This window comes from Poecilia mexicana, unplaced genomic scaffold, assembly GCF_051168715.1.
Source record: "Poecilia mexicana isolate PSO_F unplaced genomic scaffold, ASM5116871v1 scaffold_17, whole genome shotgun sequence".
NCBI lineage: Eukaryota > Metazoa > Chordata > Actinopteri > Cyprinodontiformes > Poeciliidae > Poecilia > Poecilia mexicana.
In genome coordinates this window covers 921,974-991,468 of record NW_028263386.1, presented here as the reverse complement: position 1 = coordinate 991,468, position 69,495 = coordinate 921,974, and the positions used below count along the sequence as shown (strand labels likewise).

General features: G+C 46.1%; 5 protein-coding genes across 10 annotated transcripts in view; 3 read left to right on the top strand and 2 right to left on the bottom strand.

Moving 5' to 3' along the window:
- Positions 1–10,737: 10,737 nt before the first annotated feature.
- On the bottom strand, positions 10,738–15,779 carry LOC106921417 (E3 ubiquitin-protein ligase TRIM68-like). The gene is made up of 3 exons (XM_014993123.2): positions 15,701–15,779; positions 14,092–14,173; positions 10,738–13,124 (listed from the first exon to the last, which is right to left on the bottom strand). Exons 2-3 carry the CDS (start codon positions 14,129–14,131, stop codon positions 11,848–11,850), a joined length of 1,317 nt encoding a protein of 438 aa, XP_014848609.2. The 5' UTR covers positions 14,132–14,173; positions 15,701–15,779; the 3' UTR covers positions 10,738–11,847.
- Positions 13,112–29,366, top strand: nmnat2 (nicotinamide nucleotide adenylyltransferase 2). Of its 3 annotated transcripts, none has more exons than XM_088014901.1 (14): positions 13,112–14,005; positions 14,107–14,181; positions 15,771–15,834; positions 18,167–18,299; positions 20,764–20,852; positions 22,411–22,478; positions 22,584–22,662; positions 24,355–24,481; positions 25,047–25,127; positions 25,487–25,531; positions 25,698–25,774; positions 26,334–26,435; positions 26,643–26,710; positions 27,120–29,366. In XM_088014901.1, the coding sequence occupies exons 4-14, from the start codon at positions 18,215–18,217 to the stop codon at positions 27,220–27,222; spliced, it is 924 nt and encodes a 307-aa protein (XP_087871027.1). In that variant the 5' UTR covers positions 13,112–14,005; positions 14,107–14,181; positions 15,771–15,834; positions 18,167–18,214; the 3' UTR covers positions 27,223–29,366. The 3 variants fall into 3 exon arrangements, with proteins under 3 accessions (XP_087871027.1, XP_087871026.1, XP_087871025.1); XM_088014900.1 differs by having other exon boundaries at positions 15,771–15,911; XM_088014899.1 differs by lacking the exon at positions 15,771–15,834.
- Positions 29,367–29,752: 386 nt separating this feature from the next.
- On the bottom strand, positions 29,753–44,086 carry lamc2 (laminin, gamma 2). Of its 2 annotated transcripts, none has more exons than XM_014993125.2 (21): positions 43,880–44,086; positions 39,879–40,100; positions 39,693–39,810; positions 39,029–39,150; positions 38,824–38,955; positions 38,560–38,749; positions 38,136–38,248; positions 37,316–37,702; positions 36,987–37,220; positions 36,775–36,911; positions 36,041–36,191; positions 35,422–35,627; positions 35,198–35,277; positions 34,978–35,115; positions 34,410–34,554; positions 34,148–34,297; positions 33,924–34,035; positions 33,104–33,300; positions 31,779–31,937; positions 31,589–31,688; positions 29,753–30,855 (listed from the first exon to the last, which is right to left on the bottom strand). In XM_014993125.2, exons 1-21 carry the CDS (start codon positions 43,953–43,955, stop codon positions 30,602–30,604), a joined length of 3,423 nt encoding a protein of 1,140 aa, XP_014848611.2. In that variant the 5' UTR covers positions 43,956–44,086; the 3' UTR covers positions 29,753–30,601. The 2 variants fall into 2 exon arrangements, with proteins under 2 accessions (XP_014848611.2, XP_014848612.2); XM_014993126.2 differs by having other exon boundaries at positions 39,879–40,055; positions 43,880–44,085.
- A 7,837-nt stretch (positions 44,087–51,923) lies between these two features.
- Positions 51,924–66,131, top strand: dhx9 (DEAH (Asp-Glu-Ala-His) box helicase 9). Of its 3 annotated transcripts, XM_088014892.1 has the most exons (29): positions 51,924–52,049; positions 52,904–53,055; positions 53,136–53,276; positions 55,563–55,677; positions 55,761–55,894; positions 55,968–56,116; positions 57,698–57,782; positions 57,906–57,952; positions 58,030–58,166; positions 58,240–58,329; positions 58,912–59,066; positions 59,142–59,219; positions 59,296–59,487; positions 59,574–59,715; positions 60,579–60,661; positions 60,732–60,888; positions 61,774–61,871; positions 61,936–62,149; positions 62,223–62,317; positions 62,394–62,467; positions 62,556–62,708; positions 62,784–62,944; positions 63,206–63,317; positions 63,389–63,550; positions 63,925–64,052; positions 64,128–64,357; positions 64,430–64,545; positions 65,041–65,241; positions 65,454–66,131. In XM_088014892.1, the coding sequence occupies exons 2-29, from the start codon at positions 52,945–52,947 to the stop codon at positions 65,752–65,754; spliced, it is 3,861 nt and encodes a 1,286-aa protein (XP_087871018.1). In that variant the 5' UTR covers positions 51,924–52,049; positions 52,904–52,944; the 3' UTR covers positions 65,755–66,131. The 3 variants fall into 3 exon arrangements, with proteins under 3 accessions (XP_087871018.1, XP_087871019.1, XP_087871020.1); XM_088014893.1 differs by lacking the exon at positions 57,698–57,782 and having other exon boundaries at positions 58,905–59,066; XM_088014894.1 differs by lacking the exons at positions 51,924–52,049; positions 52,904–53,055; positions 53,136–53,276; positions 55,563–55,677; positions 55,761–55,894 and having other exon boundaries at positions 55,978–56,116; positions 58,905–59,066.
- A 1,983-nt stretch (positions 66,132–68,114) lies between these two features.
- The window catches only part of lamc1 (laminin, gamma 1), a 50,208-nt gene continuing 48,827 nt past the window's right edge, over positions 68,115–69,495 (top strand). The window contains exon 1 of the mRNA XM_088014891.1: positions 68,115–68,998. Within this exon, the coding sequence (XP_087871017.1) occupies positions 68,578–68,998 (421 nt within the window). The 5' untranslated portion in view covers positions 68,115–68,577. The remainder of the gene's footprint in view (positions 68,999–69,495) is intronic.

Here is a 69,495-nt window from a genome sequence, read left to right as displayed (position 1 = left end):
AAAATAAAAAATAAAACAGTAGAAGCATAAGAATGTGTACATGTTCAAACAATTCAAAATGCTGATATTCCAGGTTCAGAATTAGACATTTATGATCTACAGTCAATCAATAAAATAAATATAAAAGCAAAAAATGCTTCCAACTAATATCACACTGTATCTCTACCCATTACTGCATGTTCATAACCTTAACCAAAGCTGAGCTCACACCGTACCTCTAAGACTAACTAGTAGAGCTCTCCACATCTAAAAATGAGGACAAGGAAAATGTTCTCAGTGAACACAACTGACCTCCCTTTGTTGGTAGAAATTATTATTCAGTAGGCAATATAGAGTGGCTTACAAAACAAATCAAAGATGAAAGAAATGACAGAATTACCTGTGAAAAAAGATTCCATGAAACTCAACATCAAAATCCATCCATCCATCCATTTTCTTCTGCTTATCCGGGATCGGGTCACGGGGGCAGCAGCTTCAGAAGGGAGGCCCAGACTTCCCTCTCCCCAGCCACTTATTCCAGCTCCTCCGGGGGAACCCCAAGGCTTTCCCAGGCCAGCCGAGAGACATAGTCCCTCCAGCGTGTTCTGGGTCTTCCCCAGGGCCTCCTCCTGGTGGGACATGAACACCTCACCAGGGAGGCATTCAGGAGGCAGACCAGACCAGATGCCCAAGCCTCAAGCTCACGTCTGGAGCTCCTTCACATCAGTGCTCCCGACGTGGAGGAGCAGCGGCTCTACTCTGAGTCCCTCCCGCGACCGAGCTTCTCTCTCTAAGGGAGAGCCCAGCCACCCTGCGGAGGAAACCCATTTCAGCCACTTATATCCATGACCTCGTTCTTTCTGCCGTGACCCAAAGCTCATGACCATAGATGAGGGTGGGAACGTAGATCGACCGGTAAATCGAGAGCTTTGCTTTTCTTATCTCAGCTCTCCCTTCACCATGACGGACCAGTACAGCGCCCGCTTCACTGGAGATGCTGCGCCAATCCGCCTGTCGATCTCCCGCTAACTTCTTCCCTCATTCGTGAACAAGATCCTGAGATACTTAAACTCTTCCACTTGGGGAAAACTCTGGCCGAATCTCATCCGCCCCCGGGGCCCTGCCACTAAGGAGTTTTTTGACCACCTCGGCAACCTCGTCCCCAGAGATTTGAGAGCCCACCCCAGAGTCCCCAGGCTCAGCTTCCTCAGTGGAAGACATGTTGGTGGGATTGAGGAGGTCTTCATAGTATTCTGTCCACCGGCCCACAACGTCCCGAGTTGAGGTCAGCAGCACCACCATCCCCACTCTAAACAGTGTTGGTGCTGCACCTCTTCTCCCTCCTGAGACGCTGGATGGTGGACCAGAATTGCCTCGAAGCCGTACGGAAGTCTTTCTCCATGGCCTCTCCAAACTCCTCCCACTCCCGAATTTTTGCCTCAGCAACCACCTGAGCCACATGCTGCTTCGCCTGCCGGTACCTATCAGCTGCTTCTGGAGTCCCAAAGGCCACAAAGGCCAATAAGACTCCTTCTTCAGCCTGACAGCATCCCTCACCGAAGATGTCCACCAATGAGTTCGAGGGTTGCCGCCACGACAGGCACCGACAACCTTGCGGCCGCAGCTCCGATAAGCTGCCTCGGCAATGGAGGCACTGTCAAGTTCTTTTCTGAACTGTTCAACTTCCCCACTTGAAAAGGGATGGATGACCCTATGCAGACTCTTAATGACAGGGATTTTACTCGAAGGACCAAACAGTTTTTCTTGCTTTTACTTCCATTTATTTCAGTGTATGGACATGTTCACCGTTGATCCAGAGGATGCAGGTAAAAACCTTTAAACAAACCCAAAAAATAATAATTATTAATCTGTATAAATTAATTTCACTTAGTTGCAAATTTTATAAATAATATCAAGCAACCCATCACAAATTAAACATACAAAATAATCAAATTTAAATACACAAGTAACTAAACTTATGTTAACTTTAAACTTAACTTTAAAGTGCATTTCAAGTTAATATTTACATTTCATACACATACATTTCTTAGCATACAAACATCTGATTCTCAACATTAATAATAAATATTTATCATACATTTAGCTTTAAATTATTCTTTGAAGTTGATGGTAAATTAATTAACAATTGAACTTGTTACCCAAGTCCATTTCATCAATGCAATAATCAATTCAATCATAAAAGTCCATCAGTCAATGAACGGCAAGCGTCGCCGCTGCAACCCACCACCTCAGTTCAGCTGTCACTAATGATCCGATCGGCCAAACTGGATTGTAGACAACTTTGCGGTCCGATCTCATAACAACACAGTTTATGTCTTACCGGCTGCCTCTCTGCTCATCTAAAAGATCATCCAGTTGTACACAGGTTGACTAGGATCTGTGATCCAAAAAGTCCCAAACTCCTGTCCTCTTTGTTTGGCGGCTTTAACTTCCGTCTTCTCTCTCTCTTTTTTTTTCCCTTGTCCGTCCCTGTTTTAGGTCCGTGTGGGAACGCACGACTTTTTTTTTTCTTCTTTCTGATTTGACTTCACACCTCCCACTCGATCTTTCCATTAATCAATGGGAAGATCGCAGCCCATTGTCATCTTGGTACATCTGGAGTTTTTTATTCTTTGGTTTGACTTTCCATTTGTTCCTCTACAGGTATTAAGACAATGAGCCTCCTTACATCCCTGTGAAGAATGGTGGTCTTGATTTTGTCTTTCTTTGGTGGATGAGTTGGTCTTTGCTTGACATGTCTTGTTATAGGGGTGCAATAACTTGGGACAACCTGGACATTTACGTCCCTCACAACACCCTTCTTGTCAGGACTTGCACTGACAACTTTGCCCAGCATAAACTGCCCTCTAAGTGCATTTTGGTCACACAACCAGACGATGTCCCCAACAGCCACATTTCTCTGAGAAGTGTGCCACTTGCTCCTCACAAAAAGGTTAGGACCAGCCAGTTGCCTCCAACTTTTCCAGAACTTGGTGACCTCATTTTGCATAGCTCCAAGTCGTTTGAATGAATAGCTGGAAAAATCAAACATTCTCACATCACCACTCTGAGATGCTCGTCCAAGCAAAAGACTGTTAGGTGTTATGTACTGAATACAACCCTCTCGACTTTGTATTCTCGCATCAATTGGGCGCTCATTTGCAAGATTGGCAGCGTTGTACAGAATTGTATGAAATTCACTGAAAGTCAGTGCAAATTCTTGACCAAGACTCTGGAAAGCTTTTTTCACAATGCCAACAGCAGCTTCAGCAGCTCCATTTCTGTGAGGTGAGTCTGCGGGAAGGATTTTCCACACCCGTTCAGTCCCATTCTTTGCTGCTGCTTCTTCCAAATCTGATCTGTTTTGGGTGCTCAGGTATCTGTACAGTTCATCCAAAACTGGTTTGGCTCCAACAAAATTGGTCCCTGCATCAGATCAGATCTTTTGTGGGTGACCTCTGATCGCAGTAAATCTCTGATAAGCCATCAGAAAACTTTCGGTGGAAAGCGAGTTTGCTAATTCAGTGTGAATAGCTCTGCTGGCCATACAACAAAAGACGACTCCCCAGACCTTAATCGTCACCCTTTTTTTGACGTCATCTCTGACATGATAAGGCCCGAAGAGATCGACTGACGTGAATTTAAAAGGAGGAGCAGGCTCAGCTCTCTCAGGTGGCAAATCACCCATCACCTGCTGACACCTCAGAGCTCGAGCTTTCCTGCAGATAACACAGCTGTTAACAACCTTTTGAGCTATCCTTCTTCCTTTTACAACCCAGGCTTTTTTTCTCATTCTCTGTAGGGTTCCAGAGATTCCATCATGTGCAGCATTGTGAGATTCTCGGCCCAACAATGTTGATACCCAGGCATCGTGGGGTATGATGGGAACTGCAACTTTATCTTCTCTGAAGATCTGTACTCTGCCACCACAGACTAATAATCCGGACTCCTTGTCTTGATAAACCACCAATCTATCTGTGGTCGTGTTGGGAAAGTTGGTACCCATCTGGGCAGTAAGGAAGATGTCCTTGAGAACATCTTCTCTTTCTCTTACAGAGATTACTCCTGTTGAGCAGACTGCCTCCCACTTTGGCTTACTTGCAGCTTGATTTTTTCTGATGAATTTTTTTGCCGCTCTCCAAACCCAGGCAATTGTCTTGACCAGTCGTTTTAAACTGCTAAAGTGGTTAACATCTACAAGGTTTTGTATGGGTATTGATGGTCGCTGCTTCTTTGCCAGGACCTCCATCTGATCTTGAGGCAGCTCTTGTTTGAGCTCTGACTCCTTTATCCCGGCCCTTGTTGTTACAGCAATGAATGCCTTCTTTTGCAACTTGGTGATGCTTTCTTTTGCATTAATGACAAGTTGTTTGGATGATTTAGTTGGCCACTTTTCAACTGGAAATTTTAGAAATGCTGGGCCTTGTTGCCACTTAGAGTCAAGATCAAGATCCTGAGGGCTGGCTCCTTGGGTAATGATGTCGGCAATGTTTTGATCCCCAGGAATCCACCACCAATCGTGGATTCTTGTGTTGCTCTGAATCTCTCCAATTCTATTTGCAAAGAATGTTTGAAACCCATAGCTCTCTCTTTGAATTGCTCCAAGAACTGTTTGACTATCAATGAGATGATACCATCTCTCAATTTTGATTTGGCTGTGCATCTCAAAGTACTTCTTTACTCGTGATGCGAACACTGCTCCACATATTTCTGCTTTAACAGCCTCACCTTTTTGACCCAATGGAGTTAGCTTAGCCTTGGATTCCACTGGCCTGATGATTGGGTCTTGAACTGATCCCCACCTTAAGTACAATATTGCTCCATAAGCATTCTCACTTCCATCTGAAAATGTAATTGCTAAACAGTCACTGCTGTTCTGAAAAGGGGTTAATGCTCTGTCAAAATGGATCTTACTAAGCTGGGTGTACTCTTCAAAAAGCTTTATTGCCTCTTCTCTAAGATCTTTTGAGAGTGCTAAATCCCAGGTGTCTTTTACTTGGTTACTCACATTCTTTGCTTCTTGGAAAGCTTTCCGCACCAGGATTGCACCTTTCTGTTTTGCAGGAGTTACCAAGCCAACTGGATCATACAGACCAGACACCTGACTGAGGAGCTCTCGCCTTGTCAAAGGGTTTGGTGTTTGACTTCTAATTTGGTCCAACTGGAGGTTTTGCCCAAGTCGCATCTTTTTTTTTCTTTTTGAAAAATTTATACTGACCATGACATGGAGTTTATCCTCCTCCACGATATACCCCAGACCGAGTGCTTTATTGTCCTCATCCCGCATTTGGTTTGGTAGAACCATGATCTTTGGTTTCACTTCATCCTGCTTGTTGCAATCCTTCCTCCCACTTTGCCCAGAAAACACCCAAGGTTTGAGTTTGAAACCTCCAGCTTTGAGAATGTTTTTCACATTTTCTGTGATTTCCTTTAACCTGTCTGGGTCATTGTGGGACGTCAGGATGTCGTCAACATAACTGTTATTCAAAAGGACTTGCCTCTCCTCTTCAAGATGAATAAATGAGGGTAAACTTGCAGTTTCCCGCATTGCCAGCTGTGCAATGCATCCTGCTGGTTTGTCTCCGATGTTCACTCTTGTAATTGCATAATCTCCAACTTTTTCATCCTCAGAATCACGCCAAATAAATCTGTGCAGGTGAACTTCTCTTTCCTCCAGCCAAACAGAGTTGTACATTTTCTTTATATCTCCTAACGCAGCATAAGCTCCCTCTCGGAACTTTAATAGGACTGCACGGATCTGGTTCAGGACATCTGGGCCTTTCATCAGTAGGTCATTCATACTTATCCCCTTAAATTTTTGACTGCTATTCCACACAAGTCTGACAGGAGTTGTCACCGAGTGTGGATTTGGAGCAATTAAGTGGCTTACATACCACACTGGGCCGTTCCATTTGTCAATTTCTGCCTCAGATAATTTGATTGCAGCTCCACGTTGAAGCATGTCATGCACCTGTTCAGTGTAAGCAGCTTTCCAGGCAGGTTCTTTAGCCAGCTGCTTTTCTGTCCTAAAAAATGTGGCTTCAACTGCATTTCTGTTGTCTGGTAGAGATGCTGGATCTTCTAACCATGGGTACCTTGCATGCCAGTGAGGTTCGTCTGTGTGGCTGTCTCCTTCATTGTAGGTGAGGCCTTCCTTCACTACTTCAAGCTCCCTTTCTTCAGCAAGCGTCATTTCCTTTCCTCCTGGCTGACAGTTTCCACAATGGCAACCTCCACATTTAGGTTCACAAGCTGTGTCAATACTGTCCCATCTCCACCACTCCAAGAAATTTCGGCTTGTAGTTGCAGTCTTTGATGACTTGAGTTGGATGGAGACCAGGTGATTTAATGATGGATCTTGTGGGATTTCATGAATGAATTCCTCATATTTCACAGCAGCTGCCCTCATTGACCTTGCAAAATGGGTTTTGGTTGTATGAGCTGTCATAATAAGTTCCTCAAACAGTTCTGGATTAGTTCCTCCGACCACTTTTCCTAAGGGGTCATCCCACAGTACAAGGTCCCCACGACTCTAATTCTTTGTGGTGTCAACTGACCTTCCCTGTGGCTAATGAGTAAGCTTATTTCTCTTGGTCTTACAAGTTCATCCAGTGGTACGTCTGAAAAAAATCTCTGTAGCTGTTTTGCTTTAACATGCTTATGAATGTCTGCAATGCTGTCAAGTCCATAACAAACAAGCTGATAAGGTTTAAAGGTGCCTCTAGGGGTTTTCACATGAATCTTCAGGAGGTAACGTTTCGTCTCCACACAAGCTTTCATCCCTCCAACTCCATGGACGATGAGTGTTATGTCCTCACTTCTGAGGTTTAATTTATTTGCAGCCTTGTGTGTTATGTAATTTGTATCTGACGCCAAATCAATTAATGTGCTGATCTTTTGTCCAGCATTTGCAGTTACTTCAAGAGGCATCATTAACACTGGCAGTTCCTGCACTTTACTATCCATCAGGGAATTTGACTGATTCTGGGTTGCATTAAAGACTCTAGACGCAGTATTTGAAAATACATCTCTACAATGTTTGGCCAACTCGGGTGGCAATTTCTTAAGAAATTCTTCTTGATTTTCTGTGTACTTTCTGCTACTTATGTCTTCTTCTGAACTGCTTCTCTGCTTTGGCTTCACAGGCACGGAACATGGTCCACTCAGAATAAATGTTCCCCACTTTCCCCAGAACATGTTTAAAGTTCTGCCAGAGATGGGAGTTAAAGCTCTGTCGATCCCCTGTCGATCATCGAACTGCAGCCTAAGGTGTCCTGGTACCAAGTGCACATATGGACACCCTTATGCCTGAACATGGTGTTTGTGATGGACAATCCGTGACAAACACAGAAGTCCAACAACAAAACACCACTCGAGTTCAGATCGGGGGGCCGTTCCTCCCAACCACACCTCTCCAGGTGTCACTGTCATTGCCCATGTGAGTGTTGAAGTCTCCCAGCAGAACAAGGGAGTCACTCTCCAGTACAGGAGGGTCACTCTCCAGTACCCTCTCTAAGGACTCCAAGAAAGGGGTAATCTGAACTGTCGTTCAGCCCATAAGCACAAACAGTCAGAACCCGTCCCCCCCTCCCCCGTACAGGCGTTGGGGTAAACCCCAACGTACAGGTGCCGAGATGGGGGGGCCTGCCCGGAGCCTCTCGCTGTGCGCAACTCCAGAGTAGAAGTATGTCTGGCCCCTCTCAAGGAGACTGGTTCCAGAACCAGAGCCATCCGTTGAGGCGAGACCGACTATTTCTAGCCGGAACCTCTCGGCCTCACACACTAGCTCCGGCTCCTTTGGATCAATTTTTTGGACGAGTTGTACTGCAATGTTAATTTCCCCCTGGGGATTCATAAAGTACATGCATTCATTCATTTATTCATTGGATAAACAGTTGTCCTCTAACAGTAAGTTGTTTCTTTGTGTGTACATGAAGGAGACTGGCAGTGCTAAGACCTTTCTCCTAGCTCTGACTCATTGTTGACAGGGAATGGTGCATTTCTGTACATGTCATTAGTTGCACTGGGAGGATGTGGAGGAGCTTAATGTTTTCACAGATTATCTGTCTCAACCATATTGTGGAAACTTGGTAATTTTAACAAATATGTAATTTTTTTTTAAGTTACTTACTGCAACTTTAACAGCAAAAACATAAGAATTGTCATCATTAGTACAACTTGACTCAAATGTACAGGTTTCCTAAGCTATTGACCCCAAACTACTCACAAAGATCAATTATCTGAAATGCAATAAAACTGTGTGTTGCGTAGGCGGAAGATTGCAAGTCAATAAAGCAAACTCCTGGCTGGCTCGCCAGTAAGTATAACCCTTTGTGAATTGAGTAGTCCAGGATACCAACTGAATGCATAAGAATTGGCCTGATTTGTTAGAACAAGACATCAGAGTCTACACTATTACGGTAATTTCTCCTTTAGATTATTCTTTGTGCTAAATATATATCAGTTAAGGCAATGGTTTTGGCTGTGTGGCCCCGGCACTCCTTCAGCTGCAGAGTTCAATGTTCATCTCAATCTTGGCTCAGATCTGTCTGCAGGATCCAACCAAAGGTTTCTCTTTTGAATTTGCCTTTTTTAATTGGTTTTCCACCCTATGGACCTGTTTGCATTGGCTGGCACTTTTGCCCTGCTTGTTTTATTGGCTGTCTGCTTAGGTAGATGATCTCAGATCCACCTTTGCCTTAGAGATATTGTTCTGTTCTTGTTCCAGGGCTACTCAAAGGTCACCCTCCAAATTAGCTGGCACACTTTCCTTCTTTCTTCTATCTGCTTTCTGAACAACACACTTCACTTTCTTTGGTTCCTCTTTTGTGTTGGTCTGTGCATCTCATACTCCACTCAGTTCCATTTGCTTTCCTTTCAGTTCCATTTTGCCCTTCTATCTGTCTTCAACACAACATAGTGATCTTTGATTGCAGTTACACATTTTACATAATTTCAAATTCATTGTTAAACTTACATCCACAACCTCCTTAGCTACTCTGATTCAGCATTAAAACATTATTAATATAATTATTTTGCATTGTATCTTATTCAATTGCTCAAAGTGTTTAGACTTTTTTAATTCATGCATGGGAATAAGGAATAGTCTCAATTCTAAATTTTCAGGCTGGAAACTTACTTCCTCATTTCTCAGGAATCCTGCTATTCCTGTTTCATGGCTTGGCAACTCTCTCCCTGCCTGACTAATTTCTTATGATTAAATGCAAAAAAAAAAGAACTGAAGCAAAACTTGCACAGAATTGGCAACTAGCATCCCTGGATTGGCAAACCACTGAACTGTCAACTTCCTCTGCTCTCCATTAGCACAGATAGGCTTACATAAACATTGGATAGTCTATCTTTAACCTTGGCTAGGCTAACAACTGGCCTGCCTTGGATGCCAGGTGTAAATCTTTCATTTTTCTTTGAATGAATTTTTCCAGGAAAGATGGGTGGCATACTATTGGGCAAATTTCCAAAAGGCAATTCCACTTATTCTACCAAAGGTAATGTTAATAATACATAAAATTATATAAAAAAAATATTAGCTATTTTTTAAGTAGACATGATGAAAATTTTTGTCAACTTTTATTTATTTTTGTTGTTTTCTGTGTGTTAATTTAGGTTTCTTTGTTCTGTTGAGTCTCCATGTTGTCCTGTCTACCCCTTGATTGGTTACACCTGTTCCTTGTTTCCCCTGGTTCTCTCCCTGTGTATTTAAACCCACCTGTCTCTCTTGCTTCCTTGTTGGGTCCTTGTCTTTGCTACTGTCTAGTCCAGGGGTGGGCAATCCTGGTCCTGGAGGGCTGGTGTCCTGCAACTCTTAGACGTCTCCCTGATCCAACACACTTGAATTCAACAGCTGAATCACCTCCTAAACGCAGTCAAGTTCTCCAGAGTCCTGCTAACGACCTCATTATTTGACTCATGTGTGTTGAAGTAGAGAGACATCTAAAAGTTGCAGGATTTTGGATTATTTTATATATCTTCATTAAATCATAATTTCTCTCACTATAACCTGGGTCCACTGCGTCTACCTCACAATTTCACCTCTGCAAAACATGTACATTTTGTGTTAATGCAACATTCACCATGTGTATTTTATGTATTAACAATAACAACAATTCAGTTTTTGCTTGAAGGTTGTATCCAACAGAAATATAGTTTTAGGCTGAAATGTTGTAGTGATGAAGACTTTGGCTATAGCCCTCAACATTCTTAAAGGATGCTCGTCTGTGCATATGGGCTTTCTCATGCAAACACTGTAACAGCTGCATTAAAGGCTGAAAAAACTGATATCATCTTGTAAAATGTGTATTCCTCTAACTCAGTGGTTTCCAACCCTGGTCCTCAGCCGCCCCCCTCCTACATGTTTTAGATGTGTTTCTGTCCCAGCACACCTGATTTAAATCAGTGCATAACCTCCTGCATCAAGTGCTACTGAATCCTATTAATTATCCTGTTATTAAAGTCAGGCTTGTAGCAGCAAGAAGATCCCTAAGACATGCAAGATGGGGGGTTGAGGACCAGGGTTGGCAGCCACTGCTCTTACTGACGTCCCCCCCGCCCCCACTGACTCCACCCCTGGCCCTACAGGATGGGATTCAGAATTGTTTTCTGCACCTCTGGTTCTTTTTAAGTTCAAAACAAACTGGACTATAGATAAGAACATCTTAAAGCTGGTAAATAGAAAAAAATGAGTATGCGTATATGTGTCCGCATTTTCACGGCATAGTATGTACATATGTTAAAGGTTGGTTCTTGGTTTTTTTTTTTTTGCAGGTCTCAACTACATTTATGATCACTTGGACACCAACATTGATGATAACTGCAGAAGATGACTGGTTTGGATTCACTTGGTTCAGAAAATCCCAAACAGGAGAGTGAGAGTGGCACATTTCTGCTGCACTGTTTGGTTCTTTGTGGTTTTTCTCTTTCATCAGTGTTTACCTCTCATTTTGTTGTTCAGCTACGTTGTGCTAATTATTCACCTGCCCTCAGAAAGTCAGCTTGATCCCTTCCACGTCTGATTGCAATCACATGACTTTTCTCACATTTGTTCAGAAAGTCCATGGAGACAAATGGACTGATTTTGATGAGGAATACCTGGGTACTCATATTGGTGTTCTTTTTCTTGCTGGGTTGTACAGATCCAGTAATGAGGACATAGAAAACCTCTGGGATGCATAAGCTGGCATAACTATTTTGAGGCAACAATGTTGTTTTAGACGTTTAAGTACCCACAGATTTGACACCTTGAATAAAATCTGACAAGCGTTTTCCCATCCAGGATGTTTGGGAGATAGTGGTGCAACTTTTTCCAGTGATCTTCAACCAAAGGTCACCCAGGGTACTAAAAATATAAAGTTGTTGCTTTTTTCTTGAAGAAAATACATAGGGGTCAATTCTGACCCCCAGGTGGTCCTCTAGTTAATATTTTAAAAATCAACAGACACAATAGATTTATTCAAGAGATGTATTTTAATAGTCTGCAATAAAAGTCAGATGACATAAATACTAAACATGTATTTAAGCCATTTTCTTAAGGACCATTTTACTTTTTTTAAAATTGAAAATGTGGTGAAAGTTGAAAAACAGTCACTGGACACCATACTAGTAACATAACCAAGAGATGCAAAGAAATTAGGCAATAAGAAAAAATATTACTAGTAAAATTTTTTGTTGTATATATGTGATTTTAATATAGCACAGCCTATCCAAGAATAATATAATTGTTTCAGAATGCACTCAATAAAAAAGTTTTTACACAGTAAAAGTAAAAAAAAAATCCAGAGTGTAGAGAAGTACATTTTTAGTAGTAAGAGAGAAGCAGTCATTTATGTTCATTCTTCATGGAGTTTCATCAGATCAACGACTAGCCTGACTAACAGGACAGATGATCAGAGGAGCAGAGTTTTTACCCCCATTATTAAGATAAGGACTGAAGAATGGGTAGAGTTTCTCCTTGAAGCAGCAGCCAGTAAAGGAGTAGATCAGAGCTGCAGCATCTACATCATAGAAAGAGACCAGACCCTGATCATAATCCACAAACACCCCGACCTTCTGAGGACCAGGATGGAGATTGAAAAGGGTCGAAGTCTTTTCCCCTGTTGAATAACGATTTTCATTTCTCAACACTAAGGTCCAGAAACCATTCTTAGTACTCAATGCAAGTATTTCCTTCCTGTCTACAGACTCTCTAACCACTCCTAAATCCCATTCAGTCTTTCCTTTAACCTGAACCTCAAAGTAAAATCTGCCTGAAGAGAAACTCTGCTCTGCTAAAACAAAAACACACTTAGAAAATCTCTCTGGATTGTCTGGAAGTTTCTTCCAATCATCTCCATGTTTCACCTGTTTTCTATCATCAGACAGGATGAGTTTAGGATGAGCCGTATCAGGATCCAGAGTCACATCCACTGCAAACTGCTGGACCCTTCTCATGTCCAGCATCTTCTTCATCTTCTCCTCCAGCTGAGCCACAGCTCTCTCCACAGTCCCCTCATATGATGGTGGATGAACTCTGTCCTCTACCCAGTTCTTGTTTGGTGGATCATCTCTCAGAGAGAGGGAGGAGAAACTTTGGTGGAAATTCACCTCAGAGCTCCTCTTCTTCAGCTCAGAGATCTCCTGCTCCAGATCTCTGATGAATTCTTCAGCTTCTCTCTCTGTAGTTTCCTGTTTGTCTTCTATCTCCTTGAGGAGCTCCTTCAGGCCTCTCTCAGCAGACTCCATCAGGGCCGAGAAGACCTGAACACCTTCTGCTTTCTCTCTTTCTGCAGCATCTCTACTGATCTTCACCGACTCTCTGATCTCCTGGATCTTCAGTCGTCTCTCCTGGATCATCTCCTGAACTTCAGCCTCCGTCTTCCTCATCCAATCGTTTATCATTATCTGTAATACGTCATTCCTTTGAATTTTTTCTAAAATCTTGCTGGTCACTTCCATGCATCGTTCAAGTGTATAAGTATGCATCATCACGTCCACAATATTGAGGCTTTTTGTCTTTTTAAGGTATCCCTTCTTGATTGGTGGAAGCCCAGGAATGGTGTCAGGCTGCAGCAGGAACCACTCAAATCTTTTTAACTCATCCTCACTTAATTCATCCAAAGCTTTCAAGACATCTTCTGCCTTCATTTTAGCTCCTAATAAAGGCAGAAAACACAGTAAAACATAAACTGATTGATACAACAAAATAATGCTGGCCAAGTATTTATTGATGCAACAATTAAATGTATTAGCTCTCTGTTTTTATTTCATTTTGAGATTTTTAGTGTTTTTCGTGCACCATTAGAGCATTTCCCCATCATTTAAAAAAAACAACTCAATTATTATGTCCAAAACAAAGAATCAAATCTCCCAATTTTCACATTTTGAAAAGGAAAATATCACTTTTAAAATGGCAGAGTTGAACTAAACACCAAAATTCTCTCTCATAAAGAAAACTGCAAACAATAAATGATTGAGGACATTTCCAGACAAACATTTTTAATTTTGTCTGTCTGTCTGTCAGGAACTCTGCTAAGGTATATAACCGTCAGTGGTTTTGTTTTTAGCTCTCATGTTTCTATGGTTCCTTGCTTGTATTGTGTCACCAAAGGTGTGCAAAGTTTGTCTTCATTGTCAACATAACAACACAACCTTCAACAAATTCTCACTTCTCTTCAGTTGAGTTATTAAAATGTTTAAGAATTAGCTGTGTGACTGGCTCCCAATTGCTTGCTTCATGTTTTTGATATAAATCCTTACTGTCATTGATCATCACATGTATCCTTGCACCTCCAGTCAGCCTTGTGCTAACAAAACATACAGAAAAGCTTTCTTCAGATTTATAAAACTCACTGGCACTGAGGTTGCACTAAGCTAAGGGTTTTGTGCTTTTTTGAAGGACATCTGTGTTTCAGTGAGATGTTTTTCTTTTTTAATGTTTCTTTTCCAGTGCTGCTCTAGACAGATTGAGAAATTAATCTAAATTTGGTCCCCTTTGAAGCAAGATTCTGTTGAAACATATCATCTGTCGCTCATGGTAAAATTTGGTTTGGTACTAAACTTGTTTGACTCCCCAGATCCATGATTTTATTTGTGAGGACCTCTGAAGAAGTTTTTCATTACCTGTCTGTTTCTCAGGTGTTGCTGAAGTGTCTTTATCCATGTTCCCTGGAGGAAGGTGTAGAAGTGCCACAAATGTTTGGATCTTTGAAGGTAAAGAGAAAAAAATTAATGTTACTGTAATATAAATCAAAAATCTAAAGAAATATATGAAATCAATCTCATCTTGTTTATAGTACAGGGACCTTGAAAAGGAGAATTAATGTAATAATCATAACTTTGATTTTAAGAGACAAGGTGTTGAATGCAGATGAGAAATTAGCAAACAGGAGTCTAGTAAGTGTGTTTGGAGCTTCCATGGATGGAGTCTAAGATTAATAATTTTAAGATGCAATGCTCCACTTGTGAATTACTTTTACACACACACTCACACACACATATGTTTGTCTCCCTATCTTTGCCGGGACTTTCCATGGACTTTGATTCATTTTTACAGTCCAACCCTAGCCCCAACACCTAATAAAAACTCAATACATATCCTAGTCTTGGTTGTCAACAGTTTTATTGAGGGATCAGACCTGGACAATGAAACATCAGCAATACAAATTTGTCCTCATTTTTCTTATGTGAACTTAAAACATAAGAAAGACACTACGAAAACAGAAATGACATAAAAACTACACATCCTAGTCTTAAACCTAACCCTTAACCCAAAAACACAATTTCCCCTTGTGGGGGGCCAAATCCTGGTCAGTGTCCCCACAACATAATATGTGTGAGGAAAATGATCCCACAATGCATCAAATACATGATGCTCACACACACATGGTTGTGTTTGTGTGACTTACAATAACCCAAAAACTTACTGTAACCCTAAAACAGCATTTTCCCTCATGGGGACCAAGAATGTCCTCACAAAAAGCAGTGGTCCCCACAATGTAGAGGGACAAAAGGTTCCCATGAGCATATAAAAACCAGGTTCACACACACACACGCACACACATTCACGCGCACACACAGTTGTAACTGAATTCAGAGGGTGTCTACTGCTGGGTTTCAGTTCAAATCTTTTTAAAAAGGATAAACTTATGGAGCCATTTATTGTTTCTCTTTTCATCTTTGTTCCACAGAAAATGTGACTTACTGATTTCTTAATTTTGAAACTACGTTAAGAAACATGATTCCAAACTCTGATGAACTGGAGACCAGATTGAGTCGGTTCCCCACTTCAGTCAGTATTTAGTCTCTAGTCATAAAATAGTTTTAATGTTGAACATTCATCAGGACTTTGGATCGATTCTCAGGTTCTGGACAATAGGAAACAGCTGAACCAGAACCTTCAGCTGCATCCTCTACATTAGTTTTTCAAATGAACTAAACTCATTAAGCTAAATATTTTTATCATCATCAATCACTAGCCGCTTAAAGCAGCTTTCTGTTCTGTATTGTTTTATTAATTTATATTAATTCATAAAGTAAAACTGTTATGATAACCTATAGACAAGCTCATAAAGACATAAATATGAGTTTAGTTAGATTCTGCTGCAGCATCTTTAAATATTCATCATTGTAATTAATAATGTGGTCAAACTGGCTCCAGCTCCCATGATCTCCCAGTCCTCCCAGTGTCTCCTCCACCAGCTCCCTCTGGGACCCTGCAGGTGTTGCATACCTGTTGTTTCCAGGTGTGTGTGGGTCCTCCAGCAGCTCTCTGATGGTTTCTCCACCTCTGACTCTCTGAGGCTGAATGAACACACTGCTGCCTGCTACACAGACTCAGATCCAGGACCCAGCGGGCCGTCAGAGGTCAGACACGAGGCTTTCTACTGCATCATTGACTCACTACTGCCATCTGGTGGCCGTGTTGGGTCTCTGCGCTTCAGGTTATTTTCTCAGGACTTTAAGAATCTCCTTTAATCCTCCAGATGTTCTTGATCACCATATTTCCTCCAGGTTTTCTGAAGGTCAGTTTTCATTTGGTCAGATTTTAAACTCCTTTTTTTTTTTTTTACCTGCGGAAGCCATTTCCACCATTTATTACTACTGTTTAGTTTTAGTTTTATTGATTTGACTTTTCATTTCTGGTTAGTTTAAATACATTGTGGGAAAACAGAAAATATCAGTGAGTGATTGAAAATTTAAAGATTTTAATTCAGTTTGAGAAAAAAATATTACATAGTGCCAAAAAGGCAGGATGTGGAACCACAATCAATCAATCAATCAATCAATCAATCAATCAAATTTTATTTGTATAGCTCATTTCAGCAGCAAGGCATTTCAAGTTGCTTTACATAATTAAAGAAAACATAAAAACAGCATGTGACATTGAATAAACAGTCAGAAAGAGAAAGAGATTTTGAAAAGAAAAAGATTAAAAAAGATAAAAACATACTTTTGTTACGGTTAAGCGCCTGGCGTTGCCGGACTCCGCCGTCCGTTTAACACGGGTATTATCCAGGTCCCGTCGCCTGACAGGACAAGGTCTCCAACCTTGCAGCACCAGGCTCCGTAGAAAGAGGAATAAAAGAAATTAATAAATAGATAAAAATTCAGATAAAAACATTAAAAACATTGAAGACATCAAACCCCACACTCTAACCCTAATTTAGCCATAAGCAACTCTAAACAGGTTTTAAGTTGAGACTTAAAGGCTCTCAGTGTTTCAGCTGTTTTACAGTTTTCTGGAAGTTTGTTCCAAATCTGTGGTGCATAGAAACTGAATGCTGCTTCTCCTCATTTGGTTCTGGTTCTGGGGATGCAGAGCAGAACCAGAACCAGAAGATCTGAGGGGTCTAGACGGTTGGTACAGCAATAACAGATCTTTAATGTATTGTGGTGCTAAACCGTTCAGTGATTTATAAACTAACAGTATTTTAAAGTCTATCCTCTGAGCTACAGGGAGCCAGTGTAGGGACTTTAAAACTGGTGTTATGTTTCCATCTTCCTGGTTTTAGTGAGAACAGCAGCAGCAGCTTCTGGATCAGCTGCAGCTGGAGGATTGATTTATTAGTCAGACCTGTGAAGACGCTGTTGCAGGAATCAATGCGGCTGAAGATAAACGCCTGGATGAGTTTCTCTAGATCTCGCTGAGACATCAGTCCTCTGATCCTGGAGATGTTCTTCAGGTGATAGAAGGCCGACTTTGTGACTGTCTTAATGTGGCTCTGAAGGTTCAGGTCAGAGGTCATCACTACTCCCAGGTTTCGGGCTGATCGCTGGTTTTCAGTTGTAATAACTGAAGCTGAGCATTGATTCTAGTTCGCTCCTCTTTAGGTCCAAAGATAATAACTTCAGTTTGTTTCTGTTCAGCTGGAGAAAGTTTTGGCACATCCACACATTTATCTGTTCTAAGCATCTGTTCAGTGATTGGATGGGGTCAAAGGTCACCTGGTGACATCATGATGTAGAGCTGTGTATCATCCGCGTAGTTATGGTAGCTAATCTTATTTCCTGCTATAACCTGAGCCAGCGGGAGCATATAGATATTGAAAAGAAGGGGTCCTAGGATCGAACCTTGGGGTACCCCACATGTGACCTTTGACCTCTCTGATGAGAAGTTTCTGTTTGAAACAAAGAAATCCCTGTTCTTTATGTAAGATTCAAACCAGGTGGGCACTGGACCGGAGAGTCCGACCCAACTCTCCAGTCGATTCAGTAAAATATCGTGGTCAACACTGAGGTCCAACAGAACCAGCACTGTGGTTCTCCCACAGTCTGTATTTATATGGATGTCATTGAACACTTTGACTAGGCCAGGTGAGCACGAAAACCAGACTGGAAGGAGTCAAAGCGATTCATTATTGTTAGGAAGTTATTTAATTGTTTAAAAACTGCTTTAAACAATATATAGTTATATATATAATATAACTATATAATATTTATAATGATAGACTAAACACAGCAGTCTGATGTTTTTCACTTTTAACAGTCGTTAAGTTTCCAACATGTTTCAGTGATGATGAGGAGGATGAGCCTTCCTCCTCCTGTCATGGCGGCTGCTGCTGGGATTTAAAGCGACAGGCTCTCCTTCCCGCTCTGCCTCCCGCAGCGCAGCGCCTGTCTCTTTAAGGCCTGACGTCGCTTCCTTCAGCGCCCTGCCGCAGACTCGCCATCAGCCTCGCCTCTCTCTGACAAACAGAACCTGACTGGACCGGGACCGGGCCGGATCGGATCGGACCGGAACGCCATGACGGAAACCAGCAAGACGCACGTGATCCTGCTGTCCTGCGGCAGCTTCAACCCGATCACCAAGGGACACATCCACATGTTCGGTGAGCATCTGGGGAGGCCCGGTGGGGGACGGGGTCCGGGCCCAGGCCGGACCCCGTCTGGTACCGGTCCGACACAGCTGGGCCCGGTCCAGCCCTGAAAATAACGGGGAATCTGCGCTGGTTCGGCTGGTGCTGTCCAGCACCGTGGTGCTGAAATGACGTCACCCAACCCAGAACCAGCTGCTGGTACATTCAGCGGTACCGGTTCCGACAGGAAAACAAGTACGGGTCAGATCTGCTGCGCAGAAAGGAGCGCTGCGGGTTCTGCGGGTCCAAACGCGTTACACAACAAACAACCGAACCGGAAGTTCGGGAGAACACCCTGAGGATGAACAAACAGGCCCAACAGAACCAGAACCGATTCTTGGTGTTTGGGTCGAAATGAAAACGTTTAATATAAATATCATCTCAAATTAAAAAAATATCAGAATTAATTTATTGATTATCAGCTGGAAAATATTGATCTGAAGTTATCTGGAGGATTTTACATAAATAATTACACATTTATGCAAATTAGCGTCTTTATTATTATTCATGGGACGTTTTAAACTCAGAAACATTAAAACTATCAGATTAATACAGAAATTTAAAGATGATTTGAATATTTTCAGCTTTTCGTCGCCGTCAGTCTGAAACTGAAAACATTATGAGGCAGAAACGACCTCAGATGATCAATACACACAGATCCATCCATCATCCATCCATCTGATCATCCATCCATCCATTCATCCATCCATCCATCCATCCATCCATCCATCATCCATCCATCATCCATCCATCCATTCATCATCCATCCATCATCCATCCATCCATCATCCATCCATCATCCATCCATCCATTCATCCATCCATCATCCATCCATCTAACCATCCATCCATCTAACCATCCATCCATCCATCCATCCATCCATCCATCATCCATCCATCATCCATCCATCCATTCATCATCCATCCATCCATCATCCATCCATCATCCATCCATCATCCATCCATCCATTCATCCATCCATCATCCATCCATTCATCCATCCATCATCCATCCATCTAACCATCCATCCATCTAACCATTCATCATCCATCCATCATCCATCCATCCATTCATCCATCCATCATCCATCCATCTAACCATCCATCCATCCATCCATCCATCCATCCATCCATCTAACCACCCATCCATCCATCATCCATCCATCATCCATCCATCCATTCATCATCCATCCATCCATCATCCATCCATCATCCATCCATCATCCATCCATCCATCCATCTGATCATCCATCCATCCATCCATCATCCATCCATCTGATCATCCATCCATCCATCCATCCATCCATCCATCCATCCATTTTCTAGCCTGGTCCCTTAGTGGGTCAGGAGCTGCTGCTGCCTCTCCAGTGAACGTTTCAGGAGAGAGGCGGGGTCACCAGGACAGGTCACCAGGACAGGTCACCAGGACAGGTCACCTGTCTGTTGCAGGGCAACACAGAGACACACACACCTGGGGACAATTTAGAGAAACCAATTAACCTGACAGTCATGTTTTTGGACTGTGGGAGGAACCCAGAGTAATACACACAGATATGAGTTTATATATCATTTTACACATATTTTCCAACTCTAAGCTCATAAAGTTGCATCCTGGTTGGATTTGATCAGACCAGGTGTTTACAGTGAAAGGGGGCGTGGCCTGAAGCTCCTCCTCCATCCAGGTGTGTCTAATTATCAGGCAGCTTCAGTTTCTGATTGGGTCAAAACAGAGATATACTGTTAGAAACTGCAACTGGAGGAGCAGAACTGGTGGACTGGGATTTCAGGTCCAGAACCAGTAAAAGATTCAAATGAGATGAAATGAATCCAACAGGAAGCTGTTCTCCTTGACCTCTGACCTTCTGGGTTCTTCTCCAACTAAACACCTTTTAAAACACCAGAAATGGGAAGAAGCAGGAAACAGAAGTTTAATATAAAAACATGAATGATTCAGAAACAGGAAGTCACCAGAAAAACAAAAGATTTAAATCGGATTCACACCAAATCTGACAGATTCTTCATGTTTGTTCAGTTAAAACCGGATTAATTCTGGATGTTTCAGTAAAATAACCTGATAACATTTATTACTGTTATAAAATCAGATCTGTCTTTAATGAGATCCTGATCTTAATGAAACAACCTGAATAAATAAAGACAAATAAAAATGAGGTTTAAACCTGAAGCTTCAGCTGTGATGAATCCAGGATTTAAATAGGACAGATATGAAGAGGCAACATCTGGAGCTGAATCCGGTTCTGATGTCTGCAGATGTTCAACCAGATGTTTAAGCATTGATTAAACATCTGGTTTAGAGAAGTTTAAACGTTGTTTCCTTTAAAAACCTTTTTAACCGTTTCCTCCTGGTAAACATGAATAAATCTTTGTGTTTATTTAAACCTCAGGTTTAGTTCAGCTCCTTGTTTCTGTTTGTTCCTCCAGAAAAAGCCAGAGAGTATCTGCACAAAACGGGACGATTCATCGTGATCGGAGGAATCATCTCACCGGTTCACGACTCCTACGGAAAACCTGTAAGCCAATCACTTTTCCAGATTATAATCTAATCCGTGTTGCTGTAGTTCACAAGGTGCCCTGATGGTGGCAGTGTTTCCTCCAGTGAAGCAGCAGAATAATGGAGCTGCAGCTGAAAGCATAAATAACCGACCAGCAGAAGCTTCCAGAAATCTGAAGTGTTTTAATTAAAATGTTTTTGTTTTTCATAACAATATTAACTGAAACCACAGAAAGTTTTTTTCTGTCCTTTCAGCTTCATCATCAGTTTCTACAACAGCCACAAACCTGCAGCGTTTTGTTCATGATATTTCTATCATGTTTCATAAGAAAAGTTTGATTTTTTAAGTTTAGGAACATTTCAGAGAAACACATGCTGTGTTTTCCCCCGGGGTCAGAGGTCATCTGTTCTAGATGAATCCTCTAGTTTTTCCTCTCCACTGTCTCCACATGCTTGGATTGCTGTAAAGTCAAACTCCAGTCCTCCGCTGTCCTGCAGGTTTTAGATGAGCCACACTGGAATGAAACGGCTTCATCGCCTCCTGGAGTAGTTCAGGTCTCCAGAGCCTTAATGACCTGATTATTCTGTTCAGGTGCAGCAGAGAAACATCTAAAAGCTGCAGAGGCCTGGAGTCTGACTCCCTGCTGGAAAGCCTGGATTATAATCTGTTGGAGTAATAAACTGATTTAACGGCTGTTTAACTTTAGCTTCAAACTTTAATGATCTCATTAGAATCCATTTAAATTACTGGATTGATTTGATTGTAGATGTTTCTGAGTAATTTGAGGTTTTATGTAAAATACAAACTGAGTGATATTAATTTCACCAGGCGGTGAAACTCTCATGTTTACAGATCAAAACTTTGTTTTATTAAATCATCTGCAGCAAACAGGTTTCAGATGTTTGATTCTCTGTGAAGGAGAAAAACATTCAAGGTGAATTACAGTCAGAACCAGGAATGGATCGGTCCGCTCCGACCCGATCTTTATTCAGGACTGTTCCCCCAGCCGGATCAGAACCCGGTTCTGCCGGGTCGTTCTGTTTGTTTCCCTCCATCCTCTCTGATCAGAACCTGGTTCCTCTCTGATCAGAACCAGGTTCTGCCGGGTCGTTCTGTTTGTTTCCCTCCATCCTCTCTGATCAGAACCGGGTTCCCCCAGCTGGATCAGAACCGGGTTCTGCCGGGTCGTTCCTCGGTGTCTGCAGCTGCAGCTCTGCAGGTTTAATGAAATCTTGTCCTACTTTCTTTCTGCCTCCACAGAAACATGAATTATTGATGCAGCAGAAAAAACTTTCTGCTCCTTTTCTTCTCTTTCCGCTGAACGATGAGCAGATTGATCATTAATTATTGATCCATGTCAGTTTTCACCTTATTAACTCCATGTTTGATCAGTTCCGTATCAGAAGATGAAACATCTACAGGAAGCTCCAGGTTTAAAAGATAAAGTAGAGAAATGTTCTGGTCCTGGTTCTGACCAGGTCCAGATTAAAACCGTCTGGTTCTGCTCTGGTTCTGGTTTCATCTCCTCTCAGAGCTGCAGGTTTTCCTCCTGATGGTCGGTTCTGTGTCTCTGCAGGGTTTGGTGTCGAGTCGCCATCGCCTCACCATGTGCCAGCTGGCCGTCCAGACGTCTGACTGGATCAGGTGAAACAATCACGTTATGTTGTTAAAGCCGGTTTGTTTCTGTTCTCACTGAAGAAGAATGTGATGTTGTTCCTCTAACGGGTCTGGGTGGTGCTGCTCCTGCAGGGTGGACCCCTGGGAGTGTTACCAGGACACCTGGCAGACCACCTGCAGCGTGTTGGAGCACCACCGCGACCTCATGAAGGTCAGTCCCTCCCACCACACAAACTGGTTACAGGATGTTTACTGGTCTGTTTCTGGTCACATCGAGAAATTTAAACTTTTCATTTTATAACAAAACCAAACTGGCTGATAAATTTATGTTGACTTTGAGTCAGAATTTCATTTACTGAATGAAGCTAAAGGAGGATTTTTATCTGTTTGTAAAGTGATTAATAATTAGGCCTGATGAATGGATGAGGGGTCAAAGGTCTACAAAACTTTACCCTTAAATAGATTAAAAACTGTAAAGACTAATAGCAAAGAGATGCAACAAAACTACAGGAGACAAAATAAAAGTCAAAAGCAAATCAGAAAAACTGCAGTGACCACAATAAAAACTTACTGTGAGGATTTGGTTTTTCTGTAAGTTTATTTTAGGTTCTGTGTTCAGTTGAGTCTCCGTGTTGTCGGCTAGCCTTGGTTCATCCCAGCTGTGTCTCGTTCCCTGGTTTCCCTCTGTGTATTTAATCCCAGTTGTGACTAGTTCCCTAGTTTCTCTCTGTGTATTTAATCCCAGCTGTGACTAGTTCCCTGGTTTCCCTCTGTGTATTTAATCCCAGTTGTGACTAGTTCCCTGGTTTCCCTCTGTGTATTTAAACCCAGCTGTGTCTCATTCCCTGGTTTCCCTCTGTGTATTTAATCCCAGCTGTGTCTCATTCCCTGGTTTCCCTCTGTGTATTTAATCCCAGTTGTGACTAGTTCCCTAGTTTCTCTCTGTGTATTTAATCCCAGTTGTGACTGGTTCCCTGGTTTCCCTCTGTGTATTTAAACCCAGCTGTGTCTCGTTCCCTGGTTTCCCTCTGTGTATTTAATCCCAGCTGTGACTAGTTCCCTGGTTTCCCTCTATGTATTTAATCTCAGCTGTGTCTCGTGTTCCTTGCCGGTTTTTCGTCTCATGTCTGTTCTGTCGTCTCGTTACATTTGTCAGCTACCAGTTTCTGAGCTCCTAGCCTTCTGCCTGGACTTTGTATTCTGACATTTTTCATTAAAAACATCATCATTCATTCTACAACCATCCATCGTGTCTTCCTCACCACCAGTTACTGCACATTGTGACACTTACAGGTTACAACAAAATCACACAAGTTACCAAAAGAGACCTGAAACATCATCAGAGGAAGAAACAAAACCTGAAGAAAACTGATGGAAAAGAAGTAAAAATAAAAGTATAAGCTTCTAAATACTGGAAATAGAACGTCAACCTGCTAGAAAAATGAATCCTAAAAAATATATAAACAGAAAAAAAAACTGCTGCGCAAAAACACAAAGAAAATGAAAGACAGGAAAAAAAGCTGTGAAGAAACGACAAAGGAAGATAAAATTATAAAAAGAAAGAAAAACATGAAACAGTTTGAGTAAAGAAAGAGAAAAATGATGAAACTCAAAATAAAACCAAACAATAATTGGATAAAATAAGCAGAACAGAAACCAGTGGTTTTTTCTGACCAGGTCCAGATAAAACCAGTGAGACCAGTTTAAACCTGGGACTGGTTTCATCCAACGGTAGATTCCACCTGTCATTGGTTAGAACAGCATCTTACTGAGCTTTATAGACATTTTAAACATGGAGTTTCATCTGATCCATGTCGGATAGATCAGATGAAACTCCATCTGAGTAGAGGCAGGGAGCCCAGTGTGGCCTAGTTCAAACCTGTAAAGCATCTCTGCCCCTCAGAGAGTCACTGGCTGCATCCTGTCCAATGTCAACACGCCCTCCACCACCCCTGTGATTGGTCAGCCACAGAACCAGACTCCGCCCATCTACCAGGACCACAACAACATGAACCACAAACCCACAGCCAGTGAGTCCAACACCAGTGGTCAGCCGGGGTCAGGCTGCAGGAACGGAGCAGCAGGATGTTACAGCTGTTATACTGGACATAGAGGAGCATGGCATAACATCCTAGCATAGCATAGCATCCTATCATAGTGCAAACCAGAATAACATAGCATAGCATCCTAGCATAGTGTAGCATCCTATCATAGTGTAGACCAGAATAGCATAGCATAGCATCCTAGCATAGCATAGCATCCTATCATATTGTAGACCAGAATAACATAGCATAGCATCCTAGCATAGCGTAGCATCCTATCATAGTGCAGACCAGAATAGCATAGCATAGCATCCTAGCATAGCATAGATCAGAGCTACAGCATAGAGTAGAATAAACTACAATAGAAAAGAATAAAATGTCTCTTGTTAATAATTAATTACTTGTTAGAACATTAAACTCTGATAGTTGAGCCTGATGTTGTCAGTGTTGCTGCTGGTTAACTTTATATCATAATAAATTTATCATTATTAGGAAACTGTTGGGCTCTTGGTTCCAGTCAAACTTCTGATGTGAACCTTTTGTTTCTGTCTAGTCAAAGTTTGGGGGAAGATCAGTGAGAGTTTGGGTAAAATCTGCTGCGTCCGACCCAACATGGAGCGCTTCACGTTTGTTGGTGAGAAAATCTGATTTTATTTCATGTTTTGCTGAAGAAAATTATGATTTAATATTTTTCATCCACCAGGGAAACTGAATGAATTTGAGTTTTAAGTTCAACATGATGTGAAAACATGAATGTTGAAGTCAAACCAGGTTGTTAAAGCAGAAACAGATGAACTCGGTCAGAGCCACAGTCCGGCTGCGTCGGGTTTTGTTGCCTATTAGACAAAAATGCATAAAACTGATTATTATCAGAGACTTAGTGCTAAACTGACTTTATTCTGTCTGACTGATAAAATGCAGCGGTTGGTTATCAGTGTGCAGGAGAGTTTCTGGAGTTGAAAGGTCAGAGTGAAATCTGTGTTTGTGCTTCAGATGAAAACGCCAACCTGGGAACGACGGTGAGGTACGAGGAGATCGGTGAGTTTTCTCCAGACCTGACCGGATCCTCTGGTTTCCTTCCTGTCTGAACTCCTTCTGGTCTTGTTGGGATCCAGTAAACATGATGCTTACGGCGCTGAGCGAGTAAACAGCATGTTTACTGAGGACGTGTCTGTCTCTTTCCCTGCCTGTCCGTCCTCTGTAGAGTTGCGCATCTTGCTCCTGTGTGGCAGTGATCTCCTGGAGTCCTTCTGCATCCCTGGCCTCTGGAAGGACAGTGATGTAAGCACAATGTAGCCCCGCCCATATGTATAAGCCCCGCCCACCGACATGTAGCCCCGCCCAACTACATGTAGCCCCTCCCCTCAGTTAGCCGAGACTCAATAGAAACAAAAAACTCTTAGTTTAATCAGACATTCTGGGAATTAGATGAAGATTAAATTTGTTTCCATCCATGTTTTTATGGTTATGATAAAAACTCCAGATGGAAACTCTGGAATGATCCTTTAAATGAACCGTTTGTAGATCTGAACTCAGGACAGATCCAGCATGTTTCTCTAAATATCTGCATTGCTAGAAATAGCACCCCCTGCTGTTTGAAGTGGGTAAATACCTTTAAATCCACTTGTTTGTCTATATCTGTAAACAGGTTTGAATTTCATGATTTTGTCTGTTACTGTTGGTTATTTGGAGTTGAAACCAGGACTAGTTAGCTGGTTTTCTGAATGGACTGACTAACGGCTCCACCCTGAGGTTGAGATGAGTCCGGCCCGGCTGGACCTGGTCCAGGTCTGGACCTGAACCTGGTTCTGGACCCTGAAGGTCGTCTCTCTGCTCTCAGATGGAGGTGATTGTTGGTGATTTTGGCATCGTGGTCGTTCCTCGTGACGGCGTCGACACAGAGAGGATCATGAACCACTCCTCCATCCTCCGCAAGTACAAGGTGGGTTTCTGCAGTACGGTGCAGCAAGAGGGACAAAATACTGACTGGTGAGAACCAGGCTGATGTTGAACCATGGTGTGTTTCCTCTGGTCGCGGTTCTCTGTCCGTTTCTGGACACTTTGTCCTCGTCTCAGAGTTTTGTCTCTTTTCTGCTTGGTCATAAAATCCAGCGAATGTCTGCTGACATCTAAGATCTTCTGTGTTCAGGACAACATTGTCGTGGTGAAGGACGCGACCCACCACCCCATGTCCATCGTCAGCTCCACCAAGAGCAGGTTGGTGACAGAACCGATGGCCGTATTGATCTCCTGACCCGATCACTTTGACTTTCTGTGAAACGCGTTCAGGTTTTCCATCGAATGTTCGTCTCTGAAACGTCGATTTATGGTCCAAAAAAGTCCAAACAAAGTTTCTCCATCACTAATAGACTTGAAATAAAAACTGAACTACACTGCAAAACAGGATTTCCACAGCTGGTTGATATGAAACGTTTAAATCTCTTCAGATAAGTTTAAAGAAAAATTATAAAGACTCAGAGGAGAAGTGAAGGTAACGGTTCATGTTTGTGGTCACAGAACCATTCAGCGGTTCTGTAGGAGGCGTTACCTGGACCAGAGCTGATTCCTGCAGTAGGTTTAGGGTTATGGTTGGTTCTGCCCCCTAACTGCCATATTTGCCCCCCAGATTGGCCCTGCAGCACGGAGACGGACACGTCGTCGACTACCTGAGTCAGCCCGTCATCGACTACATCCTGCAGAGCCAGCTGTACATCAACGCCTCGGGATAGGGATCCGCCTGCATGAGACCCGGACCGTCGATATGGAGGACGAGGTGGGGGGGGTCCTAACGCTACCATCTATATAAACACCCTCCACCCCCGACACCCCGCAGAAAACTGAAACCTGTCTGTCTTCTGTGTCAACATTTACTCTTCTTTGAGCTCCAACAGGAGCTTCAGTTCCTCCGTCTGTGTCATGTGACTTTACCATGGGGGGGCAATGGGGTATGTGGTGGGGAGGTGGGGGGGTTAAGTTATGTTTAAAAGTCAGAGATGCATGGCAGACTTCTGGGCATGCTCAGTGTGACTCCCCGTCTGCATCAGGGTCTCTGGTTTCATGCATCAGGTCTGCAGAAAAACTTCTTTCATAATTTCTGCTGATTGACTGAATTTAGTCTGAAATCTGCAGAAAACCATGAAACATCAAATTAATCTCATGGTGGAGAATCCGTCCAATCCAATCGGAGCCAATTCACAAAATACTTCATTAGGATTTCCTCAAGTCCAAAACCCAGAAACATGCAGGTGAAACCACCAGAACCAGAACCTGTTGGTTCCTCTGAACCCTCCAACATGCTGAAACCAGAGATCAGTCCATCAGAGGTCAGAGGTCACATCAGAGGCTGATTTACTGAGAAGTCAACCCGTAGATATATAAACTCTGTAAGCTATTGCTACATGTTGTTAGCATGGCAGCCATATTGGATCTGAGGGTCGGATGAGGCGTATTTCTGTTAAACTGATTTTTCCAACTTTAAGATAAGAAATCCCATAATCCTAATCCAGACAGAAAACTTCATCATCCACATTAAAACAGCTAATCCAGAAATCTGCTGCCAGATATGAACTGCATGACGGATGAAGTTCATGAACTCTGACCTCCTTTAGGACAGTCCACCCTGTGGCTGCGGTAATCTGATGTGGGCGGAGTCTAATCCGTAATCTCCTCTTCAAACCGACGGAAGCAGCAGAACATTTAGTGAATTTAATGATTTTAAACCGTTTTCAGCTGCAGCAACGCGTCACTTCCTCATCAGGGAATCAACAGTAAATGAATCTGCAGAAACCAGAATAATTATCAAACATGAGCCGTTCCCACTGGCCTGTAAATAAAGAAGGTTCTGATCAGAACATGATGAGGTTCTGGAGGAAGACCCGGAAGTTCCTGCAGAACCTTCAGCCACAGAACTGTGAATGTGTTGACCAGCAGGTGGAGCTGCTGAGCCGGGAGGCTTTATGATGAGGAGGAGGAGACGCAGGGAGTCAGAGGAGAGGATGATGATGATGATGGTTATGATGATGATGATGATGATGATGGTTATGATTATGATGATGATGATGATGATGAAGAAGCTCCTTCTGTACGTTTTCAGGACGTTTTCTCTCGGTTTGCTCCTGTTCTCCGTCTGCATGATTTTTTCTGACCGTTTGGTTTTTGGCATGAATGTTTTTCCCTCCTTAGATTATTATGGTCTGTTGTGATCGTGTTTGGGAAATAAAATAGTTATAATAAATATAGATATAAGGAAATCGTAGCTTCAGATCATCCTCTCCAACATCGCCCATTTTTTATTCACTGCAAATGTACCGATGTGTGTCTGTGTGTGTGTGTGCGTTTGTTTGTAATACCTTGTGGGGACGATGTTCCTGACATATACTACGTTGTGGGGACCAATTGCTCCTTGTGGGGACCGGAGCCTGGTCCCCACGAGGAGAAACCCTGTTTTTGGGTCAGGGGTCAGATTTAGGGCTAAGGTATGAATTGAGTTTTGGTTGGTTAGGGTTAGGAAAAGGGTAAAGGTCAGGTTTAGGCTGTCGAAATGAATGGAAGTCAATGGAAAGTCCCCACAAAGATAGCAACACAAACACACAAACGTGTGTGTGTGTGTCTGTGTGTGCGTGCGTTTCCAGGTGTTCATGTTGGTCCCGGTCCGTTTCGCCTGGTTTCTGTTTGAACTCGATGTGTCGATTTAACGAGTCTTTATGGATCAGGATGTAAATTTAGTCAAAATGTTTCAGGATGTTTGGAAAATGAAACAGAAAATGCACTAAAACATTTTTATCTTCATTTAAGCTTTAATAACTGAGTCTTATTCAACTGTGGTTACATTTACACCCTCTGCTGGCCAAATAAAGTATTTCTTCTAAGTAAAGAGCTTTTATTGGATTTATTTGAAGTTTACATGAAAATATCTGAATGAACTTTATGAATCCAAAAATTAGTTTTATTGTTTAAGTTTCTGCTGTTTTAACCTGTATGTCCTTTAACTAAACTATTTTTACCACAACTCATGTTTAAGGAATAAATTACTAAATAAATAAACTTACTATACTTTAATTCCTTTAAATTAAAACTATAGGAGGTTCCAGATAAAAATGTGATCTTTCTTAGCAAAACATTGTTTTAAAGGAGCAAAAATAAATCAACAGAATTTTTAATTTAGAAAAGTTAAACGTGAAATGAAAATCGTTTCTCACAGAACCGACATGAAGACGGATCCAAAACTCAGAAACATAAAAACGCGATTAAACAGAAACAAAGGTTTGAAATTGATTTTATTAGAAATCAATAAGGAAGCTTAATATTTCTGTTGTTCAGTGATCCAACATGTTTTGTAACAAAACTAAAAAACATTTTCATATCAGCAAAATATATGAATCTGTACAAGTATAAATACAGAAAAGAAAGAAATGCATCTGACTGATCATCAGAGCAACAATAATCTGTTAATCTATAAATTCATGTTTCCAGCGGCTCCCACAACCTGCAGAAAGTGGAGAAATTAAAATGTTTTCTCTCCTTATTCACATAAATACTGAAAAAAAGGTTTTAATAACCTGAACACTAAAAGCGCCATGACAGCCACCGTTTCCATGGTTACACATGGAAACGTTTGGACGAATTCAATTTAAAACTTTAAAGTTTCAAACTGTGGATTGTTAAATAATGCAGAATTTATGTAAAAACTAATAAACTTATTTTATAAACATCTGACAGTAAAATAATAAAGTATATGAAGACATCAGCCGGTTCTCCAGGGCTTGTTGTCCTGAACAACAAGTTTGGTTGTTTTTATTTATTTTGTAGAAAAATAATCTGAACACTAAAATGAGCAGAGCGGACCGACCGAGCCGGACCAGAACCGGTTCCAGAGCGGACCGACCGAGCCGGACCGGAACCGGTTCCAGAGCGGACCGACCGAGCCGGACCGGAACCGGTTCCTCAGGAGGGTTTGATATGAACACCAGCAGATGGAAACTCCCAGGAGGAGGAAAACCGTTCCCCTTCTGGAGCGTCTGAAGCGTGTGACCTGTGACCCCCGACCTGCGACCCCTGACCCCTGACCCCTGCCCTGCGACCCCTGACCCCTAACCCCCGCCCTGCGGCTCAGGGCTCCTCGATGGGCGGCGTGTTGTAGCAGCCAGCAGGGATGCTGTCCCGGATGTCCTCCAGGTTGGCGATGTCCCTCAGGATGCCGTCGATGTCGGCGTTGATGGCGGCGAGGCGGCGGCGATGCGCCTCCTCCTGGTCCTCCATGTCGTCCAGCTGCGGCCGCAGGCGGACCAGAACCTCCGCCTCGGCCCGGCCCAGAGCCTCCTCCAGCCTCCGCAGCTGCTCCTCGTCCACAACGGGTCCGGAGTCTGAGGGAGGCAGGAGGAATCGGGTCAGCATGAAGGAACGACACGGACCGGGTTCTACTGGGTTCTACTGGGTTCTAACAGGTTCTACCAGGTTCTACTGGGTTCTACCGGGTTCTAACAGGTTCTACTGGGTCCTAACAGGTTCTACTGGGTTCTACCGGGTTCTACCGGGTCCTAACAGGCTCTACGGGGTTCTGCCGGGTTCTACCAGGTCCTACTGGGTTCTAACAGGTTCTACCGGGCTCTACCAGGTTCTACAGGGTTCTACCGGGTTCTACCGGGTTCTAACAGGTTCTACTGGGTCCTAACAGGTTCTACTGGGTTCTACCGGGTTCTACCGGGTTCTACCGGGTTCTAACAGGTTCTACCGGGCTCTACCAGGTTCTACAGGGTTCTACCGGGTTCTACAGGGTTCTAACAGGTTCTACTGGGTCCTAACAGGTTCTACTGGGTTCTACCGGGTTCTACCGGGTCCTAACAGGCTCTACGGGGTTCTGCCGGGTTCTACCAGGTCCTACTGGGTTCTAACAGGTTCTACCGGGTTCTACTGGGTTCTACCGGGTTCTAACAGGTTCTACCGGGCTCTACCGGGTTCTACTGGGTTCTACCGGGTCCTACCGGGTTCTACCGGGTTCTACTGGACCCAGTGAACTGGGAACTGGGTTCTGTAGAACTGGGTTGTACTGGGTCCTGCAGCTCATCAGAACTGGACCGGACAGAAAGCAGAACCTACTCAGGTTGGCCAGCATGTTGCTGACGGATCTCAGCGTTTCCTGAACGGCGTCTTTGCTCTGCTTGGCGTTGGCGAGCGCCGCGGTGGCTCCGGCAGCCGCCTGCAACGAAAACACCTGTTACTCCCTCGGCTCCGCCTCCTGCTCCGCCTCCTGCTCCATCATCTGATCGCTCCTGGTCGCCATGGTTACCTCCTCGGCTCCAGCAGCCAGCTCCTCCGCCTCCTTCAGCCCGTCCCTCAGACCCTCGGCCGTCCGCTCCGCTCCGGCCTTCAGGCTCTTGGCCTCCTGGTTCAGTTTGTCGGCTTCGCTCACCAAACCACCAGCATCCGGCAGCGACCCGGCCGTGTTCTGACGGACAGAACCAGAACTTCACGTTACAGAAACCCAGAGGAGAAAATGTCTCCCAGGAGAACAAAACTCCTGAGATTCTCTGCAGACGTCGTGGCGAACGTCAGGCTAACAGACGAGAGTTTAGAGCCAAACCCAGATCAGAACCATCAGTTTGATAAAAACATCCTGTGATGTAAATATTAATAATCTGTTTCCTGTAAAGTTTGATCCGATTCGTTGAGCCGTTCTGAGTTGAAGCGTTCGGACCGGCCTGCTGAAACGGACCGAGCTTCAGGTTGGGTCTTCTATACTTTCTATAGTTTTACATGTAAAAGAATCTGTAAAATGTTCCAGGCAGAGATACTGAAACAAACCAAAACCCGGTTGAACTTTGACCTTCCTGATGCCGGGGTCGTTTGGTCAGAGGTTTAAAAATCCAACAAATATCAACTTTTCTTTCAAAGACGTTTGAAAGTTTTCATTGTCACTAATAGTAAATAGTTTGTTTTTGAAGATCAAATATTCTGGACATTTTGTATTTTTAAATAAACAACTGAAGCATCACTCAGTATTTATGTTGAAAATTATATGTTGTATTTTATTCTTCATTATGTTTTTACATTTTGCATATTAATATATTTGCTTTGATTTTCCGTTGGTTTGGTGATGTTACAATTAAATTTCCAATCTGAGGATAATAAAGGATTTTTCTACTGTATATAACAAAAACACAGTTTATGGTCACAAGGCCTAGTCCAAGTAAAGCTTCAAATTTCATGTGAAGATTTTATTGAATGAGAGGAAATAGTAGGAGACAGGAGTTATGATGGGAGAAACATTAGCATAGCTTTAGCCTAGCATAGCTTTAGCCTAGGGTAGCTTAAGCCTAGCATAGTTTTAGCTTAGAATAGCTTTAGCCTAGCATAGCTTTAGCTTAGAATGGCTTTAGCCTCGCGTAGCTTTAGCCGTTCTCAGATTATTTTTCTGATCAATAGTCACAACATTTGATTTGCTGTCAGAAAATAAAAACTAAAAACCAGCCAGAGAAAAGCAGTCAGGCTGTTAATCCTGAATCAAACTGCAGCTTCTCCTCGGCCTGCAGGGGGCGCTCAACCTCAGTTTATGCTAGGTACTGCTTAGCTTTAGAAGTTTGTCCTCCATTAAAGTCTAACTGCTGTTTTTACCTGGAGGTTTTTAGCCAGGCCGTCCAGCGCGTTGATGTTTCCCATCGCCTCGTCGTGATCTTTGGACGCCGCGTCCAGAACCGACTGGGCCTGGCCGTTTTTACCCACAGCTGCCTGGATGGTGCCGTTGATGTTCGGAAGACGCTTGATGGCTTCATCAGCTTCAGCTTTACTGTCGCTGATCTGCTGGTCGAAACCTGGAGGCGCAAACAGACGAGTGAGGAAAAGACCAACGGGAGACTGGTTCTGACTGGTTCTGACTGGTTCTGACTGGTTCTGACTGGTTCTGACTGGTTCCAACAAGCTGCCTGGTTCTGACTGGTTCTGACTGGTTCTAACTGGTTCTAACTGGTTCCAACAAGCTGCCTGGTTCTGACTGGTTCTGACTGGTTCTAACAGGCTGACTGGTTCTGACTGGTTCCAACAAGCTGCCTGGTTCTGACTGGTTCTGACTGGTTCTAACTGGTTCTAACTGGTTCTAACTGGTTCTAACTGGTTCCAACAAGCTGCCTGGTTCTGACTGGTTCTGACTGGTTCTAACTGGTTCTAACTGGTTCCAACAAGCTGCCTGGTTCTGACTGGTTCTGACTGGTTCTAACAGGCTGACTGGTTCTGACTGGTTCTGACTGGTTCCAACAAGCTGCCTGGTTCTGACTGGTTCTGACTGGTTCTAACTGGTTCTGACTGGTTCTAACAGGTAGTAATTCAGCTCCCTGGTACCAGATGAAGCCCGGTTCTGGTGAGCTCCACCACCAGAACCGGAGGTGGATTAGGGTTAACAGGTCCCACGGCGCCACCTGCTGGCGGTGGGGGTCCGTACCTCTCAAGGTGCTCAGGGTGTCGTCCAGGTCGTTGTTGGGGCCGACGCTCTGCAGAGCCTTGTCGGTTTCAGCCTTAGCGGTTCTGACCCGGTCCAGCAGCTCGTTGAACTCCTGCAGACAAACGTCCAGCTGATCAGAGGAGCAGCTTCTGCTTCCTGACCGACTTCCTGTCATCGTAACTGAAATATTGAGCTCCCTCTGCTGGTTTCTGATTGGTCGGTACCTGCTGGGCGGTTTGTCCCTGATCCAGCAGATCTTCGGCGTCGGTCCGGTCGTCCTCCACAGCGCCCAGCAGATCGTCCACGGCGGACATGTTCTTCTGCGCCGCCTCCTTCAGGGCGTCCAGCCTGGTTGCCATGGCGTCCACAGCGTCCTGAGGATCATCACACACCTCTGACTCAGAGACCTTCAGTAGCCGCTGATGCTAATGCTAATGCTGATGCTAATGCTAATGCTAATGCTAATGCTAGTGCAGCAGCTCCCACCTTCATCGACGATGGGAGGTTCTTCTCCAGCCTGGAAATGTCTTTCAGCATGCTGTCGGCCATCTTGGTCTCCTGTTTGGCGTCGTCACTCAGACTTCCTGCTCGCTTCTCCAAACTCTTCACATCTGCTGAGGTTTTATCGTATCTGGATAAAACAGGAGAAAATTACAAGGTTTTTATCCAGATCCTTCAAAACAGCCAGAAACTCTGATTCTTTCAGCTTCCACCAAATGTTTCATGTTCAGAAAGAGTAGCTGACTATAAAATCTAACATAAAGTTTATCAGTAAACCAATGAAAATAAAACTATATTCCTTAGAAATGAGTCTAAGGGAAAAGGCCCAGGATGGAGCCCTGAGGGGCGGCAGCTGATCTCAGATTATCATCTTAATCTGTTAGGATCATAAACATCTTTACTGCAGCAGACGAGAAACGGCTGCAGGACATTTTGGACAGTTTCCTTCCTGTTCTGTTTTCTTTTTGGCTCTAAACCTCATGAGGTCCAGGATGAGGTCAGAGTGGGTGAAGGTCAGCGGTGACCCACAGTGGGGATCTGAGGATCCACTCACAGATCCTGCAGATCTCCAATCAGCTCCTTGACTTTGTTCTCCTTGTTCATCAGAGTCCGGACCAGATCCAGACTCTGCTTGGAGTCGCTCAGAGCCTCGTTGGCCGTCTGCTCCACGGAGTCCGCCGCCGTCTTGTGTCTGGGAGGAGAAACGGTGATGATGATGATGATGATGATGAAGGAGAAGCAGATTCATCAGATTAAACGGATTCAGATCTTACTCGTCAGCCAGTCCTGTCGCCTGCTGCACCAGCGAGGACAGCGAGCCTGAAGTCAGCGGATCATCGCGGACAGGAAGCTCCTAACAGGAAACAAAGCAAACCGTCTGGAAACAGGAAACAGGAAACAGGAAACAGGAACCGTTCTGCAGCTTCACATCAACGACGTTAAAATCCCATCAGGAGAAACTCTGGAGGTCGTCACGCTCCTGGTCAGCAGCTCTTACCACAGACTGGATTTTGGTTTTTGCCTCGTCCAGAAGTTTCTTCATGGCACCGATCAGCGTCTCGACCTCCTGCACCTTCGACTTGAAGGTCCGCTGCTGCTGACCGATGTGTTTGACCGTCTGTGAGATGTTCTGGACCTGCTGCTCTTCAGTCAGCTGACGGCTGCTGATGGACGACAGGCGAGTCTGCAGCGACTTCTCCTGATCTGTTGGAGTCAGACGTCAGGAAAAGGTTTCATTTCACCAACTAAATTAATTTATTCAGCTGCAGTACCTGGAATCTCCACTAGAGGCCACTAAAACCAAAATAAGTTCCAGTTTGGAAATATGAACCCGTTTCTTGTTATGATGCTTTATTCACATTTTTATGAATTTGGTGCATTTGGGATTTTATTTAGGAAAAAAAAAACTTTTACATGATATTAATTTTGTTCAAGAAAAAACTAGATTTAGAAAGAAAAAGAAAAATGTTGATGAATCAAACAGACCAAATTTAAGGTCTGAGGTTGTTTAGTGATTATTTTTAAAATGATCAATAAAAAGCTGGAAACAGTCAAATAAACCAGGAGTCTGATGTGAAAGTTTCATGTCAGAAGGAGGAAACGTGTCGGGTTCTGACCCGTCAGCTGCTCGGCGTCCTGCTGCAGGTTCTTCATCAGACCCTCCATCGCTCTCAGAGCCGCCTCCATCTCGGCCCGGTTGGTCGGAACCCGACCCGGTTCAGAGAACAGGAGCTCCAGCTCCTTCAGTTTGATGGAGTAAAGCTCCATCTGAAGCACAGAAACAGACGTGAGAACCAATCCAACCTGCAGCTGAAACACTGAAGCATTTAGGAGAAAATCTGCATAGAAATTTAAAAATGACCCAAATATTTGGTCAATTTGACTTTCAATGCAGAAGAAAATAAATTTAAAAAGAAATCTGTGTTACACTAACTAAAGCTGCATCAGAATCTACAACAAGAAGCCATAAAATATCAGGAAAAACAAAAAACTGCTGATTTCTGTCACATCTGAAGCAGCAGGTCCTTCAACATTACAACAAATAAATGATTATTTATAATAACTGGATCAGTTCATAACCTTCCATGTTTCAGGTTTAGACTGAAATAAATGCAACATTTTAACTAAAATATTGTTTTTGCAGGAACATTTTCTTCCAGAATAATTAGAACATAAAATGTGACTCAGTTACTTCAAGCCTTTGGTTTAGTTTGAAACCTGCTTTAGTTTATTAATCCTTATGCAGCTAAAATCTTTTCTTTAACTTTCCTGAAACAAACAAGCTGCAGCTTCCGTCCAGCAGGGGGCGCTGGAGTAAAGCAGCTCTTCAACACGAGTCTGCAGCGGCTACCTTCTTCCTGATGGGGGTGAAGCAGGTGGGGCAGTCGGGCCGGTCGCACCTCGGACCCTGGAAACCGGGTCGGCAGCGGCACCGGCCGGCCGCGTCGCACTGGCCGTCCTCTGAGCCCAGGATGTTGCAGCTGCAGGCTGCGGAGGGAAACATTTCTCAGATCAGATCCTGACTGGTTTCATCCTGCAGGTGAAGCTGGACTCTGTCCTCACGTTTGCAGGCGGTGCCGGACGGGTCGCGGTAGAACCGGGGCAGGCAGCTCTCACAGAACCGACCCGTCGTGTTGTTCAGACACCTCAGGCATTCTCCGCTGGAGCGGTCGCAGCTTCCCGCCGCGTTGACGTCGATGTGGCCGTTGCAGCTGCAGGGTCTGCAGGGTCGCTGCGCGCCTCGCAGGCCTGCGGGGTCGCCATAGAAACCCTCCCGACAGGTGTCGCAGTAAAACCCTGTGGAGACGCCAAACATTTACATTACTGACGTCTCAACCTGCCACGCTGAGCAGGTTCCGGTTCCCTCGGTGTCGGGGTCATTCCGGACTCACCAAAGGTTCCCGGCGGACAGCGGAGGCACTGAGGCTCCAGCGCTCCGGCCTGCAGGGAGCAGGACGTCCTGTCCGGACAGGGGCAGCGCTCGCAGCTCCCCTGCTGGTCTCTGTAGAAGCCCTCGGAGCAGCTCCGCTCGCCGGGCGTCTCGTCAGCGGAGTAGCAGTCTCCGGTCTGGGGGTCGCAGCTGCCGCCCCTGCAGCTGCACGGCTCACAGGCGCTGAAGGCCCCGGCTGACGGCGCCCGGCGCCGGAACCCGGCCGAGCAGCGCTCACAGAAGTCGCCCTCGTATCCTGGTGGACATGTGCAGGTCTGGACCCAGCCGGCCGCCACGCCGTCCCCACGCCGAGCCGAAACCAGGTTCACGTTGTCAAGGTAACCGCGTCCTGAAGGAAAGGACCAATCAGTGAGCAAACCACAGCAAACAGAAGAAACTGATTTTCATGTGGTTTAAAGTCTCTGGTGCTTCTTCTAATACTTTAAATAGGCCATTTCTGATGTTGATTAAGGGAACAGATGGTCTGTCACATTTTCTACAGTGAAACTGGGTCGAACTGTAACTTTGGACAAGAGAAACATAAATAAAGTCATCAGCATACGGAGTGATTCCAACTTTTCTCTCATGTTCATTTAAACAGACAAACATCAAGAAATGAAGGTGAAAACAGATCATTACTGGACGTCAATATGCTTTAAAAGATTCAACATCAGCAGGATGAAGTTCTGCTGAACACAGTGGTGATGTGTTTATGTGACACATCTGGAACATCTCAGCAGAACGACATTAAAACCCTGAAGCAGAGTGGAGAACCGTCTCACCATCCTCTCCGAACGTGGCCCGGATCTTTATGGCCGTCAGGTTCTGGAGAAGCTTCTGGAACTCGAATGAGGAAAGCTGAGGTTTCCACTTGCTGCTGCTCTTCTCATCCAGCCTGAAGGAAAACAGGAAACGTTTCTGAGCTGCTCTGGTAAAACTGATCAGAAACACCCAGTCCGTTCTCCATGTCTTCACTCGGATGTTGGACCGTTTAAGTCTGAAGTTTCCTCCAGTTTTACGTTCATGTTTTATGCTAGTGAAGCTAAAATAAACAAGCAGGAGTTTCTGCAGGTTTCCACACGTTGAACCGTCAGGAATGTTTCACTTCTCTGGATCAGAGTTAATCCGGAGCTCATGTTGGAGGCATCAGGAAGCTAATGAGGCGTTAAACACACCTGGAGGATCAGAGTGATGTCATTTCCTGACCTGAAGGTGTAGCTGATCTTCTTCCCACAGGGGACGACGGCCCTCAGGTCCCCCAGCGCCGCAGCCACTCTCAGGCCGCCGCCCTCCAGGACGACGTCGCTGGTGGACGGGTGGCGAACGCCGCGGTCCAAACGCAGCGAGAAGGACAGGTTCTGGCCGTAACTCAGCAGCTTGTTCCCCAGGTAAACGTCTGCAGGACGGGAAACCCGGGTCAGAGGAGACGGGAGGAGACGAGAGGAGACAGGGAGGCGGAGCTTGTCTCACCTGGTGCGTACAGGTAAGTGGGCAGGCTTTGTTTGGAGATGACCTCCAGGTCCTGGTGTTTGGGCGACCAGCGGAACAGAACGTCCTGAGGAGTCGTGCGCTGGACCGTCGCCACCGTCCAGCCGTCCGGACCTGAAACCCGGCAGGTTGGGTTAGCTGGAACAGAACCACCTGGTGACCCAGAACCGGCTTCTGTTCCTGTTACCTGAGCTGAAGGTGGAGGAGACGTTGTGGACGGAGAAACCAGGCCGAGCAGAACATCGCTCACTGTGTCCGTAACAGAAACACGGCAGAGACAAACTCCCAGAATCCTCTCTTTCCTGGCGCCTGGAAAACAACCAGCAGGAAGTTTGAGGTGAAACAGAAACTGAGAGAAACTCCTGGAGAAAAACTGCGACTGAAACGATGAAAGTTGGTCAACAGGAAACATAAACCTGCCAAACGTCTGGAGCTGAAATGTATTAAAACATTTATTAAAATGATGCTTCAGTTCTGGCTGGACAACAAATCCCCGACTTTCCCTTTTTCTTTCTTCAACCTGTTGGATATTTTTCTGTTTTACTGTTTAGAATTCATAATCTACTTATTATAAGAATCCAAAAACTTCTAATTATACATCAGAAGATTTACAACAGAAGGAAAAACATTAATTAGTTTTTAAGCTTCTGTTATTGATGCTTTTGGTTTTTCTTTTATTATGACTTTGAATTTTTAGCATCAAAACAATTTGAAGTTCTGTGAGCAGCTGAATCTGATCTGAAACATAAAAAATATTTTAGTTTTTATTCTGATGAAAGTAAAAACATGAGAAACGTAAAGAAAATCTGAAGATGATTTAAATGAAAACAGCTGCTGTCTGATGACGTCACCTCCTGCTGCAGCCCTCCGCTCCCATCGGGCCATCGGGGCAAAGGTCACATTTGTCTCCAGAGACGCCGTCCTTACAGCTGCAGCGCCCCCTGCTGTCACACGTGTTGCTAACAGATCCTGCAGACAGAAAACCCGGTCAGACTTTTCCTGACTGGATGACGTCACTCGGACAGGCGCGTCCTCACCTGCGGGGTTGCAGCTGCAGGGCGTGCAGCTCAGCCGCGCCCCCTGCTGGTAGAATCCGTCCTTGCAGCGCTCGCAGTGCCGACCCTCCGTGTTTCCCTGACAGTCCAGGCAGCGCAGACCCCAGGCGTCCCGCTGGCAGAGCCGCGCCCGGCCGCCGCACTCACAGCGGGAGGCCGCTGCAGGACGAGACGGGAGGACGGAGCTTAATGAAACATCTGAAACTTTATCAGGGAAATGAAAACATGTTTGTCTCAACATGATCATTCAGTTGAATGGATGCGATTTAGATTTAAACATTTCAGAAACATTTTCACTTCCAGGCCATGAATGGATGTCGGACTTTTCCTTCTACAGGAAGTTTGACTTGAGTTGCTGTTTTTCCTGAAGAATTTTAGGACTTCAGCTTCGTTTTGTTACTCAAAATAAAACAAATATTTAGTTTTTATCCGTTATTTCTGTCTTTTTCTCCATCAAACTGAGTTTTAAATGTGTAAATTAGTTTCTTCTTGAGCTGCAGCTTCACAGTGACGGCTGCCTTTCTCTGCTTTTCTCTGCCTTTCTCTGTCTTTCTCTGTCTTCAGCTCTTTTTCTTCCCTGAACTGGAAACCAGTGACACCATCATGGATGCTGACAGATAAGATCATCTGAGCTGAAAACACTGAACTGGATCTGCAGATAAATCCCAGTGGCTCACTGGGCTGAACCAGAACCAGAACCTGAACCAGAACCTAAAGCTGAACCTTTCTAACGTCTGATCTGGGGAAACGCCTCAGGGTTTCTCGTCACATTAACGACGTTTGGTGGTGAACCGGAGCAGACGGAGGATCCGACCTGCTGAATGTTTTTAGGTTGACCTTTGACCTGTTTGCTTCATGTTTCTCTTTAAAGAGATAAAGTTATATTTTATTTCACCATCCAGGATCGACTAAAACCTGAACAATGAATGAATCATTATCAATAAAACCCATTTAATGTTGAATGTGACCCAGCAGGATGAAGAACTGGACCTTTAACCTGGAATCCTGAGAACTTTTTATCCAAACGCTGAAATTCTGGGTTCAAATTTAAAAATGTTTTAACTTTTTATTCGCAGAATAAACAGAAAGTTTTATTCATTTTGCTGCTTCAGAGTCTGATGAGGCTGTGAGGTTCTGACTCAGAGGCGTCGGGTCGAGGTGTGTCTGTCTGTCTGAGGTCCGTCTGTGACTCAGCCGACCAAACGGATCAGAACCGCCTCCTTACAGCAGAGCGAGTCCAGAGGAGACGAGCTGAGAGACAAAATAATGACTTTCTGATTCCAGGGAAACCGAGCCGGGGGCAGAACCTGGAGGACGGCAACGGGCAACGGGTAACGGGGCAACTCGGCAACATGGCAACGGAGCAACGGGGCAACATGGCAACATGGCAACGGGGCAACATGGCAACGGGGCAACATGGCAACGGGGCAACATGGCAACGGGGCGACTCGGCAACATGGCAACGGAGCAACATGGCAACATGGCAACTGGGCAACATGGCAACGGAGCAACATGGCAACATGGCAACAGGGCGACTCGGCAACAGGGCAACGGGGCGACTCGGCAACATGGCAACGGAGCAACATGGCAACGGAGCAACGGGGCAATGGGGCAACTGGGCAACGCAGCAATGCAGCAACCATTGCTGCAGTCTCAAATTGATTGGTTTTCATCCTTTCTCACATATTTTCTGTATTTTCTGAGTTTTTTTTCTGTTTTGACTTTTTCTCGTCGGCCCGATCGGTTCTGGAGGAAACTGGATCCACATGCAAACCAGTGACCCTGAACGACCTTCAGGAGGTCAACATGGCGCCGTCACGCATCAAAAACAGGAAGCTCAGAAGTATTCATACCCCTCAGTCACATTTGTCATATTTTAATTTGTCCATCAAGGTGATGTTAATGTTAGAGTGGCCTAGTCCAAGTCTTGCCCTGGATCTTATAGATAATCTGAGGAGGGACCTCAAGATTAGGGTGATGGTAAAGAGCCTCAGAGGCCTGGAGTTCATCCTGAAGATAAATCAGAAACAGGATGTTTACATTTATTACTGAGGAGAAAGAAAATGATTATTAATTTGTTTTCAAAGGTCAATAAATCAGATCAATTATCTCTAAGTTGATCTTGTTTTTTATGATCTTTAGCAGATTTCCTGTCCAATCAGAAATTCAGTTTATCTCATTAAACGAGGAAAGCTCCTTGTTTTAACCAGATTTTAATAATTATAAAGACTTTATAATTATTAAAATCAAAATATCTTTTCATTTAAAGAGAAAAGTCGTAAAACATTAAAACAGTAAAACCTCAGGATGTTTATAACCAGAGGAAATAAAGGGAATGAGGGATTTACTCCTTATTAATAAGTTATTAATAAGTTATTAATGAGTTATTAATAGGTTATAATCTGTAATTAAACTCTTTCTCTGACAGTTAAACGTTTCCATAGAAACAAACTTGGTGGTTTTGACTCTGTCAGGGTATGAATACTTTTGGACCCAGCTGCCCTCTGCAGATTTACTGGACCAGAACCAGCTGGTACATCTGGACTCTGGTTCCACCAGCTGAAGCTCTGCAGGTTGTTGTTGTTAAACCCGGTGGTGTTGGATCGGGTCGGAGCAGCAGAACCTCAGAACCTCAGATCTCCTCTGAGGTTCTGTTTGTTTCTCAGTCGTGTGTCGACAGATCCTTCTGGATTTTTCTCTGCTACGTCTCCAAACTCTGTATCCTGAGGCGAAGGCGGGGCGGGGGGGGCAGACGGGCCTCACCCTGGTGTCTGTTTACCCCCCCGCCCCGGTCTGCCCCCCCCTCCCCCCCGCTGGGCGTCTCCCTCCTGCAGAGCGGCGGTGATCTGAGGACATGATCCAGATCCGCTTTGCTGGGTTTACGTTGTTTTTCTTTCATTTCTGCCTTTTCAGTAGAATAAAAATCTGCTTGTTGTTCTGAAGGAAGGCGGTTCTGTTCAGCTGGTTCTGTTCAGCTGGTTCTGTTCAGCTGGTTCTGTTCAGCTGGTTCTGTTTGTCCTGATTCTGTTCTGGTTCTGAGTCAGCCGGTCTGGACCTGCTTCATGTCTGAACAGGAAGTTTTATTCTGATGGTTTTACAGAAACATTCAAACATCAGGCAGAACATTATGACCGTCTGGACCTCTGGGTTCTGATCCGAAGCAGAACCAGAGAAGAAGAATCCAACCAAACATCAGAAGTGATGAAAACAGGAAGTAAAATAAATGTATTCATCATTTTCAGTCTTTTTGTAACTTGTTCTGACTTGAGATGAGAAAACAAAGTCTGAGAGCAAGAAATGATCAAAGAGAGACAAACATCATCCCTGTGATTTGATCCCAGACTGGAGGGAAACCTGGTTCCGTCCAGTTGGACCAGTAAAGCCGACCCAGTCCAGACTGGTCACCAAGCTTCAGTTAGACAGAAACATTTCTGCTGAACATGGAGGTCAAACTGCAGCTCAGGAACCGGACCGGACCGCCAGGCAGGTGGTCATAATGATACGCCTGATTGGTAGATCACAGATCCATCACATGGAGCCCAGAGCGGAACCGGACCTGGTTCTGAACCCAAAAGAAGGTCCAAACTTCAGAACCGGGTCCTGGCACAAATCATCTTCCAGGATCAGAACTCGTCTGGATCAACAAATCCATCCGATCCGATTGGTTCTGGTTCAGAACCACAAACTGTTCTCTGGTCCAGGAGGCAAAACTAAACATGGCTGCAGGTTCCTTCTGGTTCTGGATCACAGAACCAAACTCTGCACTGATACAGACACCCAAAACCCAACAGAACCAGACTGAACAGAACCTCCAGCTGAACAGAACCTCCACCAAACCACTTCAGCCTCGTCTGGATCCAGGTTCTGGTTCTGGTTCCCAGTTCACTGAGAGGAAACGATGATAAGCAGAAAGGTTCTGATGTTTCAGGGAAAATGAAGCATCAGAACCAAATCTGAGCGGCAGAACAAGTCCAGGTACTCACAGTAGGAGGTGTAGGTGGTCTGGACCGAGCCCAGAGCAGCCAGAACCACGCAGAGTAAAACCCAGCAGCTCTGCATGTCGGTGGATCCAGAAATCAGCTGAGGAGAATGTTCTGGTTCTGGGCGAGCGCCGGGTTTTAACCGCTCTGCTGTCCTGCAGCAGGTCTGAGCACGCTGCACATTCTGCCGCCGCTTACTCACCTGTGATTCAGAGAGAGAGTCAGAGGAAATGACGGGTGGAGAGAGAGAGAGAGATGGAGGGAGAGACGGAGAGAGAGAGAGAGGGAGAGAGAGAGGGAGAGAGAGACGGAGAGAGAGAGACGGAGAGAGAGAGAGATGGAGGGAGAGAGACGGAGAGAGAGAGACGGAGAGAGAGAGAGAGGGAGAGAGAGAGGGAGAGAGAGAGAGAGACGGAGGGAGAGAGAGAGGGAGAGAGACGGAGAGAGAGAGAGAGACGGAGGGAGAGAGAGAGGGAGAGAGACGGAGAGAGAGAGACGGAGGGAGAGAGAGAGGGAGAGAGACGGAGAGAGAGAGATGGAGGGAGAGAGACGGAGAGAGAGAGATGGAGGGAGAGAGACGGAGAGAGAGAGGGAGAGAGAGACGGAGAGAGAGACGGAGAGAGAGAGAGATGGAGGGAGAGACGGAGAGAGAGAGATGGAGGGAGAGACGGAGAGAGAGAGAGAGATGGAGAGAGAGAGAGAGATGGAGAGAGAGAGAGATGGAGAGAGAGAGATGGAGGGAGAGAGAGATGGAGAGAGAGAGAGATGGAGGGAGAGAGACGGACAGGAGGACAGAGACGCCTCACAGAGATGGACAGTAGCGTCTCTGTGTCAGACAGATGAAGGTCCGGATGTTTGCTGTAAACATGCAGCTGAGCTCTGCAGAAAGATCAGAACCAGCAGGGAGGCTCCAATCAAAAATGAAAATAATCTGATTATTTAATCCGTAATCTGTCCGTTACTCCACATCCTGCAGGATCACTGAAGGTAGAAATGGGCAAAAGAAAAAAACAAAAACAAGAAAATCAGGACAAACTGACATAAAATCATAAAAATATGAGAGAAACAAATGAAAAATATCAACCATTGGAAGTAAATAGAAATATAAATAAAAGAGTGCCAGAATTTTCAATAAAAAATTCTGGTTCTGACCCGGTTCTGACCCGGTTCTGACCAATTCAGTGCCTGTTCTGACTGTATTTTCCCCACTGAGGTTAAAAACAATCTGAACGTGTTTGATTTGGTCTAAGCTGTAATTTTTCCTCCCTGCAGCTACAAATGTGTTCATGAGTAAACTGTGACCTGAGGGAACGACACACCCTGATCCACACACACACACACACACCCTGAACCTCAGACACACACACACACACACACACACACCCTGAACCTCAGACACACACACACACACACACACACACACACACACACACACACACACACACACCCTGAACCTCAGACACACACACACGCCGAGCCACGCCCGATTTGTTCCCGTTGCCGTGCCAACGCCACACCTGAACACACTCACGCCTCATCAGCTGCTGACTGCTTCTCCAGTCATAATGGAGTTTCTGGTTCTGCTCTTTGGACTTTAGAACCTTCTGACGTATCTCAGTTTGGTGTCAGAGCAGCAGAGAGGATAATAACAGAAGGAAAATGATGAATAGTTTTTATCTGCTGGGTTTGGAAACAAACCAGTCAGCTGTACTGGTCCCAGTAGGACCAGTTACAGCCTGAAATCTGACTGAACTGGGAATCATCAATAGAACCACAGCTGGATTAAAGCTGCCTGTAAAAAGTGTGAACACCTTTAATGTTTGACCCGTTTTGTTGATATTGATATGATACACAGCTCTACGTTATGATGCCACCAGGTGACCTTTGACCCCATCTAATCACTGAACAGATGCTGAGAACATAAACACCTGGATGAGACAAAAGTTTCTCCAGCTGAACAGAAACAAAAGTGAAGCTATTATCTTTGGACCTAAAGAGGAGCGATCTAGAGGTATAGATCTAGAGTCAGCTTCAGTTCTTCCAGCTGGAAGCTAAAGATAAGACTGACCTCTGACCTCTGACCTGACCCTTCAGTTCCTTCTACCAGCTGCAGGACATTCAGGCCCAGAGGACTAAAGTCTCCGACCAGAGAAACTCATCCAGGATTTAGTGGTTTGATTCCAGCAGCAGGTCAGACTGACGACCAGAAGCTGCAGCTGGAGACCTGACTAGAACCAGGAGGGTAGAGACACCACCTGGTTCTACACCACCTGGTTCTACACCACCCGGTTCTACACCACCCAGATCTACACCACCCGGTTCTACACCACCTGGTTCTACACCACCTGGCTCTACACCACCTGGTTCTATACCACCTGGCTCTACACCACCTGGTTCTATACCACCTGGCTCTACACCACCCGACTCTACACCACCCGGTTCTACACCACCCGGTTCTACACCACCTGGTTCTACACCACCCGGTTCTACACCACCCGGTTCTACAGCACACGGTTCTACACCACCCGGTTCTACACCACCCGGTTCTACACCACCTGGTTCTATACCACCCGGTTCTACACCACCCGGTTCTACACCACCTGGTTCTACACCACCCGACTCTACACCACCCGGTTCTACAGCACACGGTTCTACACCACCTGGTTCTATACCACCTGGCTCTACACCACCTGGTTCTACACCACCCGACTCTACACCACCCGGTTCTACACCACCTGGTTCTACACCACCTGGTTCTACACCACCCGACTCTACACCACCCGGTTCTACAGCACACGGTTCTACACCACCTGGTTCTATACCACCTGGCTCTACACCACCTGGTTCTATACCACCTGGTTCCACACCAGCTGGTTCTACACCACCCGGTTCTACAGCACCTGGTTCTACACCACCTGGTTCTACACCACCCGGTTCTACACCACCTGGTTCTACACCACCCGACTCTACACCACCCGGTTCTACAGCACACGGTTTTACACCACCTGGTTCTACACCACCCGGTTCTACAGCACACGGTTCTACACCACCTGGTTCTACACCACCCGGTTCTACAGCACCTGGTTCTACACCACCCGGTTCTACAGCACACGGTTTTACACCACCTGGTTCTACACCACCCGGTTCTACAGCACACGGTTCTACACCACCTGGTTCTACACCACCCGGTTCTACAGCACATGGTTCTACACCACCCGGTTCTACACCACCTGGTTCTACACCACCCGGTTCTACACCACCTGGTTCTACACCACCCAGTTCTACACCACCCGGTTCTATACCACCCGGTTCTACACCACCTGGTTCTATACCACCTGGTCCTACATCACCCAGATCTACACCACCTGGTTCTATACCACCCGGTTCTACATCACCCAGATCTACATCACCCGGTTCTACACCACCTGGTTCTACACCACCCGGTTCTACACCACCTGGTTCTACACCACCCAGTTCTACACCACCCGGTTCTATACCACCCGGTTCTACACCACCTGGTTCTACACCACCTGGTCCTACATCACCCAGATCTACACCACCTGGTTCTATACCACCCGGTTCTACATCACCCAGATCTACATCACCCGGTTCTATACCACCCGGTTCTACACCACCCGGTTCTATACCACCCGGTTCTACACCACCTGGTTCTACACCACCCGGTTCTACAGCACACGGTTTTACACCACCTGGTTCTACACCACCCGGTTCTACAGCACACGGTTCTACACCACTTGGTTCTACACCACCCGGTTCTACAGCACACGGTTCTACACCACCTGGTTCTACACCACCTGGTTCTACACCACCCGGTTCTACACCACCTGGTTCTACACCACCCAGTTCTACACCACCCGGTTCTATACCACCCGGTTCTACACCACCTGGTTCTACACCACCTGGTTCTATACCACCTGGTCCTACATCACCCAGATCTACACCACCTGGTTCTATACCACCCGGTTCTACATCACCCGGTTCCTCATCACCCAGATCTACACCACCGGTTCTACACCACCCGATTCTATACCACCTGGTTCTACATCACCCAGATCTACACCACCTGGTTCCTCATCACCCAGATCTACACCACCGGTTCTACACCACCCGGTTCTACACCACCCGGTTCTACATCACCCGGTTCTATACCACCTGGTTCTACACCACCCGGTTCTACACCACCCGGTTCTATACCACCTGGTTCTACACCACCCAGTTCTACACCACCCGGTTCTAAACCACCTGGTTCTACACCACCCGGTTCTATACCACCTGGTTCTAAACCACCTGGTTCTACACCACCTGGTTCTACACCAACCGGTTCTATACCACCTGGTTCTACACCACCTGGTTCTATACCACCTGGTTCTACACCACCCGGTTCTACACCACCCGGTTCTACACCACCCAGTTCTATATTCCTTCACTGAGAGACTTCTATCCTGCTGTAGTTTATAAATCACTGAACGGATTAAAATCTGTTTGGGTTCTTTCTCTTCTTTGATCCAGACTTTTTCTGCTGGTTCTTGGATAGAGAAGGAGCTCCACCTTCGTACATATAAGTTTACTTCTAGATAGTGGTATTTTATTTCATAGTTTAAATAAAATTTTGTTTTGTTTATGTTGGTCTCAGAAACCCTGCAGTTTAAAGCATTCCTGTGGTTGGTTCTTGTATTTGTTTCTTTTTTTCTCAAGTTGTAAAAGAAGCTGCTCTTTCTACAGAAACCAACTTACTGGTTACTAGTTGGCAGAAATGCTCCTTTATGTTGAGAATCTGGGGTTTTGGTTTCTGTGGGGTTTGTTTGCACCTTTTTCAGTTATCCACCAGAGGGCGCCAGGAAACCGTCTCCAGTTGGAGGGCAGGGCCTCGGTGCTGCGATGGGCAAATGAAGCCTCATGAAGCAATGAAGCTTTCTATGGAGTTAGATTTGTTTCACAATTATTCAGTCAAAAAATAAATCATGTCAAACAAAAAGAGTAGTATCCAATCAAAAAAAATCTAACAAAATAATCTTAAAAACTTTTTAATCATAAAAATCAATTTTTTACGAAACAAAACAAATTTTGAAAAGTTTTTTTTTTTTTAATTGAAGTCACTAATTTTTGTTTGAAACTTTTATTTTTGCATATCAGAATTTTTTGGTTGACGGGACACAGAATGTGATGGTAAGTAATCTTCACAAAACTACACCGTTTAGCAGCTACTAAAGTGTCCACCCTGTTTCAAAGAAGAAATCTTAAACAACTTATGACGACAGTCACATATTTTGTCTGCCGCGATCCCCGGTACCATATTGTGCTAGCTAATGTTAGCACTAGGTAAAGTTCATAAACTAGACTTGTGCAATATTCGTTAACCAGCGAACCTCTGTCGAGTGGCATTAAGAGTGGAAAATACCAAATATATCTGGAGGAAATATGTGTTAAATACTCCGTGTGTGTGTGTGTGTGTGTGTGTGTGTGTGTGTGTGTGTGTGTGTGTGTGTGTGTTAACTAGCATTGAAGCTAAAGTGGGAAAACAGCGGATCGTTGCTCCAATGTTATCAGGTCCACATTAATCTGCACCACACGTCAAGTGACTGTGCAGATGATTTATTTACCAAGCACATAATCAGTGCTGTCGATGAGGGGAGGCAGTGTAACTCTTAAATATATATATTTTCTTCCATTTGTAAAATGTAAAACTAAGCTGGTAGGTCACAGGCCGAAGGAGGATATTCACATAATTTCTGTTTTTTATTATTTGGTGTGTTTGTGTCCTGTACTATAGTTTTATTCCGAATTAGATGTAATATGCCTTTTGCTGTGTTATGATATTAAATTAAATTGGTGTTCTCCTAATTCCCCATCCTAGTATGACCAGCAGAGTGCAGCTGAAGCAGGACAGGCTTGTAGGTCTTACTGATTCCTCCAGCTGCTAGAGACGATCAGAGCATGAGGATGGAGAGACCAGCAAGTGTTGAGTCAGAGAAGGTCAGGTAGGGAAGGAAGTGCTGCTTTTAGGGGCCGGGTGTGTTTGGCTAAATATATTTCTCCAAGTCAGTTTATTTATTGGTTTTAAAAATAATGCCTCTTCTTCTATGTTACATTTTTTGCATTATTTTTAGTACAGATAATCGGCATACTGTACTCTGTCTGCTGGTGGTTTAAATTGATTTCAGCTTCATTCAAAAAAGTATTCAGATTTTAACATGTATTTTCTACTTACTAAATATTTCCGTTTACTCTCAGTAACTTCAGTGTTAAAACTCTGAAATGTTTTTGCAGTTTCTCTTATTGTGATACAGTAACTGTTTCACTTGAACATTTAACTTCCTGAGATATCGTCAATTTATTTTCAATTAAAACTCTTAAAAAGACTTTAGGGCTTATTGGGTTTTGATTATGTTGTCTAGGTAAATATCATCACTTACTTGTATTGTTTTTATTTTTGTTTTTCAGGTTTGCGTCATAAAGCTTCTTGATGCGTTTCTGAGCCATGATTGAGACTCTCCATGATGTTCACCCAGGACAGAGAGGAACTCGTATCAACTCCTCTCCATCGACCCCTTGAGACTTTCCTGTTGTTAAATTGCTTTTCCCTTGGATCCAAGCACTGCACCTCGCTGACCAGTACAGTGACCATCAGTCCACAGTCAGCTGGATCATCACAACATTGACTAACTTTTTATTTACAATTAGAATCTGAAAACCGGAGGACCAGCTACGCAAAAATCTACCTGCAGACTTTAAGCAGCTACCCTGACACTGCAGTGATCCTGGACTGGGCTGAGCTGCTCTTCCTCACTTTTTTTTGTTTGACATGAATTTTTTTTTTTTTGATTGAATAATTGTGAAACAAATCTAACTCCATATTTATGGGACATTTATAGAAATACGGAACAAATCGCGTCCCGTATCGGTTCAATACGGGACGCAGCATATAACAGCCAAATACGGGACGATTCCGTATTTTAAGGGACGGGTGGCAACCCTATAGTTTTAAAATAAGTTCTGGGAACCGTCATTAGCATCTAGCATCCTAGAGGGACAGAGAATCTTCAAAAGGTCCAATATATATTTGGGAGCCTCATCATGGAGTGCCTTAAAAGTTAAAATGAACATTTTAAAATGAGTCCTAAAATACACCGGGAGTCAGTGCAGAGAGGCCAGAACAGTAGTTATGCGAGTTGTTCTGTGGGTTTTAGTTAATGAGAATTAACTTGTTAATGCCGCTCTGGGCGGACAACAACTTCAAATGTGTAAGCTAAGCTCCACCGTTAGCCTCCATGTTTACTTCTGCAAACACTGAGCAAGAACTCTGACGCTATTGCGCCCTCTACTGCGCATGCGGGACACGTTCAGGTTGTTTGCCCGTTCAGACTGGAGAACACATACAGGTCGCATTTATTGGCAGTGTGAACCATGGTGTGAACAGCCCCAGCAAAAAAAAAAAAAAAATGCAAATTTACAAAAAAATCGGATATCCAGGATAGCGGATCAAGATGGGATTTTCCAGATATCCTGGCTGAATTAAACCTCACCTCAGTTTCACCAAATCAGTATCACATCAGTTACCATGGCGATTTATCCTGAGCAGGTCCTCTGCTCCAGACCAGGCTAACAGCCAGGCTTGCACAGTGGATTTTGTATGAAATGTCCCCTTTAATAAAAGAGGGATACAGTAATTACAATGATTTATGATTTAAAAAGTACATTGTTTTACCTACCACTCTTTATATAACAGATAGAAACCTGAAATAGGTCTTTATATGTTATAGTGTATCCATTATATATATGAGGTTTCTAACTATTTTTTTAATCTATTTTCACCCTTAAAACCAATATTTATAAACACTGTCAATTATAAACAGAATTAATTTTTTTGTTTTATTTTTGTGAAAGACAAAAAATAATTAATAAATAAATAAATAAATAAATAAATAAATAAATAAATAAATAAATAAATAAATAAATAAAATACAACTCCTATACCAGAAATCCTTTCACTGGTAGCTGGAGAAACACACCCCAGTGTAATTCCACCGCCGGACCACATGGTGGCGGTACAGATTTATTACCAACCGGCAGGATTTGAGGGAAATCAACATTTTCTTATTTTTCTGTCGGTTTGTGGGAATCCGGAGAGACATTCCTAATTTCTGACTTTATTGTGAGTAAAGAAAAGTATGTTTATCGTGCTTTATTTGTTATTAGCCTCATTTTGTGTCTCTGTGAGGGTAGTTAAGCGTCTCCGAAGACAAAACTGCAGTTAGCACACGGCTAATATTAGCTTAGCATGTAGCTCTTGCATTACCTGCGTTAGCAGCTAAATGTAATGTTTATATAATGTTTTAATTAAAAGGAATCAGGAAGTAGCTCTCTGGCGTAATGAGCGCTTAATGTGTCAAAGTTACAGCTAAAAGAGGTAAAATGTTAGCAGTAGCTGGACTTCCTGTCTTTTATCCTCGGTTCCGACCTTGGATCCAGTTTTGAAGTTGAAGTTTATAAAACAATGTCCATAAATGATCTGAGAAGTGAATAAGATCGTCTAATGCAGTTAAACATAACAGCTGGACTTACTGAACATCAGCTCCGAGACGCACATACCGTCACCATGTACATGTGGCCAGTCAGACAGAAACCAGCTTCCATTTTCCACAAACTGTTTCCTGGGAAATCATCTCAAACCTCTGTTGGGTAGTCCGGTCCAGATGGGACGGGTTCCAGTACTCTGGCCTCAGTTCTGGCGAATTCAAACTTAATTTATAACAGTTTTAACTCATTGCATGTCTACACAGTCTAAAAAATGGAATTGGATGTTTCCAGTATACTCTCTATATTTCTTTCTTCCATGTTTAGTCCTGCCACAGCTGTCCATCAGTCTGCAGGTTTGATGCTTAAAGCCGAACTTCAGTAGAAAATATTTTTACCGAATTTTTAACCCGATGAACTCAGTGGACAAACCCTGATTTCAGTGAAAATATTTGCTGCCACTTTGATTAAAATGGTTTGTGTAACTTTGAGGTTGGATCAGAGGAGGACCGTCTCCTTCCTGGCGTTCCATCATGGCGGACATCAAGAACTTCCTGTACGCCTGGTGCGGGAAGAAGAAGCTGACTCCCAGCTACGACATCCGAGCTGCAGGAAACAAGAACAGGCAGAAGTTCATGTGTGAAGTGAGTCCTCCGTCGCCGTTCAGCAGCAGCTCCACACATCAACTCTGACCCGAGTCTCTGACCCGAGTCTCCCCATGCAGGTCCGAGTCGACGGCTTCAACTACATCGGCATGGGAAACTCCACCAACAAGAAGGATGCTCAGACCAACGCTGCCCGGGACTTCGTTAACTACCTGGTCCGGGTCGGAGAGATAAACGCAGCCGAGGTCCCGGCCATAGGGGTCAGTGTTCTGGTTACCCAGCACAACAAAGCTCATTATTTTATTTTATTGTTTTTCAAACTTTATTAGGTTTTTAACAGATTGTTCAGTTATATGTCTCTCATCACATTCTCCATGTAAAACAAACTGCACAACTTTCTTTATAACAAAGGAATGAAGTAGAAGAGCATCAAGGTGACGGAAAAAAAGGAAATAAGATAAAATAACCTTTTTCAATTAAAGCATGTCAGTATTGCCATTTCCACTGAGTTAGTTTTGTGTATATGTGTGTAAAGAGGACAAAGTTCCTTCTTTGAATGTGTTCAAGTCTTACCTGACGACCATCAACACTCTGTCCACCTGGTCCTGTCACAACACCAATTTTTCAGGACAATAAATGACGTTATTGTGATAAATGACAATATTGTTGTTTTGAGGCCATTTTCAACTAATATAGTGGCATAATAATGCAAGAACACATTCTCAAAGATAAATATCCAAAATAAATAACAGAAATAACAAATAAAATGAATCATGAAGGACAAACAACCTTGTCCTTCAAAAAACTGTAGTTGAGACCAAATCGCCAGAATGAAGACTTTTATCAGGAAAGTCATGCAAATGGAAATGATAGAGCTTGTTTTAATTCATCAAGCGATTAATTGATTTATTGCTGACTGCAACAGACCTATGTCCAACTCAAGAACTTCAAGTCACAGTCATCCCCAGGTGAACCTCAGGGTTCTGGATTTGGTCCTCTGCTCATTTATCTTTTTCCACCTGGTCTTGTTTCCAGAAGACCATTTGTCCAGCTGTGCTAAAGAGACCCGGTCCACCCTCCACCTTTCAGATTGCCTCTCTGAAATTAAATCATGGATTGGTCAAAACTTTCCTAAACTGAACTAAACAGAATTTCTCCATAACTCTGATTCTCTGCCATCATTTGAATCTAACCTTAAAACTAATTCCTTCAAACTGGCTCATTCTGTCTAATGTCGTTTGTTTCTAACATCAATTTCCTTTTTATTGTTTTAGATTTTTTATTTTTCTGTTCTGTGTTTCTTGTTCAGTTCAGATAAAGTGTATTATTATTATTATTATTATTACTAGAGATGTGCCGATCAGGTTTTTTCCTGACGATTCCAATCACCCATGAGGGCCGATACACCGATACCGATCACATAATTATTATTTTAATCATAAACACTACCGGTTACATTATGTGGAAAAAAGAACCATGAATTCACCTTAATTTAGACAAAAACTTGTTTTTAATAACTTTTTCCAAGAAGAAAACTAAACAAAACAGACATTGTGCAAATTGTACTGCTATTGATAAAACTATCTTTAACAGACTGATAACATATGAAGGCTCTGAAGAGGCTAAATAATGCAAAGAGCCAAAAATAAAACCTCTCAACATTGCCAAGAAGTTCAAGTATAAAACTTAACATTCAAAGGCAAAAACAGGATCCATTACAATAAACAATCCAGAGTTACTGAATGAAAACTTCCTGTTAGCATGGCGGCTAGCTGGTTACTGCTAGCTCTGATTGGCTGTTTCTGACTGAGCGGAGTAATTATGCAGATCAGGGAGGAGATCGATTATTTTTTCAGAGATTATCTGTCTCATGTTAGGACAGCGAAAGTTTTAATACGTATGTAAAATGTATTTTTTTTAAGTTAGATGCTGCAGCTTTAAGCAGGTTCGGTGTGAGAGTCACTACCAGGTGGAGCAGAAGCGAAGCTCCGTCTGTCAGATATTACTACCTGTAGCGTAGCAGCGGTTCAACAGGAGAGCAGAACCAGCGTCTGACATCGCAGCTCGAAGACTTAAATAACTTTCCAGGTTATTTGTTTAGCTTTCTGACCGTCATGCTAATCCAGTGAGTGTTTGTAGCTGTGCGCTGCTTTACCTGCTGTCTGATCCTCCATATGTCTTTTTTACTGCAGTGAGCCTCGATGTAGCCAAACTCCGTCAAGTATGGCATTGTTTTTATGTCGTATTAGCTTCGTTGTGTTGATGCATTTTGACCTGCTTCAATTTTCCACCGCAACACGCAGCAAACTTCCCCTTTCACTCAGTGCGTTATAGTTCCACATCGCTTAGGATTTGTTGCTGCGCGTTTGGGCAGTGAAGGAAAGAGGAGACCAGCTGCACAGGCAGGCTGGGAATGAGAAGCAGGTGATGATCGGTTTGTGTGATCGGCAACAAGAGCCATTGATCGCCGATCACCTCTAATTATTATGATGATTCAGTCAGAACCCTCTAAAGGTTGGAGCTAATTGTCGGTTCTGGACCTGCAGGTCGGTCCTCCTGCAGGAGACCAGCTGGACGGAGGAGCAGGAGAAGACGGCGGCTTCGGAAACCTTCCTCCCAGCGGCCCGCTGCCTCCTCACCTGGTTGTTAAAGAGGAACAAGGCAAATCCTGACGATTCGACTTCAGTTTGGGTCAGAACTGAACACAGAACCTCTGGGAGTTCTCACTCTGGTTTATGTTTCAGGGGAAACTGGTGTCAGTGGACCGGTTCCAGGAGTAACTGGACTGGGTTACTCAGGAGGAGGAGGAGCAGAGTGGGAGCGAGGAGCCAACCTGAAGGAGTACTACGCCCGCAGGGACGAGCAGGAGGCCCAGGCGGTACCAGGCTCGGGTCGGGCTGGGTTTCTGAGGGTAAGCCGGTTCCATCTGATGGATCCGTTCTCCTTCTCAGACTCTGGAGTCGGAGGAAGTGGATCTGAACGCCAACCTGCACGGAAACTGGACCCTGGAGAACGCCAAGGCCCGTCTGAACCAGTTCTTCCAGAAGGAGAAAACCAGTGCTGAGTATAAGTACAGCCAAGTGGGACCGGACCACAACAGGTCTGGACCAGAGGACCGGCTGGGTCTAAGAACCGCAGCAGAACTTCAGACCAGATCCAGACTGAGCTGTTAGACACAGGAACCCGGACCAGCTCTGAACCGGGCCGGGTTTTCTCAGCCTATCATAAATTCTGATCGGGTCTGACATGAAGGCCTGAGTCAGAAATATCAGGATCATAATCTGAGAGTCTGGATTGGGTCTGAGGTTCTGTTCGGACTTTAAGTTGAGCTTTTCTTTGCCTTTCTTTACTCTGAAACATCAATTCCTCCCAATCAAGCACAAGGCGACAGTAGAAAGAAAATACCCACTTTGAACAGAAAGAACCCTCCAACAGAACCAGAACCAGGCTGGTTGACGGTCTGAATGGACTGAACCAGGATTACTTTCTGCTTCTAACGGCAGCAGCTTCAGTGGATTTATCCAGGAGAGAAAGCAGAACCGGGCCGGACTGCTTCTCACTTTCTAATCCCTGATGAACCAGAACCGGCCCATCAGAGGTTCTGGTCTGTGTATCCAACCCTAACTGGACTCCTCCTCCTCCTGGGCCGGGTCGGATGCCGGGCTGAAAGCGGGCGGTCGGCAGGAAGTTCTGCATGTTTTTCTGCTGGACGGCTCAAACCCAGAGACCTCCAGGGTGTGTCGGCTACACCGGAGCGGTCTCAGAACCTCTGACCAGAACCCAAACAGCAGAACCAGCTTCACCTTTGGTACCCTGCTGTAGACGTCTGTGTTCACCGACCCGAGATCAGTTGGGTCGCTGAACACAGATTCAAACTGTGACTGACTCAGAGGGGACAAACCAGTCCGCACTGGGTCCAGGTGGACCCCTCTGAGGTCCTGGTCGGTACCAGATGTTTAGCTGTTGAATCGGGCCGAACCCGACCTTTAGCTTCCTGCTCTGCTAAAAACAAGGTGACACCAGAACTCACAACCGGACCAAAGGAAGACATGGGACGGCGTTTAGACGCTCTAAAGCGGTCCCATGGGCCGGGCTGAAGGGGGCGGGGCCTGTGGGCCACAGGGGGCGGGGCCAGGATGTGGAGGCGGGGCCTGTGGGCCACAGGATGTGGGGGCGGGGCCTGTGGGCCACATGGGGCGGGGCCAGGATGTGGGGGCGGGGCCTGTGGGTCACATGGGGCGGGGCCAGGATGTGGAGGCGGGGTCTGTGGGTCACAGGGGGCGGGGCCTGTGGGCCACAGGATGTGGGGGCGGGGCCTGTGGGCCACATGGGGCGGGGCCAAGATGTGGGGGCGGGGCCTGTGGGCCACATGATGTGGGGGCGGGGCCTGTGCGCCAACGGGGGCGGGGCCATGATGTGGGGGCGGGACCTGTTGGCCACAGGGGGCGGGGCCATGATGTGGGGGCGGGGCCTGTGCGCCAACGGGGGCGGGGCCACGATGTGGGGGCGGGACCTGTTGGCCACAGGGGGCGGGGCCATGATGTGGGGGCGGGACCTGTTGGTCACAGGGGGCGGGACCTGTTGGTCACAGGGGGCGGGGCCTGTGGGCCACAGGGGGCGGGGCCAGGATGTGGGGGCGGGGCCAGCTGCAGTCTGGTTGTGATTTCTGGTGTCGCTGCAGGCCAGAGCTGCTGCTGCTGCTGCTGGTAAATGATCCAGAAAGTCCCGCAGAAACACATGCAGACTTCCTGCCGGCGGCGCCACAGGTGAGTTCTGCTCCTCACCGGACCACCATGACGAAGATAATGATGATGATGATGATGATGATAATGGCAATGTGCTTTTATTTTGGAGAGCACAGGAAGTGATGCAGGATGTTTGTGTTGCAGGAGCTTCATTGCAGAGATGCAGCTGTTTGTGAGGCAGCTGGGCAGAAGTAAGAGCTCCTCTCAGAACCAGCGGTCCAGTCCGTGGTTCTGGTTCTGGTTGACCTTCTGCTCTGGTTCCCCTCAGAGATCACGGCCCGGGAGCACGGGTCCAACAAGAAGCTGGCGGCCCAGTCCTGCGCGCTGTCCGTGGTCCGGCAGCTGTACCACCTGGGGGTCATCGAGCCGTACTCCGGGGTCACCAAGAAGAAGGAGGGCGAGACGGTACCAGCTGCAGTCGGACCGCTCCAGCCATCAGAACCAGAACAGAACCTGAGCGTCTGTCTGTCTGTTCCAGCTGGAGGCCTACGAGGTCAACGTGGCTCCAGACCTGCAGCAGCAGCTGTCCGCCGTGGTCCAGGAGCTGGGAGTCCACATCCCCCCGCCTGTGAGTCCCCTCTACCGGGTCCGCCTCAGAACCAACAGAACCGGCTGGTCCGGTTCTAATGGGTGGGCCGGGTGGGGTCAGAACGATGAGCAAGGAACAGATCTGAGTCGGTACAAGAAACGGGTTGTTCTGTCCGGAACCAGACCTCTGGTACCAGAGGCCCAGTACCAGAGGTCTGGTTCCGGTCCTCTGGTACCAGAGGTCTGGACTGATTGGACTTTTTTTTTTGAGGATTGTTTATGATCATTAATCAGTTCACAGTGAGTTCTGTGTGAAATGTATCCGGGTCTGAGCAGAACCTTTAACTCTTCAGTGACTGGTTCTGATTATCAGTTTCATATCATTAAATTTCAGCTTCTAAAGAAAGTTCTGCTGGTTCTGAGACGGATCATGACTATCGATGCCCTGCAGCTGATGCCTTCACTGACTGTAATAAACGTGGGAGTTTTCAGTGTTAACCTGCTGATCAAAGCCTTCAGTAGAAGTTGGTTCATTTTAAAGCAGAACCTGATGTGCAGCTTCCTTCCTGGCCTGCAGAGGGCAGTAAACACCTGAACCGTGTTGGCTTGTGTCAGCCTGCAGACCCCGGCGCCCCGGTGTCTCTGGTCCAGGCCAAGATGGCCGCCTTCGAGCCGTCTCAGAAGCAGAGCAGCAGCGGCGTCGTCCCCTGGTCGCCTCCGCAGGTCAACTGGAACCCCTGGACCAGCAGCAACATCGACGAGGGACCGCTGGCCTACGTAGGAGACCTCACACCTCCTGATCTGACGGGTCCGGTTCCGGTCGGGTCCTGATGTGTGGTTCTTCCGGTCTAGTGCACTCCGGAGCAGATCAGCGGCGATCTCCACGGCGAGCTGATGTACCAACTGGAACACGATGAGAACCTGCAGAAGGTCCGCCTGCCTCGCCGATCCTCCGCCGCCGTCTCAGCCTGACCCAAACGTTGACCCGCCTCCTGCCGTCCTGCAGATCCTGTCGGAGCGACAGCAGCTTCCTGTCAAGCAGTTTGAGGAGGAGATCATGGCGACGGTGGAGCAGAACCCGGTCGTGATCATCAGAGGAGCGACGGGCTGCGGCAAAACCACGCAGGTCCCGCAGTACATCCTGGACCGCTTCATCAAGGGCGGCCGCGCGTCCGACTGCAACATCGTGGTCACGCAGGTACAACCCGACCCGTTTCCATGGCTCTGAGCTCAGACCCGGTTCTGACCCGGTTCTGACCCGGCTCTGACCCGATCCCTCTGCAGCCCCGCCGGATCAGCGCCGTGTCTGTGGCCGAGCGGGTCGCCTACGAGAGAGCAGAGGACCTGGGGAAGAGCTGCGGCTACAGCGTCCGCTTCGAGTCCGTGCTGCCGCGGCCGCATGCCAGCGTAATGTTCTGCACCGTCGGTACGCAGAGCCGCCAGCAGGGGGAGCCCTGCTGCAGGTCACCGAACCCCACAGAACCACACAGAACCCCACAGAACCACACAGAACCACACACACCCCACAGAACCACACAGAACCACACAGAACCCACAGAACCACACAGAACCCCACACACCCCAAAGAACCCACAGAACCACACAGAACCTCACAGAACCACACAGAACCACACAGAACCACACACACCCCACAGAACCCCACAGAACCTCACAGAACCACACAGAACCACACAGAACCCCACAGAACCACACAGAACCTGACAGAACCACACAGAACCCACAGAACCACACAGAACCCGACACACTGTGGGCCAAATGTTTATTGGTCTAAAAGGTCCGTTAGGAGGAAAACCTGAACAGCTGCAGATCTTCTGATCAACTGAACCCAAAATAACTTTTTAATTCTCTTTAAATCATTGACATAAGGTCCAATGTTCAACAGAATCTGTGGCCCGGTTTCTGTGGCTGCAGTTTGATTTGCTCAGCCGAGTCCAGCAGAAAAACCTTCTTGTTGTTCAGATAAAAACCTAAAAACTGAGTAACATTTGTTACAGCTGCATTTCTGCCATCTAATCGATTTGCTCCTTTCATTAAAGTATTTCTGACTGGAACTAAAACGACAATCAGATAAGCAATTTAAACCATTATCGCCTAAATCCAAGACAAAGCTAATAATTTCCAGCTATAACATATTTAAATCCACTGACATCCAAGTATTTAAATCCAAGCTGCAGGTTTTATCAGTTTTTATCTCCGTATTTATTAACCTTTTTTATTCTGAGCTGTTTGAAGCCGTTGGATGTGAGGAGTAAACGTTCCCGTCTCCAGGTGTTCTCCTCCGGAAGCTGGAAGCAGGAATCAGGGGGATCAGCCACGTCATCGTCGACGAGATCCACGAGAGAGACATCAACGTGAGTTCGCCCGTCCGGAACCAGAACCGGACCCGCTCTGAGGTTTCTCACCGTGTTTCTGCCGCTGCAGACGGACTTCCTGCTGGTGGTCCTCAGGGACGTGGTCCAGGCCTTCCCGGACGTCCGCATCATCCTGATGTCGGCCACCATCGACACCACCATGTTCAGGGAATATTTCTTCAACTGCCCCATCATCGAGGTGTTCGGCCGGACCTTCCCGGTTCAAGGTGAGCCTCGGTCTCCTGGTTCTGGTTCTTCTGCAGGACGGTGCCACATGGTCCCGTAAAAACGTGTGGATACTAGCATTAGCATGCTAACCTCTGAGGTCAGATGTTTTTCATATTTCCCATCAGCCACTGGAATTTCAGGATGACAGACATTTTCAAGATGGCTGCCATTTTGAGTCTTTTAAATCATTTATTACCTTAAATTGTTGCTAATTTTATGACTTGGATGAATTTTACATCTCATTGTTTCAGGTTTGGTCATCCTGCTTGTATAACTTTAAAGTAATAACATGCAGCAGCATGAGAAACTTTGCTGTTGGCGAGCCAGACGTCTTAATGGCTAGCATTAGCTCCATTACAACCGTGGCAGCCATTTTTGACAAATGTCCACCAGAGAAAAGGAAACACAAGACCAATAAAATGTTTTCTATGGTTCAGAACGTTTAGGCTGTGAATTGATACCAAACACGTTCGTATGATCGGCGATTTTCACGCAGAAATGAAACTTCCATGACGGCCATTTAGAAAAATCTACAACTTTATAGGTCCAGTTCTGTACGATTTGATACCAAAGGTTTTCATCCGTGATAAATATTGGCAGTTTTAGTTCAAATGTCAATTTTCCCTGACGACTGTGTCGGCCATCTTGAATTTTTCGTTGCCATTGCGCTGGGTTCGTCTGTACCCAGTGGGGTTCTGGTCTGTACCCAGTGGGGTTCTGGTCTGTACCCAGTGGGGTTCTGGTCTGTACCCAGTCCGGTTCATCTCTACCCAGTGGGGTTCTGGTCTCTACCCAGTGGGGTTCTGGTCTCTACCCAGTGGGGTTCTGGTGCCTGGATGTGGAATATCTGGCTGAAATGTTTTGAATTTTCCTGTTTGCCTCAGAGTATTTCCTGGAGGACTGCATCCAGATGACCAACTTCGTCCCTCCGCCGATGGACCGGAAGAAGAAGGACAAAGATGAGGACGGCGGAGACGATGACGTGAGGACGCTGATTCTGATGGGGCCTCCAGCCTGGTTCTGGTTCTGACCTCTCCTCTCTGCAGACCAACTGTAACCTGATCTGCGGGTCGGACTACACGCCGGAGACGAAGCGCTCCATGGCTCAGGTCAGTGAGAAGGAGACGTCGTTCGAGCTGGTGGAGGCTCTGCTGAAGTACATCGAGACGCTGCAGGTGGCCGGAGCCGTTCTGGTCTTCCTGCCCGGCTGGAACCTCATCTACTCCATGCAGCGCCACCTGGAGACCAACCCGCACTTCGGTACCGGAACCCGTCCGTCCGGCGCCAGAACCTCCTGCAGACGTGAGCTAATGCGGTGTCGCTCTGGTTCCAGGAAGTAGCCGGTACCGCATCCTGCCGCTGCACAGCCAGATCCCCAGGGAGGAGCAGAGGCGGGTGTTTGAGCCGGTTCCGGACAGCGTCACCAAGGTGAGTTCTGGGAAAGCGCCGGGAGCCGCTCCGCTTCCTGGCAGACAGGAAGTTGACTCTTGGTGCGACGTTCCAGGTCATCCTGTCCACCAACATCGCCGAGACCAGCATCACCATCAACGACGTCGTCTACGTCATCGACTCCTGCAAGTAAGAGCTCCACCCCCCGACCTCTGACCTCCTAACCCTAGTCCTCCTGACCCCTGACCTCCTGGTTAACCTGGGCTCGTCCTGACAGGCAGAAGGTGAAGCTCTTCACCTCCCATAACAACATGACCAACTACGCCACTGTCTGGGCCTCCAAGACCAACCTGGAGCAGAGGAAAGGTCGCGCCGGCCGAGTGCGACCCGGTTTCTGCTTCCACCTCTGCAGCCGCGCTCGCTTCGACAAGTAGGCCCGCCGACCCGGACGCATCCGGAACCGCCACGAGCCGCGAACGTCATCGTGTGTTTATGTTCCCCGCAGGCTGGAGACGCACATGACCCCCGAGATCTTCAGGACGCCGCTGCACGAGGTGGCGCTCAGCATCAAGCTGCTGAGGCTCGGCGGCATCGGCAACTTCCTGTCCAAGGCCATCGAACCGCCGCCGCTGGACGCCGTCATCGAGGCGGAGTTCACTCTCCGAGGTGGGAGGGGCTTTGGGAGGTGGATTCAGGATTCATCTCTTCCAGCTCATGACAGGCCTGAATATTCTCCTAAAGGCCTTCAGGGGGCGCTGTGCTCCATCTGCTCTAACCTTAACCTCCACTGGAGTTTAAGGTTGTCTGATAAATATTTTACACAAAAAGCGAAACGCTACAGGTTTAACTGGTTCTACTGGTTCTAACTGGTCTTCCTGGTTCTACTGGTTCTTACTGGTTCTACTGGTCTTACTGGTTCCTCTCCAGACCTGGACGCCCTGGACTCCAACGATGAGCTGACTCCGTTGGGTCGGATTCTGGCCCGGCTGCCCATCGAGCCTCGGCTGGGGAAGATGATGATCATGGGCTGCATCTTCCAGTCGGTTCCTGCCGCTTCGCTCTTCTTCTGCAGCCTCTGCAGCTCTCTGACGGCTCTCTGTCGCCCCCCAGTGTCGGAGACGCCATGTGCACCATCTCGGCCGCTTCCTGTTTCCCGGAGCCGTTCATCAACGACGGGAAGCGCCTCGGCTTCGTCCACAGGAACTTCTCCGGCAGCCGCTTCTCGGACCACGTGGCGCTGCTGTCGGTCTTCCAGGCCTGGGACGACGTCAGGTGAGCCGGTCGGTTCTGTCGGACCCGACATCAGAACTGAGGCTGTTTTCTCTGTTTTTCTACCAACAGGTAGAACGATTATAATTTACACAGTAAGCCGACAGAGAATAAACCTTCATAGAGGCAAACCAGGTGGTGAACAGAGACGTCTGGAAGGACATGTTGGATGACTAAGTTCTTCCGTTTGATGTTTTGGTCTCAGTCAGTGTTTATTTGTATGGCAGAGGTCAAAGTGCTTTACATAAAGTGATAAATCATCATTCAGTCACCAAATGAGAAACCAACATTACATTTTGTCCAGTTCCATCATCATCATCGTCCAGAAACATGAGTTGGCCTAATCAAAGCCCGGCTGTTGTCCTGGTTCTGCTCAGGGTTAACGGTGAAGAGGCTGAGAACCGTTTCTGCGAACACAAACGTCTCAACATGTCCACCCTGAGGATGACCTGGGAGGCCAAGGTGCAGCTGAAGGACATCCTGGTGAACTCTGGGTTTCCTGAAGGTACCTGAACGCCCCGCGGCTCTGCGGCGCCCCGGCTTAGCGACGACCATGACGCCGGTCCGTTTCCTCCTGCAGGCTGCCTGATGACCCAGATGTTCAACACGGTGGGACCCGACAACAACCTGGACGTGGTGGTGTCTCTGCTGACCTACGGCTCCTACCCCAACGTCTGCTTCCACAAGGAGAAGAGGAAGATCCTGACCACCGAGGGCCGCAACGCGCTCATCCACAAGTCCTCCGTCAACTGCCCCTTCAGCAGCCACGACATCCACTACCCCTCGCCCTTCTTCGTCTTCGGAGAGAAGGTGGGCGGCGTCACCGCAGCCGGACTCCTGCGGGTCCGGAGGCGCCCGACTGAGGTTCTGGTTCTGTTTCAGATCCGGACCCGGGCCATCTCGGCTAAGGGGATGACACTGGTGAGTCCACTGCAGCTGCTGCTGTTCGCCTGCAAGAAGATCAGCTCCAACGGGGAAATCGTGGAGCTGGACGACTGGTGAGACGCTACGGGTGATCCGGGACCGGTTCTGCTGGGGGGCCGGATCTGCTGGGGGGCCGGTTCTGCTGGGGGGCCGGTTCTGCTGGGGGGCCGGATCTGCTGGGGGGCCGGATCAGCACCAGATTATCAGCAAATATCATCATCATAGAGGGAAATAATCCAGGCTGTGTTTCTGTTGTTTCTGTTGGTTCTGTTGGTTCTGGATCTCAGAATATTTAGGATGTTTCCCTGATGATCCGGTTGACCCGGTTCTGTTGGAACTAAAACTGTAGCATGTTCCATTTCCTGCGGTTCATTAGGACTGAGCGATGAGTTGATTTCTGAAATCATCAGTAACTTAATCAGGACAAAACAAATAACCAAATATTCTGAAACCAAAACGACAAAAACAAACATTTCAGAGGAAAAGGTTTGTAAATCTGTGGTAGCAGAACTCTAGAGGAGGATCCAGCCTCTCCTGATCCTCCCCTCGTGTCGGTGGGTTTCCTCCAGGATCAAGCTGAAGATCCGCCATGAGGTGGCGGGCGCCATCGCCGCCCTGCGGGCCGGCCTGGAGGCTCTGGTGGTGGAGGTCACCAAGGACCCAGAGTTCATCAACCAGCTGGACCAGGCCAGCGAGAAGCTGCTCAACGCCATCAGACAGGTGTCCAAACCGTCCGCCGCCGGGATCAACCTGATGGCCGCCAACCAGAGGTACCAGAGAGGCCGTCGGTTCGATTCCCACAGCCCGACCCGCTGAGGGCCCGGGCTGTGGCCCTCGGTGGGTCACAGCCCAGGCCCTCAGCGGGTCACAGCCCGACCCGCTGAGGGCCCGGGCTGTGGCCCTCGGTGGGTCACAGCCCGGGCCATCAGCGGGTCACAGCCCGGGCCATCAGCTCCCTGAAGGGTCTGCTGTCTGTCTGCAGGATGGGGGACGGGCCGCGACCTCCCAAGATGGCGCGCTTCGATGGAGGAGGAGGAAGAGGAGGATACGGAGGAGGAGGATATGGAGGAGGAGGGGGGGGGTACAGAGGAGGAGGAGGGGGGTATGGTGGGTACCGGGGCGGAGGAGGGTACAGAGGGGGTGGGGGTTATGGAGGAGGAGGCGGGTACAGGGGCGGAGGCTACAGGGGAGGATATGGAGGAGGAGGAGGTTATAGAGGAGGGGGGGGCTACGGAGGAGGAGGGGGCTTCAGAGGGGGAGGGGGGTACAGGGGCAGATATTAAACAGAGTGAGACCTCCTGTTGTACAGCAGATCTTTGTCCCTCCAGTCTGTTTCTCTTGAGCCTCCATGTTTGTTTTTATTGATGTTTCCAATAAATCTGAGATGTTTCCACCTGAAGCTGCTTCATCTTCATCATCTGCTCCTCACCATCATCTGCTCCTCACCTTCATCATCTGCTCCTCACCTTCATCATCTGTTCCTCACCTTCATCATCTGCTCCTCTTCATCGCCAGAAACCTGATGGACCGGATCAGACGTTGGTTTTACATGTGTAGTTCTCTAGAAGCACCAGCAGGGGGCAGAGTTTGACGTCTCGTCTTCCTCCAGATTCTTGTCTTGTAGAAACTAAACGAAAATAATAATAAATGTGGAACATTTGGTGAAGTTTGATTAATTTTAAGTTGGATTAGGTTCAGTTTTGTAGTAAAATCTGTTCAGATGTTTATTTAAAATCATTTTTGTCCCATTTAATCCTTTAATGATCTACCTGAGTCCTGGAGTTTTGACCTGCTGTGATCAATCTGCAGGTTGATCAGCTGATGGTTGATGGGACAAAGACTTGAGGTTTGATCCTCTGATCTGGAAACGCAGAGTCCTGGACTGTCGAGTTTTTGGTTTCTAATTAACTCTTGAACATTTTGGTTCAAAACGTAAAAACATCTGAATGTTGCTTCATTCTGATTCCAGCAGGAGGAAAATGTTTGAAGGATGTCATAAATTGTTCCTGTTGGTGATCAGTTCCCTCCTCTGAGCTCCTGCTTCAGTGTTTTTCTTGGAGTAAACTGATTTTCCGGGACCAGGTGTTCCTCAGGGCTCATTCTTTGGTCCCACCTGGTTTTTATCCGGCTCCGTTTTTACAGAATCACTGATATGCAGACGATGAGCTGATCTTCTAATCAAGCTTCACTCTGTGTCAAACTGACCAAATATTTTTCTGGTCTTCATGTCTTTAAGTTTATTATATGTGATATTTCAATGACTTTTATTACTGTTGGTTTTTATAATCCAACAAAATGCTGAACAACTAAAACTGAAGCTGGCCGTTTCAGCACATGGGAGTGACAAAGCTGTAAACATATGAAGATCATACACTTTATTTGTCACAGTTCCATTATTAAACTATAAAAGCAGATTTTTATTGCTGCACATGAAAAGGTCCCTGAAGGAAGAATGTTAGAATAAGTCAATAATATATGCAAAATATTTAAAAATGGAAACTTAAACCTGGTTTTGTATCAGTTTGTTAGTGGCAGGAAGCTGCAGCACCCAGAGAGACCTGGGACTCAAACCCACAACCTGCTGCAGAGCGACCAGCCGCACTGGCAGGTTTTACACCTTTCAGGAGGTTTAATGTAAGAGTCCATCATCTTACACCCTTGGTGGGTCAGGAGCTGCTGCTGCCTCTCCAGGGTGTTTCAGGGGAGAGGCGGGGTCACCTGGACAGGTCACCTGGATGGGTCACCTGTCTGTCACAGGGCAACACAGAGATCATGCACACTCACACCTATGGAGAGTAAAGAGAGGCCAGTTAACCTGACAGTCATGTTTTTGGACAGGGACGACATGGAGACTCCATGCAGAAAGACCTGAGGCCGGGAATCGAACCCAGAACCTTCTTGCTGTAAGGCAACAGCTCCACCAACTGCACCACTGTGCAGCCCCTAATATGGGAATAATTTTTCTTTTAAATAAACATTTTTCTCTTTATTTAGATTTTAATAAAAATATCAGAATGATTTATTCTGTAAAAATCAAAGTGTAAATTTTTATTACCATCAGAAAAACATTTTCTGATTTTAAAGTTTGTTTGGTTCAGATGAACTAAACATCCTGACGTAAACTAAAAGATTTTTATGAATATTTGATCCATAATGGACTGGAGACCTGTCCAGGTGACCCGCCTCTCGCCCGAAGCGTTCACTGGAGAACCAGAACCCCTCCTGACCCAATTAGGGACCAGGATGGATGGATGGATGGTTAGATGGATGGATGGATGGTTAGATGGATGGATGGATGGATGGATGGTTAGATTGATGGATGGATGGATGGATGGGTGGTTAGATGGTTAGATGGATGGATGGATGGTTAGATGGATGGATGGATGGATGGATGGATGGATGGATGGATGGATGGATGGGTGGTTAGATGGTTAGATGGATGGATGGATGGATGGATGGATGGATGGATGGATGGATGGATGGATGATCCACATCCTGAATATTGTGGAATAAGTAACAGAAATCCTGTTCCTGCCTTTGTCCACTAGGGGTCTCTGTCCTCCCTCCTGTGAGGGGAGTTTTTCCCAGAGACCCGCAGGACCGAAATCTGCTCCAGGATCAGTTTCATGTTTATCAAACTCAAGTTTATCTCCGGGAATCCTCCTCTGGTTTTCCTAAATCTGGGAGTTTTTCCACGCAGCAGCAACTTCAACTCTGACCTGAATATTAAACACGTGATTCGGCGCAGACCGGACTTTGAAAAGTGTGTTTAAGTTTGCGCAGTGATTGCGGGTGCGCAGCGGCTCTGCGGTGATTTGGTGACTCCGGAGGAAGAGGCGGACTCTTCTCCGCAGCCTGTGCGCCTCGGAGCTGCGCAGTAGCGGACTGGGTGTAGTCTGGACTCCCGTCTTTTCCTGCTGGAGTTGTGGGTGCATGGCGGCGGACACAAAGAGCTGAGAGCGACCTCGGACAGCCAGAGAGCAGCAGCAGAGAGCCGCGGAGCCGGAGCCACCAGTCGCTCCTCGTTTTCCAGGATCCTCCAGTCCGGGATCGTTCCTGCGGGAAACTGACGGGGGAAACTTTGGGAAAGTTTCAGGAAAGCTCCGATGGGAGTTTTGCGGCCGATCGGGAGGACGGAGCGGGCGGGCAGGATGCAGAACCTGATCCGGGCTCTGGTGGCGTGCAGCTGGGTGGCCGCGGTGTGCGTCCGCGGCGCCATGGATGAGTGCGCGGACGAGCAGGGCCGACCGCAGCGCTGCATGCCGGAGTTCGTGAACGCGGCCTTCAACGTGACGGTGGAGGCCACCAACACCTGCGGCTCCCCGCCGGAGGAGTACTGCGTCCAGACCGGCGCCACCGGGGTCACCAAGTCCTGCCACATCTGCGACGCGCGGGACCCCCGGAACCACCACAACGCCGCGTACCTGACCGACTACAACAACCAACAGGACGCCACCTGGTGGCAGAGCCAGACCATGCTGGCGGGGATCCAGTACCCCAACTCCATCAACCTCACCCTGCACCTCGGTAAGAGCCCGGGCTGCGGGCCCAAGACACACACTGCGCCAACACACACTGCGCCTAAACTGGCTGCTCCACTGCGCCGCTTGGAGACCTTGGTCACTAAATATCTAAAAATTGGTTTTCACTGAAGTACAGCTGCTGTCTGGAAGGGATCTGGGGCAGATTGGGAACTGTTAGTGCAGATTAGAAACCTTGGGAACTTTGGGTTCAGATGAAGAACTTCTGGGGCAGATTAGGAACTTCTGGGGCAGATTAGGGATTTATGGGGCAGATTAGGGATTTATGGGGCAGATTAGGGACTTCTGGGTGCCGGTCAGGAACGCTGCTGGACATCAGGAACTTTACTGCAGATCATTCTGACCTCAGATCATTTCAATCTGCAGGCTGTGGTGGATCTCTGTTCTGCTCTGTTCAGGAGTTTCTTCATTGGGGGTTCTGGATGGTTCTGACCCGGGGCTCTGCTCAGGCTCAGCTTGACCTGCAGGGTTCTGGTGTACCAG

Coding starts and splice junctions, on each gene's coding strand:
- nmnat2 (XM_088014899.1), top strand. Junction 18,300..20,763: donor GGGACACATCCACATGTTCG/GTGAGCATCTGG, acceptor TTGTTCCTCCAG/AAAAAGCCAGAGAGTATCTG. Junction 20,853..22,410: donor ACGACTCCTACGGAAAACCT/GTAAGCCAATCA, acceptor GTGTCTCTGCAG/GGTTTGGTGTCGAGTCGCCA.
- LOC106921417 (XM_014993123.2), bottom strand. CDS start 14,131: ATGGATAAAGACACTTCAGCAACACCTGAGAAACAGACAG. Junction 13,125..14,091: donor AACACCTGAGAAACAGACAG/GTAATGAAAAAC, acceptor TGCCTTTATTAG/GAGCTAAAATGAAGGCAGAA.
- lamc2 (XM_014993125.2), bottom strand. CDS start 43,955: ATGCAGAGCTGCTGGGTTTTACTCTGCGTGGTTCTGGCTGCTCTGGGC. Junction 39,811..39,878: donor CTGCAGCTGCAACCCCGCAG/GTGAGGACGCGC, acceptor TTCTGTCTGCAG/GATCTGTTAGCAACACGTGT. Junction 31,689..31,778: donor TGGCTGCTGGAGCCGAGGAG/GTAACCATGGCG, acceptor TTTTCGTTGCAG/GCGGCTGCCGGAGCCACCGC.
- dhx9 (XM_088014892.1), top strand. CDS start 52,945: ATGGCGGACATCAAGAACTTCCTGTACGCCTGGTGCGGGAAGAAGAAG. Junction 55,678..55,760: donor GGTTGTTAAAGAGGAACAAG/GCAAATCCTGAC, acceptor TTTATGTTTCAG/GGGAAACTGGTGTCAGTGGA. Junction 63,551..63,924: donor CAGGCCTGGGACGACGTCAG/GTGAGCCGGTCG, acceptor GGTTCTGCTCAG/GGTTAACGGTGAAGAGGCTG.